Below are 72,089 nucleotides of genomic sequence, written 5' to 3' on the forward strand. Positions count from 1 at the left end.
CTGCTCCTTCTTCTCACGGCGATTCTCTCCAGCCGAGAAGAATTATGGAATCGGAGATAAAGAATTGTTAGCTATAAAATTGGTCTTTGAGGAGTGGCGTCCATGGCTGGAAGGCGTGCAGCACCAAATAATGGTGTATACTGATCATAAAAATTTGGAATATCTACGACATGCCCAACACCTTAATCATCGGCAAGTGAGGTGGTCGTTGTTTTTCAACCGCTTTGACTTCCTACTAAAATCCCATCCTGCAGAAAAAAATGTTAGGGCAGATGCCCTTTCAGGTTCCTTCTTTCCGGTGGATGTACCTGACGAACCTTGTCACATCATCAGTCCTGAGAAGGTGGTGTTAGCAACCACTCACGCCATCCATGTTAGAAAAACAGTGGTGCCGCTGGGATTGAGAAAGAAACTGATAAAGTGGGCACGACTCCCATCTGGCCAGCCACCCTGGGCAAGGCCGTACATTAGCCATGCTCCAACATTTCTTTTGGTGGCCTACTATGAAGACTGATGTCCAAGCTTATGTGGCCTCCTGCACCACCTGCGCAAGACAAAAACCTCCTGCTGGACATACCTGGGGTTTCCTCCAACCTTTGCTTGTACCAGAGGAACCTTGGACACACATCACGACCGACTTTGTGGATGACTTACTCCTGCCGGAAACAATACGATTTGGGTGACCATTGATCGATTCTCAAAAATGGCACATTTTGTGGCCCTGCCAGGTTTACCATCCGCTGCTGAACTGCCTAAATTATTCGTGAAGCACATCTTTTTCCACCACAGCATACCCAAACACATTTTGTCTGATAGAGGCATCCAGTTTACCGCAAACTTCTGGAGAGCTCTTTGTCGGAAGTTTGACATCGCATTGGACCTGACCTCGGCCTATCACCCGCAGCCAATGACCAAACAGAGCAAATAGATGCTCAAAAATTCCTATGCTCCTATGTGAATACTAGACAAAGTGACTGGGCAGAATTCGCCCTAAACTCTCATCCAGATGCTACTACGGGATCTACGCCTTTTCAAGTGGTGTATGGTCGCCAACCATTACCTCCGTTACCTCTGCCACTCTCCATGACATCTCCAGCAGCACAAGTCACTGCAATGGAATTACAACAATTGTGGAAACAGACTAAGGATTTACTCCTCAAGGCGGGCCAAAGGGCCAAAAAGACTTACGATGCTCTCCACAGGAAGGCACCTCAATTTCAGCCTGGGGATAAGGTATGACTTAGTACAAAGTTCCTACACTTAAAGCTACCCTCTGTACATTTTGCTCCACGGTATGTTGAACCTTTTGCCATCCTCCGATGCCTTGGGAATTTGACTTACAGTTTGAAGCTACCACCATCCATGAGGATTCATAATGCCTTCCACGTGGCACTACTGAAACCTCTCGTCCTGTCTGAATTTTCCAACAAAGCACCGAAGCCAGCATCGCTTGATGCCAAGGAGGATATCGCATAAACCGTTGATGACATACTGGATGTACGCAAGAGAAGTAAACGTTGGGAGTACCTTATCTCCTGAAAGGGATACAGACCGGAGGAGAACTCCTGGGAACCAATGATCAATATCCTGGATAAAGACATGATCCGTCGCTTACATCAGTCTCATCCTCAGAAGCCAAAACCCTCTGGGAAGGGGCCTTGGAAGTGGGGTTCTGTTGCGCCCATCGGTCGCAGACGGCTGCACCCTCTATTGCTCACATTTTTTCTGCTTGACTCGGTTCCTTTTGGGAAGATGGCTGCCTCCGCTTCTCCACACTGACCCCTCCGGCGTCCCCAGTCCAGCATGGTCAATTGCGTTCGCCATCTGTCTGCCGGAGTCACCTAGGGCACATGTGCGCACACAGCCCCGTCTTTTACATACATCATGGCAGGAACCTCGGGGCATCCCCACTGCATGACATCATGAGCTCTGGTATTTAAACTCCATTCACGATTTCTAATATGAGTTAGCAAGGAATCCTCCATGCTGATCTCTCTATGTTACGAGATGCTGCTGCTCTGTATACTCCCGCTCCAGGACAACTTAGGTACCCGCTCCTTGGGAGCCTTGCTTCGCTCCTGTCTAACCTCTGGGGTTGCCTACCACCTTCAAGGACACCTAAGGTACCCATTACTCTGGGGCCTTATTTCATCCCGGACCTCCGCTCCTCGGGGGTTCTCTCCTACTACAACTGCCAGCATCAGAGTGAGTACTATCGCTCCAGTTCTGTCTCTGCTTTGTCTCATCTCTCTCTACCTAGATCCTCGGCCTACCCAGCACTGTGGACCACTACCGGATATCCTCTCACTGACCTTCCATCTAGGACTGGGTTCTCGGCCTACCCCACTTTGCGGATCACTACCGAACCCATCTCCCTCTCAGGGCTTGGTGAGACTGTGTGACTGCCTTGCCACTCTGCAGTTTTCAGGCGGAACATTGCCATCAGAGATCTCCACTTTTGGCTGGGATCATTGCCCGTTCCTCAGGTTACCATCTATGTTGCAGTATAATAAAGACTACCTTTCTCTGTGTCCATCTCTGCTTGGAGCTAGCCTATCACTGCAAGTCCCCACAGGGCTCTGCCCTGTGGGAGGTGCCATCTCTTGCAGCAACCAAGGGCCCATACCTCAAAACATAACAGCTCCTTTTCAGACTACACCATTGAATTCAAGACCCTGGCTTCGGAACTCCTCTGGGATGAGAACTGCCTCCCGTCTGTTTTTTTAGATGGGCTATCCATGAAAATCAAAGATGAGATGGTGGCAAGGGAACTTCCTCCTTTACTAGAGTCCCTCATTGAGTTGGTGAGCAGGGTAGATCACCGCCTCAAGAAAGGGCTCTGGAAATGCAAGGCCAAAGAAGACATACTACAGCTTCTAACCTACCACGACAATCTTCTCCCTTATCATGTGTTACTCCCACCGCAGGGGGGGGGGGTGCGGTTGGAGAGTCTATGCAACTTGGATGGGGGCTCATGTCTCCTGATGAATGGCAGATGTGCCGCAGGGCAGTTCTCTGTTTCTACTGTGAGGAGATCAGGTCACCTCATTGGTCTTTGTCCCATTCACCCTGTAAAACTCTAGGGCTTAAGCCCCACTGGAAGAATTATTCCAGGCGTGACCCTCTCTCTGGGAGAACACAAATTCTCCATGCTGGCTTTGGTGGACTCTGGGTCTGGAGGGAATTTCATCATGTGGAACATAGTGGAACAATTACTCATCCGTACTTGTCCATGCCCTAGAGCCTTGTCTCTCTCTTCCATCTGCAGAGATCCCCTTCCAAGTAGAATCACACATATTACAGTCCCGCTAGAATGCTGTATTGATCCCAATCACTCGGAACATCCTATATGTAATCCCGAAGGCCATCCACCCAGTTGTCCTCAGCATACCTTGGTTCCAGCAGCATAACCCTCAATTTGACTGGGCTTCTCTCTGGCTAACCTGAAGGGGACCCACCTGCCAAAAAACTTGTCTGAAAAGGAATTCCCGCTCACCTTTCTGTTCTGTTCGGAGTTAACAGTCTGCTTGGGAGTTAGTAATCTGTTCTGAAACCGCTATCTGATGGGAGGAGCAATCAGATAGGAGTTAGCATTCCGTAGTATATAGGAGAGTTGAAGGTGGATCCTTGGACCAGTGGAAGATGACCATGCCCCTCAGGGAAGTCCCCGAGAGGGACCACCGGTCAGGCTCAGAGTATGTAGACAGACACATACTAGTTCTTTTATTAGACAGTATACTGAACCACCAGAGGTGGCAGTAATGAGCTGGAATGCCTGGCTGGGCTGTAGTCCCTCAAAAGCTGGAACAGCGATCCCTGGAGGCTGAGCTGTAGAGAAACTGAAATATAGTGAGTAGGCAGGGTAAGCAGAGTTCATGTACCAAACCAGATGGTAAGACTCACACAATGTCTCATAGAAGCCCAGGAGCTGAAAAGTATAGGCCCTCAAGGAGCGAGTACCTGGTTCCAGGGAAAGCTGTGAGAGAGTGATGGTAACTCACAGATGTAGTAGGCAGTGCTGACTTCCAGGCATAAGTGAATTCGAAGAAGTCCGGGAACAAGGGCCCTCGAGGAGTGATTACCGGTTCCAGACTGCAATCTACAAAGTAAGAGAGAGAGCGAGGCCCCCGAGGAGTGGGTACCCCTGGTTAGCCCGAGGAGGCAGAGTAGCGTAGATAGAACGAATCCTTACCCTTGCTAACTTGATCTGTTAGCAAATTCTAAGACCTTAAATATCCGTCGCGGGTGATGTCATCTTCGGGGGACGCCTCCGAGGTTCGCTCCATTGCCAGTACTTCAGTTGGGCCCTCATCGCACGTGCGCCCCTAGGCCTTCAGGAAACGTGGCAGTCAGCAGCGTGGAGCCGGTCTGGGGACGCCGGAGGACCTAGACAGAGAAACGCCGCGGCAACCAATCTTCCCACAGGCGAAGAGGGAGGCGCCAAAGATGTGAGGAGGGCGGAGAAAGGGCGTCGGGAACCGACGGACACAACACTTACTGCTTCAACACCTCGCTTTTGGAAGGACTGCCTCTGCAATACAGCCAATTCGCTGATGTTTTTTCTAAGAGGGCGGCCGACACCTTGCCACCGCACCAAGACTTCGACTGCATCATCAATTTGATTCCTGGTTCTACACCTCCTCGCAGGAGGGTCTACCCACTATCTATCCTGGAGACCCGCGCCATGTCGGATTATATCTGGGAGAAACTCCAGAAGGGATTTATCAGATGGTCCACCTCTCCAGCTGAGACTGGGTTTTTCTTTGTTGGTAAAAAGGATGGGACCTTGCGTCCTTGCATTGACTTTCATGGACTGAGTGCCATCACCATCAAGGATCAGTATCCTCTTCTGCTGATATCTGAATTCTTCAACTGTCTTCAAGGGGCTAGGGTTTTTTCTAAACTGGATCTTTGAGGGGCCTATAACCTGATCTGGATACGACACGGCGATGAATGGAAGACGGCCTTTAACACACGAGACGGCCATTATGAATATTTAGTTATGCCATTCAGCCTTACCAATGCACCCGCAGTCTTTCAGAATCAAATGAATGAGGTGTTCTGGTACCTTCTTTCAGAGAGTATGGTTGTCTATCTCGACGAAATTCTGATTTATTCCATCAACTTGCGTGCCCATCGCCAACATGTCTCTTTGGTCCTCTAACGTTTGAGGGAGAATCATCTGTATGCGAAGCTGGAAAACTACATTTTTGAAAAGGAATCCCTACACTTCCTTGGGTACATTATTTCCAGTCAAGGCTTCCAGATGATCTGACTAAGTTATGATGTATTCAAGAATGGCCTCAACTCACTGGGCTGCGAGCTCTTCAATGCTTCCTCAGTTTTGCGAATTATTATCGCAGCTTCATCCGAGACTTCTCCAAACTGGCCGCTCCCCTCACAGCCCTGACGCGCAAGGGGTCTAATATTAAGATATGGCCCGCTGAGGCAGAAGAAGCCTTTCAATCTCTTAAAAGGTCCTTCCTGCAGAAACCCTTCCTCAGGCATCCTGACCCTCGACTTCCATTCACTGTGGAAGTGGATGTCTCCACCAAGGGGGTAGGAGCCATTCTTAGCCAGCACGATTCAGGAGGGACACTACACCCCTGTTCATTATTTTCGAAGAAATTCTCCCTGGCAGAGCGAAACTATTCTATTGGAGACAAGGAGCCGCTAGCCATTAAACTTGCATTTAAAGAATGGCACCAGTGGCTGGAGGTGGATCAGCACCGTATTTCTGTATACACAGTCCATAAGAATCTTTTACACCTGCAACAAGCTCAACGACTGAACCCCCGCCAAGCTCAGTGGGCTCTCTTTTCACAAGGTTTAATTTCAAACTCCGCCACCGACCCGCCAGTAAGAACATAAGAGTGGATGCACTTTCCCATTCCTTCTCCTCTGAGGATCATGAGGAATCTATTCAAACCATTCTAGACCCAGCCTGCATCATCCTTTCAGTCACCCCGACCATCCCTCCCGGCAATACAGTAGTCCCTAAGAGACTCCGCAGCAAGGCACTAACTTGGGCACATGACTCCCATGTCGCCAGTCATCCTGGACGGGCAAGGACTAAGAACTTCCTCCAACAATTTTACTGGTGGCCAGAGATGAGCAAGGATATCCGTGCTTAAGTTGACTCCTGCCTCACCTGTGACCAACAAAAAACACCAGTGGGGAAACCTTTGGCCTACTGCATCCGTTACCTGCTCCCACGGAACCCTGGACCCACGTCTCCATGGATTTTATAATGGATTTTCCTGCCTCTGAGGGCAACACGGTGATCTGGGTGGTGCTCGACCACTTTTCAAAAATGGCACACCACGCCGTTACCCAGTCTTACATCTGCTCCTCAACTGGCCCAGTTATTTTTACAACACATGTTCCATCTCCATGGCTTGCCACAGCATATCACTTCTGACCGAGGCTCCCAGTTTACTGCCAAATACTGGCAGAATCTCTGCATAAAATTCCATATCTCCTTAGACTTCACTACTGCCTACCATCCGCAAGCCAACGGTCAGGCTGAAAGAACTAACTGCACCTTGAAGCAATTTCTTAGATCATACGTCAATGCTTGCCAGGATGACTGGGCCTGTCTCATTCCCTGGGCTGAATTTTCACATAACTATCATTTCTGTACAGCCACTGGGACAGTCCCCCTTTCAAATTGTTCATGGGAAACAACCCATCCCTCCCCTGCCTCTTCCATTGTCCGTCCCATCTCCTGCAGCACAATTGACAGCAGTGAAACTCAAGGGACTATGGATGCCGGGAGGTGGCTCAGTCAGCAAAAGAATTTGCGGATCTCCATCAAAGTCTGCCTCTCCAATTTCGACAGGGAGAGAGGGTATGGCTTAGCACTCGGTATATCCAAGTGCCTGGCGCCACGCTATATTGTTCCCTTCACTGTACTCCGGCAGCTTGGCCCTGTGACCTATCAACTCCGCTTGCCTACCTCCTTGAAGATACATAATTCCTTTCACGTCTCCCAGTTAAAACCCCTGGTCCTCTCCTGGCCTTCTCGAAAAATTCCTGAAATTTCACAGTGGATCGCTGAAGACAAGGCCACTTATCAAGTCCGAGAGGTACTGAACGTTAGGAAGCAGGGCCGCTAATGGGAATACTTCCTAGCCTGGGAGTGTTTCAGCCCTGAGGAAAATTCTTGGGAACCCTCCACTAATATTCTCGACAAAGATCTTATTAAACGGTTCCATACAGACCACCCTGGTAAGCCCAGATCTTCTAGGAGGATACCTAAAGGGGGTGGTACCTTTAGGGCCGCGGCTCCGTGCGCCCAGTCACTCCCTCTTACCGGTGAGGTGTGACTTCCTCTCACTCTGGCTGGCCTGCAGCAGCGGCCAGTCGCTCCCGGGGCATCTCCTCACGCTCTTCTTCCTAGGCGCGCAATTAGGCCCGTTCCCCCAGGTTTCACCAACTCGCTTCCGTCCCCTGTGTGAGCCCCAACTTCTAGGTCTGCGCGTGTGTTTCTGCTTCAGATTTAAGGGACCATGGCAGGATATTGCCATGGTTCCTTCTCCTTGCCCTGCCCAGTCCTTTCCTACTTAAGGCAAGGTCTGGCTCGCAGGACCCACATGACCTTGTATGCTAGAGTGCCATTGGCTATTCCAACTAGGCACAATTCTTGTATGCAAGACCATATGGCCTAGGCCATAAACTGAAAGCTCATTGTATGTTCCCAAGGAAGACTGCAAGAGCTAGACCGGAAATAACTTACTGTGGAACTTCACAAGTGGTTCGTGTTGCCTGCTCTAGAGAGCATACTCTTGGCAAACTCTTGGGTATAAGGGGATGTATGTGAGATGGACACTAGCTAGCTAGGTAGATTTCACCTCCATTCACTGTCTCATGGATTAGATGTCTAAATGCTTGGCTAGAGGTGAGGTATCAATGTCATCATGCTGATGATGATGACCAATAGATTATATAGCTATGCTAATGTCATAGTGCAGCTATAACTAACCATTGGCCTCTTCCAATGTGACGATACCTCACCTCTGACCAAACAATGAGCCTTCTTTCTAGGTCGAGCACCAAATGCTGTCCTCACATAAGTCTATTTTTTGGAGCTGACTTAAAAAGTACAGAAAGCACTAGGTTTTGTTAATCTCTACGAAGCAGAAATATGTGTCTGCAAATGCCAGGCCTAGAGAGTATATATTCTACATGTATCAATTGTGTGGTGTTAGGTGAAGTGACACTAAGCACCACACAACAGATTACTTAGGTGTTGTGCCTAGGTGACAGATGTGGACCCTTGGCCTAGGTTTGTGTTGACACTACCCACAAGGGTTGGGCCTCCACGGGTCACCAGCGCTAGGAGACGAGGCCCGAGGTGAGCAGGGGCCAGCTGAAGTTTCGCTACTATCAACCTTCGTTCCCCACAGGTTGGGCCCTTGGGTACCGGGGTAAGCTGGTCTCAGGTGGGGCCCCTGCGGTGATGCCAGTCGGCCGGACAAGGTCCGATTCAGAGAACTTAGATAGGCAGCAGGCATACGTAGAGAAGTCTGGTCCAAAAGTCCGAGGCAGGTGGTGAGCAAACGAGGAGAGGTCCGGTCCAAAATTCGGGGCAGGAGGCAAGCAGGTGAAGTGATGTCCAGTCCGTGAGTCAAGCCAGGGAGGTCCGTCCAAAGGATAACAGGAGCAGGGGTCCACAACAGGCAGAGGAAGGCAGGGACAGGAACTGGAGGGCAAAGTCAGGTTCAGGAAAGCTGGAGCAGGAACTACCGCTGGAGCAAGCACAGAAGCACCAGGAACACGGAGGAAGACTTGTTGCCAAGTCGTCGGGGGAATGACTGCTGCCCTGTTATATAGGCCAGAGCCCTGAAGTCAGGGAAGGAGGCCGGTGGCATTTTTCCGCTGTGGGCCCTTTAAATCTCCTCCCCAGGTGCATGTGTGCCTAGGCAGATGGCAGGCAGAAGACAGCAGCAGTGGCATCCTGCACACCGGCAGGCCTGCGCTGGGGTTGTCAGCAGGGAGGAACACCCCCCCCCCCCCGCCAGACTTGCGGCAGGGAGCCGGGAGGCATGGCCAGCTGGATGCGGGGCCATGAGTACAACCCTTCCTAGGCCTCACTCCAGGAGGTTTTGGCTTCTTGGGATGGGAAGCATGGAATTGCTGAAGTAAGCTCCTGTTGAGGATGTTGGTGGTGGGTTCCCAGGACTTCTCCTCTGGGCCAAAACCCTCCCAAGCAAGAAGATATTCCCATCTCCGACCTTGCTTCCTTATGACCAACACGTAAACTTGGTAGGTTGCGTCGTCATCTGATGCTACTGGTCGTGGTTCAGGTTGCTTCTTGGTGGGCCCGGAGAGCACCAAAGGTTTCAGGAGCAAGACATGAAAGGAGTTATGGATCCTCAGCGATGGGGGTAGGTGAAGCTCGTAGGTGACAGGTCCCAAGCATAGGAGGACTGGGAATGGCCCAATATATCGTGGAGCTAGGTGCATGGACGGAAGTTTAAGGCAGATATATTGAGTGCTGAGCCAGACCTTTTCACCTGGCCTGATCTGAGGCGCCGGTCTTCTTTCGGCATCCATAACCTTCTTGACTCTGTGACTAGATTCTTATAGGAACCATTGGGTCTCTTTCCAGAGAAGGTGTAATTCCTGGGCTTTTAGCTGAGCCACTAGAGACGTCACTGACAGCGGTACTGGTAGTGGACGAAGAGGTTGCCTGCCATATACGAGGTGGAAAGGGGAAGTCTTGGTGTCTGAGGAGACATGAAATTTAATGTGAATTCAGCCCAGGGCAGGAGGGACACCAAATTGCTCTGTCTGGTGTTTACGTAACTGTGAAGGAACTGTTTTAGGGTTCAATGGGTCCTCTCTGCCTGAGCATTTGCCTGTGGACGATAGGCCGTGGTGAAGTCTAGCAAAATGCTGAATTTTTTACATAGGGCCCTCCAGAATTTGGCCATAAACTGAGTACCATGGTCCAACACTTCATGCTGGGGAAGGCCATGGAGGTGGAAGATGTGTTGGACGAAAAGCTGCGCCAACTATGGAGCGGAGGGAAGACCAGGCAAGGTGACAAAGTGTGCCATTTTGGAGAACCAGTCCACTAACGTCCAAATGGCTGGCTTGTCTTCAGAGGGTGGAAGGTTCATAACAAAATCCATGGCAATTTGTGACCACGGCTCCATGGGTGCTGGTAGGGGATATAATAGGCCCCAGGGTCGGCCTGCAAGAGCCTTCTGCTGGGCGCAGACCTGGCAAGACTCCACATAATTACCAACATCACATTTTATCGTGGGCCACCAATAGAAGCATTGTAGTAAGGCCAGGGTACGAGCTCTCCCAGGATGGCCCAAGGTGCGGGTGTCATGGGCCCATTGCAAGAACTTTGTTCCGGAGTCGGCGAGGAACAACCTTCTTCCCCATAGGAATGGTAGTGATTGCAGAGAGGACTATGATAAGTTGAGGGGGCTCATCCACAGCCTCTGAGACAAAAGAATGGGACAGGGTGTCTCCCTTGAGATTTTTGGCTACAGGACAGTAGTACAGACAGAAATTGAAGTGGGTGAAGAAGAGGGGCCAGTGGGCCTGACGGGGATTCAATCGCTGAGCTTGGTAAAGGTACTCTTAAGTTTTTATGGTCCATGTATATGGTAATGGGCTTTTGTGCCCCCTCGAGCAAGGGATGCCATTCCTCGAAAGCGAGTTTTACCGCTAGGAGCTCCTTGTTGCTGATCCCGAAGTTGCATTCCACATGGGAAAATTGTTTGGTGTAGAAAGAGCATGGGTGAAGAGTGCCAGAAGGAACTCAGAACTGCCTCTACTCCAAAGAGGAGGCATCTACCTCAATCACAAAAGGCCGCAGTGGATTAGGATGCCGAAAACAAGGTTCCTGAAGAAAGGCAGCCTTTAGGTGCTGGAAGGCTGATATGGCTGCAGTGGGCCAGAATTTAGGGTTTGCTGCTTTCCGAGTCAGGGCAGTAAGTGGGGCTACCAGTTTAGCAAAATTATAGATAAAGGTCCAGTAATAATTGACAAAACCTAGGAAGCGCTGCAGGGCCCACAGTGGGTTGTGGCCAGTTCTGAATGCTTCTGAGTTTCTCTGGGTCCATCAGGAATCCACGTCGGGAGATGATGTAACCAAAGAACAGTAAACTTTCCATCTCAAAAGAACATTTCTCCAGTTTTGCAAACAGGCGGTTGTCTCGAAGATGTTGAAGTACCCAGGTGACGTCTCGGCGATGGGTTTGCAAATCTTTGGAGAAAACTAGGATATTATCCAAATAGATAACCACACAGCTGTATAAGAGATCACGAAAGATCTCGTTCATCATGTTTTGGAAAATGGCGGGAGCATTGCACAAGCCAAATGGCAATACAAGATACTCATAGAGCCCATCCCATGTATTGAACACCATTTTCAATTTGTCGCCCTCCCAGATGCGAATCAGGTTGTAGGCCCCACAGAGATCATATGGTGCCGTTTTGCAATACGGCAACGAGTGCAGGAGGTCGCTCCCAGACCCCCGCTGGACTTTTGGCAAGTCTTGTGGGGGTCAGGAGGTCCCCCAAGCTGGCCAAAAGTCCCTGGGGGTCCAGTGGGGGTCCGGGAGCGATCTCCTGTGCTCGTGACGTCGGGGGACAGGAACCAAAATGGCGCCGGTGCCATTTCTATTAACGCAGCCGTGGCCCGAGAGTGGAAGATCACACCAGGACCCGCCCCCACTGGACCCCAGGTAATTTAAAACATTTTGGGGGGGTTCGAGAGGGTGGGGGATTTATTTTAAAGGGTCGGGGTGGGTTTTAGGGTTGTTTTAGTGTGCCGGTTTTCCCGCCCTCCGCCTTCCCCTCCCCCCTCCCCCGATTTATGATTTTTGACGATAAATCGGGGGAATTCCTATTGTATCGCGTCTCTAACGATTTTTTACGATTTAAAATATATCGGACAATATTTTAAATCGTCAAAAAACGATTCACATCCCTATTAATCAGCACAGCAGTGAGTCACTCAGGAAATCTAACTGAAGTGTACATCTCCTAAGGGATTGTTTTGCACTAATTTACCTTAGAAGCACATTATAAATTAGAAGGAAAGAGCTCAGTAACCCACATTCCAATGGGAACACTGAGAAGAGAGGATCACCTTGCTCGTGGCTGAAAGGAATCAGTAAGTTTTTGCTTGGGACATTGTCTTTTTTAAAAGTATTGGGGCAAAGTTAACTATTTGGGAATATTATTTAGTGTGTTTGTGTATTTGTGCCTTTAATAGTCAGAAAGGCAGTGAATAAACAAGTTAGACTGTTTGTATTTTTAGTCAGTCAATAAGGTAGCAGTAGGTAGTGTGTTTATTTTTAAAAGTCTGCAGAACTGAGTGTTCTCCAGATTTTTAAAGAACTGCATGTTTGTATTTAATACTAACTGAGTGCTTGTATTGAAAAAAAAAACAAACCACAAAAAAAACAATAACCCAAAAAGTAGCCAGAAGTTAGAAATAAGCTAGGAGCAGTGTATACCTAAGTAAAAAAGTTGAATAGTTCAGCTCAGTTACTCACCTTGGAAAGGTGTTGAGGTAGTGTGATTGGGTTTGAATAGGGACCAACATTTGTTAATCAAGAGAGCAGTAAGTCACTCAGGCTGACTAACTGAAGTTAGACTGTTTGTATTTCCCAACCCTCCCACCCCTCGCCCACCCAACCCTAGCTCATCCCTTAATTTTTAGGCAGCTGCCACTTTCACAAAAAAAAAAAAAAAAAAAAAACCATCAACAAAAACTTTACTGAGAATTCGATCAGACCCCGGTAGGCCACTACCAGACACATTCACTAATACATTTAAAGGACGTTAGACACATTCCTACTCCCATAGCAACCTAAAACTTAACTAGAAACTGATCAAAATTGAGATGAAGGCAGCAGTCCAGTAGCAAGAGGGGGGCTTCCCAGTCTTTTGCATCGAGTGTCACATGTATGATTTTTTACCCACCGGTGAGAAGTTGTACATGTGTATGCGATGCAAAGAGCTCCTGGCTCTCAGATAACGAGTCCGATCTCTGGAGGCTTGAGTGGCAGACCTGGAGGAGCTGAGGCAGATAGAGAGGTATATAGATGAGACCTTCAGGGACATAGTAGTCAAGTCCCAACTTCAGACTGGCAGCCCTGGTGCTGCCTTGGAGGAAGAAGGTCTCATGGTGGGAGAGCACAAACCAGGTGCAGCAGGAAAGGATCCTGTAGCAAGGACCTGCTCTCCAGGTGATGCATAGTCCTTTCGCACTGAGGATATCTACCCAAGGCCTACTGCCCAGGAGGGAAGGGTCAGGTCGGCCGTCATAGTTGGTGATTCGATTATTAGAAATATAGATAGCTGGGTGGCTGCTGGGTGTGAGGATCGCCTGGTAACATGCCTACCTGGTGTGAAGGTGGTGGACCTCACGCGTCACCTAGATAGGATTTTAGACAGTGCTGGGGAGGAGCCAGCTGTCGTGGTACATGTGGGCACCAATGACATAGGAAAATGTGGGAGGGAGGTTCTGGAAGCCAAATTTAGGCTCTTAGGTAGAAAGCTTAAATCCAGAACCTCCAGGGTAGCATTCTCTGAAATGCTCCCTGTTCCACGCGCAGGTCACCAGAGGCAGGCATAACTCCGGAGTCTCAATGCATGGATGAGACGATGGTGCAAGGAAGAGGGGTTCAGTTTTGTTAGGAACTGGGGAACCTTTTGGGGAAGGGGGAGTCTCTTCTGAAGGGATGGGCTCCACCTTAACCAGGGTGGAACCAGACTGATGGCACTAACCTTTAAAAAGGAGATAAAGCAGCTTTTAAACTAGAACAAAGGGGAAAGCCGACACTCGCTCAGCAGCACATGGTTCACAGAGAGGTATCTTTAAAGGATACTAATGATGCATTAGAATTAGGGCATCCCGACAGTGAGGATCCAATAATTAGAAAAGTAGTCCAAGTGCCTGTAATTAAAAACTCACCTGAGCTCAAAAATTCTAACTTATCCCTATCAATTAAAAAGCAGAATAAAAATACAAACAAAAAACAAACTTTGAAATGTTTGTATGCTAATGCCAGAAGACTAAGAAGTAAGATGGGAGAATTAGAATGTATAGCAGTGAATGATGACATAGACTTAATTGGCATGGTGGAAGTATGATAACCAATGGGACAGTGCTATACAGGGGTACAAATTATATCGCAATGACAGAGAGGAGCACTCGGGAGGAGGTGTGGTGCTTTATGTCCGGGATGGCATAGAGTCCAACAGGATAAACATCCTGCATGATACTAAATACAAAATTGAATCTTTATGGGTAGAAATCCCTTGTGTGTCAGGGAAAACTATAGTGATAGGAGTATACTATCATCCACTTGGTCAAGATGGTGAGATGGATAGTGAAATGCTAAGAGAAATTAGGGAAGCTAACCAAATTGGTAGTGCGGTAATAATGGGAGACTTCAATTACCCCAATATTGACTGGGTAAATGTATCATCAGGTCACGCTAGAGAGATAACGCTCCTGGATGGAATAAATGATAGCTTTATGGAGCAATTGGTTCAGGAACCGACAAGAGAGGGAACAATTTTAGATCTAATTATCAGTGGAGCACAGGACTTGGTGAGAGTGGTAATGGTGGTGGAGCCGCTTGGCAATAGTGATCATAATATGATCAAATTTGATTTAATGACTGTAAGAGGAACAGTGTGCAACTCCAAGGCTCTCGTGCTAAACTTTCAAAAGGGAAACTTTGATAAAATGAGAAAAATTGTTAGAAAAAAACTGAAAGGAGCAGCTACAAAAGTAAAAAATGTCCAAGAGGCGTGGTCATTGTTAAAATATACCATTCTAGAAGCACAACACAGATGTATTCCACACATTAAGAAAGGTGGAAAGAAGGCAAAATGATTACCGGCATGGTTAAAAGGGGAGGTGAAAGAAGCTATTTTAGCCAAAAGATCTTCATTCAAAAATTGGAAGAAGGATCCAACAGAAGAAAATAGGATAAAGCATAAACATTGGCAAGTTAAATGTAAGACATTGATAAGACAGGCTAGGAGAGAATTTGAAAAGAAGTTGGCTGTAGAGGCAAAAACTCATAGTAAAATCTTTTTTAAATATAACCAAAGCAGAAAACCTGTGAGGGCCTCAGTTGGACCGTTAGATGATCGAGGGGTTAAAGGGGCACTTAGAGAAGATAAGGCCATCACGGAAAGATTAAATGATTTCTTTGCTTCGGTGTTTACTGAAGAGGATGTTGGGGAGGTACCCGTAATGGAGAAGGTTTTCATGGGTAATGATTCAGATGGACTGAATCAAATCACGGTGAATCTAGAAGATGTGGTAGGCCTGATTGACAAACTGAAGAGTAGTAAATCACCTGGACCAGATGGTATACACCCCCAGAGTTCTGAAGGAACTAAAAAATGAAATTTCAGACCTATTAGTAAAAATTTGTAACTTATCATTAAAATCATCCATTGTACCTGAAGACTGGAGGATAGTTAATGTAACCCCAATATTTAAAAAGGGCTCCAGGGGCGATCCAGGAAACTACAGACCAGTTAGCCTGACTTCAGTGCCAGGAAAAATAGTGGAAAGTGTTCAAATATCAAAATCACAGAACATATAGAAAGACATGTTTTAATGGAACAAAGTCAGCATGGCTTTACCCAGGGCAAGTCTTGCCTCACAAATCTGCTTCATTTTTTTGAAGGAGTTAATAAACATGTGGATAAAGGTGAACCGGTAGATATAGTATACTTGGATTTTCAGAAGGCGTTTGACAAAGTTCCTCATGAGAGGCTTCTAGGAAAAGTAAAAAGTCATGGGATAGGTGGCGATGTCCTTCGTGGATTTCAAACTGGCTAAAAGACAGGAAACATAGAGTAGGATTAAATGGACAATTTTCTCAGTGGAAGGGAGAGGACAGTGGAGTGCCTCAGGGATCTGTATTGGGACCCTTACTTTTCAATATATTTATAAATGATCTAGAAAGAAATACGACGAGTGAGATAATCAAATTTGCAGATGAAACAAAATTGTTCAGAGTAGTTAAATCACAAGCAGATTGTGATAAATTGCAGGAAGACCTTGTGAGACTGGAAAATTGGGCATCCAAATGGAGGATGAAATTCAATGTGGATAAGTGCAAGGTGATGCATATAGGGAAAAATAACCCATGCTATAATTACACAATGTTGGGTTCCATATTAGGTGCTACAACCCAAGAAAGAGATCTAGGTGTCATAGTGGATAACACATTGAAATTGTCGGTTCAGTGTGCTGCGGCAGTCAAAAAAGCAAACAGAATGTTGGGAATTATTAGAAAGGGAAGGGTGAATAAAAATGAAAATGTCATAATGCCTCTGTATCGCTCCATGGTGAGACCGCACCTTGAATACTGTGTACAATTCTGGTCGCCTCATCTCAAAAAAGATATAATTGCGATGGAGAAGGTACAGAGAAGGGCTACCAAAATGATAAGGGGCATGGAACAACTCCCCTATGAGGAAAGACTAAAGATTGGAAAAAGGTACAAAGAACAGGGCGTGGGGGTAACTGGGACAAATAGTGGAAACTTGTGCAAAAGAGGTTGTTACAGTATAGGGAGGCTATAAAGGGAGCCTGAAAATCAAAATAGATAACAATTTAGTAGGATAAATGGTAACTGATAGGTAACAAAGGTATAACTGAAAAAAAAATTTAAAAAATTTAGTAAGAAAGCTGTTAACTAAGGAATAACAGAGAAGTAACTGATATGTAATTGGTAGAGACGGGGTCCACAATTGGCGGCAATGTTAGGAACTACCGCCCAGGTAAAAGATCTAGGTATCATAGTGGATCTAGGTATTATAGTGGATAATACTCTAAAATTGTCGGTTCAGTGTGCTGCAGCAGTCAAAAAAGCAAACAAAATGTTAGGAATTATTAGGAAGGGAATGGTTAATAAAACAGAAAATGTCATAATGCCTCTGTATCGCTCCATGGTGAGACCGCACCTTGAATACTGTGTACAATTCTGGTCGCCGCATCTCACAAAAGATATAGTTGCGATGGAGAAGGTACAGAGAAGGGCAACCAAAATGATAAAGGGGATGGAACAGCTCCCCTATGAGGAAAGGCCAAAGAGGTTAGGGCTGTTAAGCTTGGAGAAGAGACGGCTGAGGGGGGATATGATAGAGGACTTTAAGATCATGAGAGGTCTTGAACGAGTAGATGTGAATTGGTTATTTACACTTTCGAATAATAGGACTAGGGGGCACTCCATGAAGTTAGACTAATCAGAGAAAATTCTTTTTCATTCAATGTACAATAAAGCTCTGGAATTTGTTGCCAGAGGATGTGGTTAGTGCAGTTAGTGTAGCTGGGTTCAAAAAAGGTTTGGATAAGTTCTTGGAGGAGAAGTCCATTAACAGCTATTAATCAAGTTTACTTAGAGAATAGACACTGCTATTAATTGCATCAGCATGGGATGATCTTAGTGTTTGGGTAATTGCCAGGTTCTTGTGGCCTGGTTTTGGCCTCTGTTGGAAACAGGATGCTGGGCTTGATGGACCCTTGGTCTGACCCAGCATGGCAATTTCTTAAAGTGGTTAGGACTTTTCAGCTTGGAGAAGAGACGACTGAGAGGGGATATGATAGAGGTGTTTAAAATTATGAGAGGTCTAGAACAGGTAGATGTGAATTGGTTATTTACTCTTTCGGATAGTAGAAAGACTAGGGGGCACGCCATGAAGTTAGCATGGGGCACATTTAAAACTAATCGGAGAAAGTTCTTTTTTACTCAACGCACAATTAAACTCTGGAATTTGTTGCCAGAGGATGTGGTTAGTGCAGTTAGTGTAGCTGTGTTTAAAAAAGGATTGGATAAGTTCTTGGAGGAGAAGTCCATTACCTGCTATTAAGTTCACTTAGAGAATAGCCACTGCCATTAGCAATGGTAACATGGAATAGACTTAGTTTTTGGGTACTTGCCAGGTTCTTTTGGCCTGGATTGGCCATTGTTGGAAATAGGATGCTGGGCTTGATGGACCCTTGGTCTGACCCAGTATGGCATGTTCTTATGTTCTTATGTAATGTAGGTGGTCTTGGTGAGGTCCATGGAGAAGAGGGCGGACTTAAGTCAGAAGTGTAAGTGACACTGGTTCACGAAGCCGCAGCAATGCTGAGGATCCCCGGCGAGGCGTGGGGGAGCCGGGAGTGATAGAACCGGCCATGCAGTTGACGCGGGGAGGGAGAGACTCCCAGCGGGAAGAGCAGATGCTCCCTTTGTACTGTAGAATCCAGGGCAGGCTGAGCAGGTTCATCACTGAAGCGAGGGACTCAAGGACCTTCTGTTGTTTCAGAATCTTCTGTGCATAGCCTGCTCTGGCCTTTAGTGTGGAGGTCTTGGCCAGCTCCATGGACTGGGTGGTGGATGTGGGCCCTTGGCCTAGGTTGGTGTTGACACTACCCACAAGGGTTGGGCCCCCATGGGTCACCAGTGTTAGGATGTGAGGCCCGAGGCAAGCCCTACCACCCTTGTTCCCCGCAGGTTGAGGCCTTGGGTACTGGGCTTGGCTGGTCTTAGTTGGGGCCCCTGCGGTGATGCCGGTTGGCCAGACAAGGTCCGATTTGGAGAACTGAGACAGGCAGCAGGCGTATGTAGAGAAGTCTGGTCTAAAAGTCCAAGGCAGGCGGCGAACAAATGAGGAGAGTTCCAGGCCAAAGGTTCGGGGTAGTCAGTGAGCAAACGAGGAGAGGTTTGGTCTGAAGGTCGGGGCAGGCAGCGAGTAGGTGAGGTGATGTTCAGTCTGGGAGTCAAGCCAGGGAGGTCTATCTGAAGGGTAACAGGAACAAGGGTCTGGAACAGGCAGAGGAAGGCAGGGACAGGAACTGGAGGATGAAGGCAGAGAAACACTAGGAACACAGAGGAAGACTTGTGCCAAGTCGTCGGGGAACGACTGCTGCCCTGTTATATAGGGCAGAGCCTTGATGTCAGCGAAGGAGGCCGACGGCATTTTCCCACTGCGGGCCCTTTAAATCTCCTCCCCGGGTGTGTGCGCGTGCCTAGGCAGAGAGCAGGCAGAAGACAGCGGCGGCAACAACAGGTAGGATACCAGGCCTCACAGCAGGGAGCCGGGAGGCACAGCCGGCAGGATGTGGGGCCATGAGTACAACATTAGGGCCCTTACTTGTGTCCTCACTCCACTTAAAAGCATGCAATACACAAGGCTTTTCAGTTCAGACACTTTAGCAAAGATGTTATCTACTTGCAGGCTGCTGGAACACTGTGTCAGCTACTGTCTGAGAACAGGAGTCAGGGAGGTGTGCAATCTTGAGACTGCCCACTTGACAGGAGCACACATCAATGAGGCCTGCTGTTTCTTGGGACCAGGCCATCTTCGACAGCCCGACACTTACCCCTGAACTGCCCAGGTCAAAGAATGGTATATATTAGGGATGCTTGTTATATGGATGTCAATAATCTGAGTGTACCTTCATACGATGCTGTAAAAAAATACAGCTATCGTGACTGTGAAGCCTATGTGTAGGCTTTAAAAATCATTAGGTACCCAAGTGTTGGAATGCAAACTTTTGTAGTGCTCACTGTCCACTGTGCAATTGTTGCTGAAATGATCACGTGGATACTGTTGCAATATTCACTTATCTCAAAATTGTAGTCGGTCTTGCCTCAGCCGACATCCTGATGTTTCGGAGGCTGGCTCCTTCTTCAAGGGCTGGATATGCGCAAGAGAGACCGGTATTCCAGTGAAACATTAGATGTTGTGACAGTGAATTTGATTACTGTGCCAGCAATGTTCAACTTGTTAGGTTTGTTTAGCGGTCTGTGAAGCTCCGTGAAAAACAAGTGGCTGCTCCCACGACTCTGTGTTATATTGTTTGGGTTTATAAATTTAGCATATATTAGGGATGTGCATTTGTTTAGAACGAATTAGGCAATTTCAACGAAATTGTCTAATTTGTCCGGGTTCAGGAGACCCGAATCCCGAAACGGATTTTCCCCGAAATTTGGGAAAATTTTGTTTTTCAGGATAGTGCGGGGGGGGGGGGGGGGGGGGAGGGGCCATCTTTGAAAATGGTGCAGGGCATCCATTGCTCCTTCCATGTGATAGGAGCCAACCAATGGTACCGGTAGCCCCTGTCACATGGTAAGTTCAAAGCACCACTGGCGTCATTTTGATTAGTGGCCGCCGACAGCCCGAGAGGGAGAGATTGCTCCTGGGATGCCGCAGGATCACCAGGGCTTTTAGTAAGTCTTGGGAGGGATCGGGATGGTGGGGGGAGGTTTGTAATTAAGTAAATTTGAAGGGTTGGGGTGGGGGGGGTTCGATTTGTTTTGCCGAAAAAAAACAACCAACCGTAGGAAAAAAAATTTTCCCACGATGCGCCCGACCCGAAGCCCGATCCGAAAGCGTAAAACGAAGCACATCTCTAGTATATACTTCCAATTAAACTCTGGAATTTGTTGCCAGAGGATGTGGTTGGTGCATTTAGTGTAGCTAGGTTTAAAAAAGGATTGGATAAGTTATTGGAGGAGAAGTCCATTACCTGCTATTAATTAAGTTGACTTAGAAAATAGCCACCACTATTACTATGAACAGTAACATGGAATAGACTTAGTTTTTGGGTACTTGCCAGGTTCTTATGGCCTGGATTGGCCACTGTTAGAAACAGGATGCTGGGGTTGATGGACACTTGGTCTGACCCAGTATGGCATTTTCTTCTGTTCTTATGTTCTTACGTGAGCCTGCAGCAAGAAGATTGGGCTAGCTTGTTGCCCTGGGCGGAGTTCGTGTTGAATTCCCACGTATTCTCCTCCACAGGGTCATTGCCTTTCCAACTAGTCTTCAGACGTCAGCTATTGCCACCACTTCCACTCCTGCTGTCCGTCGCTTCTCCAGCAGCGTAGGCAACTGCCCAGGAACTACACCAACTGTAGCAAAGTACTCAACGGTTGCTCGAAATGACTGCCCAAAGGTCAAAGAAGGCTTTCGACGCCCATCGCCATTCTGCACCCCAGTTTCAACCTGGAGATAAGGTATGGCTCGCCATTAAGTTCATTCGTCTCAAGATGCCCTCAGCTCAGTTTGCCCCCAGATACATTGGACTATTTTCAGTGTTATGTCGCCTAGGTCCTGTTACATATTGACTTCAACTGCCGCCATCACTCAAGATCCACAACGCATTCCATGTTTTTCTACTTAAGCCACTAATTCTCTCAGGATTCTCCAAGAAGCCACCCGACCCAGTTTCACGTCTTCAGAAGCCGACATCACCTACCAAGTCTGGGAGGTCTTGGACTTAAGAGGGGGAGGACTTAAGCACTCCAGTTGTCAATGAAAATCAGCATTTGAAAGAGGTGTAGTTAAAATCGGCTGTGCGATACCTCTTCGCAGACAGGCTAACCTAACTCCTCCTATTTTTGGAATTTGCATCGCACCATACGATATCGTGCGATCGCATGTGGTACTTACCGCATTTTGATAAATCCAGGCCATTGTTTGCTTTTTTGACTGCTGCAGCACACTGAGCCGACAATTTTAAAGTATTATCCACTATGATGCCTAGATCTTTTTCCTGGGTGGTAGCTCCTAATATGGAACCTAACATCGTGTAACTACAACAAGGGTTATTTTTCCCTATATGCAACACCTTGCACTTGTCCAAATTAAATTTCATCTGCCATTTGGATGCCCAATCTTCCAGTCTTGCAAGGTCTTCCTGTAATGTATCACAATCCGCTTGTGATTTAACTACTCTGAATAATTTTGTATCACCCACAAATTTGATAACCTCACTCATCGTATTCCTTTCCAGATCATTTATATATATATTGAAAAGCACCGGTCCAAGTACAGATCCCTGAGGCACTCCACTGTTCACCCTTTTCCACTGAGAAAATTGACCATTTAATCCTACTGTTTCCTGTCTTTTAACCAGTTTGTAATCCATGAAAGGACATCGCCTCGTATCCCATGTCTTTTTAGTTTTCTTAGAAGCCTCTCATGAGGGACTTTGTCAAACGCCTTCTGAAAATCCAAATACACTACATCTACCGGTTCACCTTTATCCACATGTTTATTAAACCTTTCAAAAAAATGAAGCAGATTTGTTAGGCAAGACTTCCCTTGGGTAAATCCATGTTGACTGTGTTCCATTAAACCATGTCTTTCTATATGCTCTACGATTTTGATCTTGAGAATAGTTTCCACTATTTTTCCCGGCACTGAAGTCAGGCTCACTGGTCTGTAGTTACCCGGATTGCCCCTGGAGCCTTTTTTATATGTTTATTTTATTTATTTAGATTTATATTCAGCTTTATCACACTTTTTTTTTCAGCGCTTGAAAGTGGATTACATTCAGGTACTGTAGGTATTTCATATGCCACAGCAAGCTCTATGGGGCGGATTTTAAAACAACACGCGGCGCGAACAAAAGTACACCAGATTTTATAAGATACGTGCGTAGCCGCACGTATCTTATAAAATCTGGGGTCGGCGCGCGCAAGGGGGTGCACATTTGTGCAACCTGCGCGCGCTGAGCCCAGCGTGGCCAGCCTGTTCCCTCCGAGGCCGCTCCGATTCGGAGCGGCCTCAGAGGGAACTTTTCTTCACCCTCCCCCCACCTTCCCCTACCTAACCCACCCCCCCGGCCCTATCTAACCCCCCCCCCTTACCTTTGTCGGCAAAGTTACGCCTGCTAAAAGCAGGCGTAACTTTGCGCGCGTCGCCGGCAGCCCCTCTCCGTCCTCCGGTCCCGGGGGCGTGGTCCGGAGGCCTCGACCATGCCCCCAGGCCGGCACCACGCCCCCGGGCCCGCCCCCGAAACGCCGCGGCACGCCCCCAAAATGCCATGTCATTTCGGGAACGCCCCCGGACATGCCCCCTCCCTCCCCGTTTCGAAAGCCCCGGGACTTACGCTCGTCCCGGGGCTTTACGCGTGCCGGCGCGCGCAGGGGTTTTAAAATCCGCCCCTATGGTTTTCCCTGCATTCACTGTTTCATGTTCTTACCAGTGCAGAGTGTTAATTACAAACAGGTAGACCTAGGGTGTTTTCTGTTTTAAGGCCTGTACTGTGGAATGAGTTGCCTTTTAAAGTTATGGAATGAGAAAAATCTGAAATTCTGAAAATTAGTTAAGGCTTTCCTGTTTTCAAATATCTATTCTATGTGATAAAGAAGTTCCCACAGGGTTTCAAAACTGCCCACAAAATAACATTTTATGCTGTATATCTGCTATCTGCGATCCAGTAATTTGATACTGTTTTTACAGTGATGAATAGCTCTATTTCAATTACAAATAGCAAAGGTGAAAGAGGACACTCTTGCCTTCTGCCCCTAGTTAGTGAAAATAATCAGAAATTAGTTGGTTTGTAAAAACAACTGCTGAAGTTTTAATATAAATAGTTTTAAACTGGCATCTCAATTTATCATTCCAGTCAAATTTATAAATACCATAATCTAAATAAAAACATGTTGAAGCCGTTTTGGAATATATTGACAGAAATATACCAGGAGGATCTCTCTGAGCTATTCCACATCAGATATAATAATATCCTTATATGATCAGCATAATATTGGACGCTCATCACACCTATTTAGCTGAGGTTAATTGTTTTTTTTAATTTTTTACTAAATGTTACACTGATGGATTTTAGTAAGATTTCAAAATGTAACAAGGGAGCAAGTAAGGGGTTTTAAAAAATATATACACATTACTTGACTGTAAAGCAGAGACTCCAGAGCTGTTTTGTTTTATTTTTAGGGGCTTTTATGGCTTCACTGAGGAGGCCAATGTTTGGCCTGCAACACAGCATTTTGGGAGCTGTAGCGTCAAGACAATGTTGAACTGTGTTGGCTCTTAGTTGTGGACCTGCAAAAGATTTCCCTCGACTCTGCAGACAGGGAGCAATAAAAGAAAAGGGATTGCATTTTGGCAGCATTGTGCTGCCAGTGTTGGAGGTGGGTAGCATTGAGTCACGTGACTGTGTTACACACCTTTCTGCAGACCTTCAGAGGCCTGGGCAAGCTACAGAGAGGGGTGGAACAGGCAAGGGGAGCTGATTCTGCTGCCTTTGGTCATGGCAGAGTCAGGTCATTTCAGTTTAAGAGTGGAGGAAGCCTTTGGGAAGCTGGAAGTTTCATTTACATGGCCTGGGTCTCCAGGCAAGCCCTGGTGTGGTTAGAAGGCAGGCCATGTTTGATTAGCGTCCCTTTGATGTCACTTCCTTTTTCATGGTGATGCTGCAGTAAAAATAAAATAAGTAAACTAAAGAAAGACCATAGAAAATATAATTTAATAATATGTGGCCCGAAGACAGGGAGGTCTCTAATGGTTCCCTGGGAAGGTTTACTGTTTTGAGTGGGAAATGGCAGTCCTGGTACTAACATCAATAAAATCATGTAAAATATATCAAAATTAATTAAAATGATGTCAGAAGACACCAGGTTGGGTGTCAAGTGAGTCTGTCCAGAGCCCGGATGGGCTTTTCAGGGGTTAAAAGTACTATGAAGCACTTTAGTGTCAGTGAAAAGAATACAAAACACCCAAAATTGGATAAAAATTAATTAAATAAAATAAGAGGACATTAGTGCAGGGACTCTAAATCAGCTTTTATTTATTTTAAAATGTATATGAAAAATAGTTTCGAAACAGAATAAAATCATTATATTTTTAAGTAAAAATGGGTCAAAATGAAATCTTAAAAAACTGGAAACACGTCATTCCCTATTAAAAGGTTTGGAGAACATTTTCTAAGGGAAAAATAATTAAAAATTACAAATTTCTGATGACAAAAGCTCCAATCTGTACCATTTTTGCTGGTTCAGTACAAGTTTTTGGCATGTTCAGAGCATGGCTGTACTAGATTCCACAAAATCAACCCAATCGTACCACTGGTAAATCTATCAACACTCACAGTTCAATGCCAAGTACTATATGTAGGCCTCTCACTCACAGGGTCTGCATAATGCAACAGACTCCTAATTAGGTACAAGGCCACCTTACTTTAATTATAGACATTTGTTAAAATTTTTCATTTTTTATATATTAACACTGCCCCATATCGGTTCTTCAACAATCCTCTTAATTTTCTGAAGATACGAGAGAAATGATAAGTACTTATCTCGCCAATTTTGGTCAGTCATCCAGTCACCCGACACGCGCGTGTTTCGAACCAACGGTTCTGCTTCAGGGGAATTTTCCTCCGTATCCAGTCTCAGAGACGAACTTCTGAACTTCAATTCCACGAAATTGAGGCCTCCATATCTCTTCTCCTGGCTCAATTACCACAATTTTTAATCTTGCCGCGGCTCTCTTACGCCGCGTCCATCTTTGAAAGGCACACCAGCGAGAGTGATCCTATTATAACCCAGACCGGAACCTACGTCATCCCAAGCAGTTTCCTTTCACGTCCGGTTATTCTGTTTGTTTTTCCATTTAAGATCTACACACTCTGCAGAAAGCACAACTATTTGCATTCTGTACACATATCACAGTGTTCCAAAAGATCCTTATAGAGAAAAAACATTCGTTCTCTTTTTCTTTTTGTGTATATTCGCTGCTATTTTTATCTCAGCCGAGCAGCGTTCTCCATCACATCCGCTTTAGCGTCACAGCGTCATAATCCCTTGATCCAGTCGGCTTCAGCGTCCCTAGCAACTAAATCACATGCTCTCCCTCGCATCCATTATAGCGTTATTGACAATTCACCCACGATATCTTCCAGGCTTCCAGGCTTCAGCGTCCCTCACAACTTAATCACATGATCTTCCTCGCGTCCACTTCAGCGTTACTGGCCACTCACACACATGATCTTCCAGGCTTGTGTTGATCAATCACTAATTCTCTCAATCGTTGTCCAGTAACCAATCACTAATTTTCTCAAATCGTTGTCCAGTAACCAATGTCTCCTCCGGTGCTGAGATTGGCAATAATCACCAGGATCCCCGGGGGATTCTAAATCAAGGAATAGCAGTTTATTTTCTCATTTAGACCTCTCGGGTCCATAGTGTCCAGCCAGTAAATCCAGAACTGCTCCCGCATGTTCAGGCGCGTTTGAATGTCACCGCCCCGCAGACCACTCTGCACTTGCTCCAAAATGAGCCATTTTAAATCTGTAAACTTATGCTGTCGAGTCACGCAGTGCTGTACTAACGGTGCTGTAACCTTCTCAGTCCTAACACAGCTTCTGTGCTCTATGAGCCTGGTTCTAATCTTTCGTTTAGTACGTCCGATATACAGAAGGTTACATGGACAAAAGATGACATAAATGACTCTTTCTGATTCACAGTTAGTGAGTCCGTTCAATCTTAGAACCTTTCCTGAAGTCGGTACTTGCCACTGATCCCCTGTAACTGTCTGGGCACACATATCGCAGTGTCCGCACTCACGATGACCACCTATCAATTCGGGCACATTTGCAGATGTAAAGGTGGACTTAACCACCATGTCTCTTATATTTTGGCCCCTAAAAAATGCGAACCTTGGACCCGTTTGGAATATAGAGTGTAAAGTCAATATATGCCAATGAGATTTAATAATGCTCATCACTGTACTTGCTTGTTTATAATATTGCAACGTGCATGTTGTCTTCTGTGAAAATGGTCTTTGTTGGTACTGTAGCAAAAGTGTCCTGTTGGCATATAACGCTCTTTTATATGCTTTTTTGATAACTGAGGTAGGATAGCCCCTCTGACCAAATCTTGTCATTAAATCTGGCGCCTGCGTCCGAAATTCAGCCGTTGATGAACAAATCCTCCTCAATCGCAGGAATTGAGAGATCGGTAACCCATTCTTTAGACCCAGAGGGTGGTCACTAGAATATCTCAAATAATTATTGCGATCTGTTTCCTTTCTATAGAGAGTAGTTTTAATGCGGTCCCCATCACGTTGAATCAGGATATCTAAAAATGCAATAGATTGCCTATCAAAGTGCGCTGTAAACTGCAAATTTTTGTTAATTGTGTTTATCCATGTCAGGAATAACTTTAAATTGTCCTCAGATGATACCCAGATAAAAAATATATCATCGATATATCTCTTATATCCTTTCATAAACTGGAACCAACGTGAGCTGTATAATTTTAGAACCTCAAAGTCTGTGATATGTGTACAGAATGCAAATAGTTGTGCTTTCTGCAGAGTGTGTAGATCTTAAATGGAAAAACAAACAGAATAACCGGACGTGAAAGGAAACTGCTTGGGATGACGTAGGTTCCGGTCTGGGTTATAATAGGATCACTCTCGCTGGTGTGCCTTTCAAAGATGGACGAGGCGTAAGAGAGCCGCGGCAAGATTAAAAATTGTGGTAATTGAGCCAGGAGAAGAGATATGGAGGCCTCAATTTCGTGGAATTGAAGTTCAGAAGTTCGTCTCTGAGACTGGATACGGAGGAAAATTCCCCTGAAGCAGAACCGTTGGTTCGAAACACGCGCGTGTCGGGTGACTGGGTGACTGACCAAAATTGGCGAGATAAGTACTTATCATTTCTCTCGTATCTTCAGAAAATTAAGAGGATTGTTGAAGAACCGATATGGGGCAGTGTTAATATATAAAAAATGAAAATTTTAACAAATGTCTATAATTAAAGTAAGGTGGCCTTGTACCTAATTAGGAGTCTGTTGCATTATGCAGACCCTGTGAGTGAGAGGCCTACATATAGTACTTGGCATTGACCTGTGAGTGTTGATAGATTTACCAGTGGTACGATTGGGTTGATTTTGTGGTACACATTGACGGTACACTGGAATACAGTTGTAAACGGGCAGAAGGTTGTGATTGATATTGTACTAGATTCCAAACATTTTCAAATCAGCTACAGAAGCCATTGCTGTGGTAACCTAACCTGCCTCACGAGGAGCTGAAAAAAACAAACAAGGAGAGATGGCTGGTGTAGGAACATCTAAAGCTGAATTGTGACCATCTCACCTAGAATTTTTAAGGTCAGTTTTATTAATTGCATTGTTATTAAAATTTCTATCTCACCATTTTCATCTATGATTGGGGTTTCTTAGACATTTTACCTCACAATAAATACCTCTTTAGCACATTTCTTAGGACTATACTCCTTATGACATCAGGAAGAATAAGGATCTTATAGTAAGAAAAGATTCTTCTCATTTACTTTCAGGGCGATACAGTAAAATTCGCGGGAGAGCAGGCGAGCGCCCACTCTCCTGTGCATGCGATTCAGTAAATAAAATTATTCAAATTAGGGCCCATGGTAAAAAGAGGCGCTAGGGACACTAGCGCGTCCCTAGCGCCTCTTTTTGGACAGGAGCGGCGGTTGTCAGCGGGTTTGATAGCCGACACTCAATTTTGCCGGCATCGGTTCTCAAACCTGCTGACAGCCACGGGTTTGGAAACCGGACACCGGCAAAATTGAGTGTCCGGTTTTCAACCCGCAAGCCATGGGCCAAATTTTAATTTAATTTTATTTAATTTTATTATTTTTAACTTTTGGGACCTCCAACTTAATATTGCCATGATATTAAGTCAGAGGGTGTACATAAAAGCAGTTTTTACTGCTTTTCTGTACACTTTCCCAGTGCCAAGAGAAATTAACGCCTACCTTTGGGTAGGCGCAAATTTCTGAAAGTAAAATGTGCGGCTTGGCTGCACATTTTACTTTCTGTATCACGCGGGAATAACTAATAGGGCCATCAACATCGTAAAATACTGTTTTCAATGCCTTTCTAAAAAAATGTTAATGTTCTATAATTGTCTCACTTTCAGTGGGAAATTATTCCACTTACTGGGAGCAACCACAGAAAACACATGCCCTCTAATTCTGGCCAACCTATACTTCTTAACTGGTGGAATCTCTAAAAATTGTGAATTCATAGATAGCAACGAGTGTGCTGGAGCATAAGAAAAATTATGAAAATGTTTATAAACAATGGTTAAAAACCTAAATTTACCTCTCCACTTTATTGAAAGCCAATGTAAATCTTTTAAAACTGGGGTTATATGTTTTGTTTTTGGAAACCCAGTCAGAACTCACGCAGCCAAATTTTGTATTAGCTGCATCACATGCAACAACCTTTATGGTAACCCAATATATAAAGTGCTACAGTAATCCAAATGGCTAAGAACCATGGCTTGTAACACTGTTCTAAAAAATATTGTGGGTAAGAAAACTCTCAGTGGGTGAAGCATCTTAAGTTTATAAAAAGCTGTCTTTATGGCTAATCTGCCACTTCACAGACAGTTCAGAATCCAAAAAAACACCTAAACTCTTGATCTCTGTTTACAATCAAAATGATAATACAGTGGAACAAAACAGCACAATATAAGAAGAGACGCCCGGGGCCCCTTGGGGCCCACTAAGGGGCACACAAAGGTGCAGGCCCTTTTGTGGGCCCTTAGGCGAGTGCCCATCTGGTGGGTCCTGCCTAGTATCTACCTTAATAAGCAGTCATGCTAGCGTCTCCCTCCGATGACATCACAGTCACGTGATGCATTTTTCCTGCCATTTGGCTCCAGGCTAGCAGCTTACGTAAAGAGATGAAGTGCTCGATGAGCTCAGGTTGATAGCAGCAAACAGATTTGGAACCCAGTCCAGTTCTGCTTAATAAGCAGTTGTGCCAGCGTCTCACTCCGATGACATCACAGTCACATGACCTGCTTACAGTCAATGTGTGTTTTTCCTACCGTTTGGCTACAGACTAGCAGCTTAAGGTTGAGCATCACTATTCATTTGTATTTGGCCATAATAAGTTGAGAAAACAATATAGGGCTGTGTAAGAGCACAATAAAAAGCCCACATCAAATTGGGAGAATAAGAACTGAAAGGGTATTTGCAACTAATTAGTTACAACACTAGTGTAAGATTGAAAAAGAAATACAGTGCTAATACTTTGGAAGGAGAAATAAAAGAGCATTATCCTGGGCAACAACGTCTTGGGTGGGAATCAGAAATAAACAGTAAGAAAACATGGAGGGTTGCAGAATGAAGCTAAAACAATAGTTGAAAATATTAGACAGTGAGAAAATTATAAAGCTAAAGAGAGAAAGGGAGAGTGAGCGAATGGACAAGGACAGTTCACACATATAACACTATACCTCACTCATTCGCTCTGTTAAAGAAAGATTATAGATTTCATGCTTATTTGTTCTTTATCACACCTAGTTAGACTAAGCACAACAAGCCATGATGGACAACATTGAAAGTACTCATAAACTACATCCTCAGAAGAACAGCATGGCTAGAGTATTTAGAATACACTCATTTATTTCAGTTTTAGAATAGTAAAGAGAAAACATCTAAGAGAAGAGGATGATCAAAGAGCCAACATACTCAGAGCCAGCACAGAACTCCCCAGCTACTCAAGCTATGTTAGAAAACCATGTATTCAAGCTGTGTTTGCAAGCCACTGTGGAGAGGTGAACCAACATTTGCAAGCTCAAATTATTGTGCAAATTATTGGCTGGGCTTTGTGAAAGATACTGGTTGTATGCAGACAACATACAGTTTTTTTCTTCCTGTACTACAATCTTAGAAGGAAATATTTGAAATGGTGTCTGTCTGGAAGCAGTCAAATCTTGGCTAGCACATTTATCTATTTATTTATTTACTTTATTTAGACATTTTATATACCATCATTCCAAATGAAGATCACAATGTTTTACAAAAGTAATATACATGCTATAGAATAACACAACAGGGATTTATATAAATCTACTTTGATGTTCTTATACATATTAACTGAAGGTCCAGGACATCAGGCTTCTAGTACAGAAATTCCATTTCAACAATTTTCACGTAATCATCAGTAAGTTGTCTTAAGATACTTATAATTTCTCTTTAATTATTATTATCTTTGTCCTTGTTATGGTAGTCTCTGCATTCTGATGTTTTTTAGGTTAGGTTATATGCATTTCTGAATAACCAAGTTTTCAGCTCGTGTTTGAATCTCTTTCTTTCCAGTATCAAACATAGCATCTCATGTAGAGAATTCCACAGTTTTGGGCCTGCTATTGTAGGCACAGTCAATAGTCCTTTATATTGAGATCTTATTGTTCACTGCAGTGTGTATGGTTGTAATGTCACGCCTATCAGGCCAGGGTTATCGGTGTGGCTGATTTCAAATATTAATGTTAATACTTTATAATAGATTCAGGATTGTACTAGCAGCCATTGGAGTGATGTTAGTGAGGGTGTAATGTGATCAAATTTCCTTGTTCCTAATAAAAGTCTTCCCGAGGCATATTGTAATAACTGTAATGGTTTTAGTAGTCATGTAGGAGAACTGAATAATAGGGAGTTACACTAGTTTATGTTTGAGACAATTAGAGTTTGAAGAACATAATATGTTGGCCCTGAACATCAGAAAGATGGAGGTCATGGTTCTTCAGCATCCTGACAGATTAATGGTTGCTGCCTTCTTTATCTTTGAGAATATCTCCATTCCTGTTGTAGCCCAAGTTAAGAGTATTGGGGTCATTTTAGACTCTAACCTACGTATGTCTGCACAGTTTGGGGTGACTGTTCAGAATACTTTAAGCTTTGGATAATGAGATCTTTGAAATCATTGTTGAATAGCCATGACTTTTGTTCCATAATGCAAGCCTTTCTTCTGCCCATTCTGGATTACTGTAATGCTCTGCTGGTGGGTGTATCCTTGATCCAAGTATGAGCTATGCGGTTATTTCTGAACTCTGCTGCCCATCTGATAAGTGAGCAAAGGAAGTGTGAGCAAATTTCTCCCGATAAGGGACAGCATTCTATATAAGACTGGCTATTGAAAATAGACTCTGTCCTGTGGATCGAATAGATGTTACATGCTTATAATCCACCATTAATTCTGTGTTCATCAGAGAATGGCTTACTCAATGTTCCTTCAGTCAGGCATGTGCATCTTGTTGATACTCAAGAGTGGACAAAAACTGGACATTCTCTGTCATTAGAACAATCATCTGGAATTCCTTTCCTGTGAAGCATAGCATGCTTGAATGTACTAAACCTTTTAAGAAGGTTTTGAAGATGTATTTATTTAATCTGACATTTACAGTTAAAGATGTAGACAATGGCTTATTATCTGATGACTATTATTTGTTTTTTGCAAAGGCTTTGCTTTTTGCTCTGTATGTTCTGTTTAAAATGTTAATATGTTTATGCACGTTTAATTGTGAACCACCAAGAGCTATGGATTATGGCATATATATCTTTTAAATAAATAAATAAATAACACAAGCTCTCACTCTCACATGCTTTCCCTTACAGGTAACCTCACATGCACACACAAGCTCTCACTCACATGCTTTCTCTCACAGCTTCCATACATATATACACACACACACATGTAAACACACAGGTCTAGATTTTAGTAGCTTCGCGTGGGTGTGAATTTGTGCTCGCAACCTGGCACGCACAATTCTACACCCGATTTTATAACATACGCACACAGCCGCGCACATGTTATAAAATCTGGGGTCAGCGCGCACAAGGGGGTGCACACTTGTGCACGCCGAGCCCTAGGGGAGCCCCGATGGCTTTCCCCAGAGCAGCCTCAGAGGGAACTTTCCTTCTGCTCTCCCCCACCTTCTCCTCCCTTCCCCTACCTAACCCGCCCTCCAGCCCTACCTAAATCACCCCCTATCTTTATTTTAAAAGTTGCGCCTGCCTCCGGGCAGATGTAGGTTGCGCGCATTGGCCAAGCACCGGCGCACGATCCCCCGGCCTGTCCGCTATGCTGGAAGCCTCGGTCACACTCCCGCCCCGGACCTCCCCGCCCCTTTTTTCAAGCCCCGGGACATGCGCGCGTCCCGGGGCTTGCGCACATCGCTGGGCCTATGCAAAATAGGCTCGGCAGAGACAGGAGTGGGTTTTCAGGGTTACGCGCATAATATACATGCGTAACCCTTTTAAAATCCACCCCTTAGGCTCTTACACACACACGCGCACACACACACACACACACACATATATACATATACACACACAAATTCATACATGCACAGGTTACCACAAACCCATACACACACAGGCTCTCTTCTTCAGCTGCTGCTAGACCCCTTTCTTCAGTTGCCATGGAACTGGATCTGAAGTGGCCATGCTTCATGCCTCTTCAGCCACTGCTGGATGGGATCTGAGGCAGGCTTCTTCAGTTGCCATGGATGGAGTCTGTAGTGGCCCTTTCCTCCTTCGGTCCCCACAGGATGAGGACCATGGCAGCCATTCTGCAGGCCTCTTTGTGAGGTATCAGGCAGCCCTGATTGGGTGGATCTGAACCCAAAGGGTAGATTTTAAAAGCCCTATGCACGTAAATCAAGCTGGATGTATGCGCATAGGGGGGTTACGCGCACCGATCCTATTTTGCATAGGCCCGGTGAAGCGCGCAAGCCCCGGGATGTGCGTATGTCCTGGGGCTTTGTGAAAGGGATGGGGCGGGGCAAGGCGGGGGTGGGACCGAGGCCTCCGGCGCACCGGCCTGCTCGGAGGCAGGCACAACTTATGGAATAAAGGTTAGAGGGTGTTAGTTAGGGCTGGGGGGTGGGTTAAGTAGGGGAAGGTGGCGGGGGTGGAAGGAAAGTTCCCTCCGAGGCCGTTCTAAGTTCGGAGCGACCTCAGAGGGAACAGGGAAAGCCATCGGGGCTCCCCTAGGGTTCAGCACGCACAAGGTAGACAAGTGTGCACCCCCTTGCGAGCGCCGACCCCGGATTTTATAACATGCGCGCGGCTGCACGCACATGTTATAAAATTGTTCGTAGATTTGTGCGCACCGGGTTGCGTGCACAAATCTATGCCCATGCGTAGGTATTAAAATCCGGCCCAAAGTGGATAGGTCACACCTCACCCAGGCCTACCCATGGCTACACCACTGATTGCCTGGCAACATGCATAGCTATGACACAGAAAGGTACATGCAGAAAAAAAAAAAGGGATCATGCCATGGGAAGTACATATGATGTGTGGAAATATTACTTTGGATTGCCTCAGTTTGGAGTAGATGGAATGGAGGTTAAGGGGAAGGATACAAATTATCCCATCAATTATAGGTGTTAATTAGCTGATCTCTGCTGAAATTATCACTTCCTTTCAATACTCTGCTCTCCTTAATGTCCTCTGTGTACTTTCTATCTCTCCATCTTCTATTCCATCTACACCAACCTTCTCAACTACACTTCATGCATCTGACAAAATGAACCCTTGTCCTGAAAAACTCATGCCTCAATGAAACACTTAAATTATAAGATTCCACCAGTCTCTTTGTCATTTTTGGCTGCTGCAAACTAACATGGCGAAGTTTTGGAGGAATCTTTCTAACAATGATGATCAATGAAAGATACTTTAATTAAAGATTTTGCAGCTAAAACCATGCTAGGGAAATACTGTATCTGAATATTTTATTCTTAATAGTAAAAAAAGAAACTACACAAAGAATAATATAGGATGTGGTTAGGGCTAATAGCAGAGATTTAATTTACAACTCTGAACACAGCAAATAAAAAAAAAATATATATAGAAGCATCAGAAAAAATTGCCAAGAGAGATGTTAGAGATGGAACCTTGTAATAAAAGATAAAACCACAGCCCTAAGGAATAAGCATTCATAAAAGAGCACAGCTTAATGTGTTAATTGATATCAGAATACAAGAAAGCTTCAGGCAAAAAAAGCAATTATTTTATGATAAAGGTAATAAAACAGATTGCCTATTAGTTCTAAAACTTTTAAAATGAAGACAAGATCTAGTAAGATAATTAAGAATAAAGGAGAGACACTAACTTCTAGTCCTAAACAAGTCACTGTTGTCATTACTGCATTTTATCAAAGTCTTTTTTTAGGACATACACTTAACAACAATTTGTGACAATACCTTTACTTGCTTGCAAAATGGAAATAACAAGCCAGGAAGTCATGGATGCTTTAAAATCTATGGACATCCACAAACAGATAGTGACATATATATATATATATATATATATATATATGTAGATTTCTCAAACTTTATTAATATTCAAAAATGGAAAAATTCCAAAACATTAACTTATCTTAAAAAGACACACAAGGAATATCCACCTTCAAATCCAAACATACCACTTACTCATTCATTCATAACGCACTCACCACACTCATTCATACATTTCACATTCATTTAAAAACATCTTCATTTTTAAATTGAAAATCTTCTTTCACAATGCAAAATTCAAATTACAAGCAGAAAGAACTCAGTTACATAGATCTTATACATTCTCATGACAGATTTATTCTAGATTCTCTTCTTCCTCTTTTAATCTTCTCAACATGTTTCACCTTTCACAGGCTTCCTCAGGAGAATTTTCAAAGAATTTCCTGCTGCTTATATTTTCATCTTATATTAATTCAATATTCCTGTGTAAAGATCTACAACAATAAATATTCTCCAACAATTTTAAGTTTTTAAATGATTAAATATTCCACCACAATTTTATATACAAAGTATCACTTCAACATTACACTTTTAAATATTTACCTATACGTCCCATAGACATACAGAAACAGATCCGTCCCCCGACTCTTAATCCTCAGCACATCTTATGCGAGCTCTCAAAACCACCATTTCACCAAATGGAGTTACCATTTCTTGTATTTTACCTATAGCGAATCAAATCAGAATTACATATCTTAAATATTTGCATGAAAGACCCAACTTATGGTTTCCCCATAGTAGAAAGTTTCTTAATATCAAAGAATTATAGAGCAAACCACAGAAAAATTGAAGGAGACTTACCACATCAAAGTCTAATACCGGCTCCTACTATCCCTTCTAAACGCCGACATCAAACCGAAACGGGGGGGGGGGGGGGTAAACTAACTCCTCCCCCTCAACCTCTTTTTAAACCATTCAAAACTGAACCCCTCCTACTTACTGATTGAGCTGCCTTCAAACCGTTTAAAGGGAACTATCCATTTACATCGGAGAGACATTTAAAAACACACAGCCCAATCAATTTTATCATTTAGACCATTTGGCCATAAAGTACCTAAAGAAAAAATCCAACTCTGTTCTACTTTCATCAGAATTTTGTTTAAATTTCCCCCACGTCTCCTTTTATTTATTTATTTTATTTATTTATTTAACATTTTTTTATACCAGGATTCATGTAAATTTTACATATCGTCTCGGTTTACATTGTAACTGAAAAACAGGCATGTGAAATGCAATTACAAAGAACAAGGCATAAAACACACTAGAGAGCCAGAATTCATGGGTTTCTTAGGGGACAACATTAGATCCCTATTGATGTAATAGGGATTGTGTAGGGTTTCTTAGGGGACAACAATAGATCACTATTGATGTAATAGGGATCTATTGTTGTCCCCTAAGAAACCCGTGAATTATGGCTCTATAGTGTGTGTTTTACCCTATTCCAATAGGGTGGGTGATTTGGTTCAAGTCATCAAGAGTCATTGGCATTTGGTTAGCAATTTTGAGGGTATGAAGGACCCTCCATTGTTTGCATTCAAAAGATCTCGAAATCTTCGTGATATTCTTGTTCATTCAGATTTGATACACAAGCAGAATTGGGATTGTGGAATAGGAGGACATTATCCATGTCAAAATTGTAGTATTTGTGGATTGTCTATGTCAGTGCAGTTTTTCATACATCCAATTACAAAGAAAGACATTTTCTTGCGAGGGGTTACCAATTGCCAGTCTACATCGGTTGTATATTATATCTAACTAGATAAATGAAGCTTGACCGACGTGCCCGCAAATGCGCAGTAGAGAGCAGCTCTACTGCGCATGTGCGGGCGAGCACGTCAGTCTTAGGCAGCGTCAAAAAAAACCAAAAAACATGGCGGCAGCGGTGGTAGCAGCGGCAGCGGGCAGCGGTAGCGGGCGGTAGCGGCGGCGGTAGCGGGCGGCAGTGGCGGCGGCGGCAGCGGTGGTGGGCGGTGGCGGTAGCGGTAGCGGGCGGCGGCGGTAGCGGCAGCGGGGGCGGGCGGCGGCGGCGGTAGCGGGCGGCAGCGGAGGCGGTAGCGGCGGGCGGCAGCGGAGGCGGTAGCGGCGGGCGGCAGTGGCGGCGGTAGCGGGCGGCGGCGGTAGCGGCAGCGGCCAGTAGCGAGGGAGGGAGGAGAGAGAGAGAGGGGAGGGAGGGACGGACTAAGTGGGAGGGACGAAGAGAGAGAGTGGGAGGGAGTGACTGAGTGAGAGGGAGGGATTGAGTGAGGGGGGAGGGACTGAGTGAAGGGGAGGGAGTGAGGGGGGGGACTGAGTGAGGGGGAGTGAGCGGGACTGAGGGAGAGGGAGGGAGTGAGTGGGACTGAGGGAGTGGGACTGAGGGAGAGTGAGTGGGACTCAGTGTGAGTGAGAGGGAGAGAGGGGGAGGGAGTGAGTGAGACTGAGTGGGAGGGAGGGACTGAGTGAGAGGAGAGGGAGGCTGGGGAGGAGTGGGTGAGTGGGTGGGAGGGAGGTAGGGGAGAGAGAATGAGGGAGGTAGGGGAGAGAGAATGAGGGGGAGGTGAGAGACAGAGGGATGTAGCCCGTTTTAACGGGCTTAACGGCTTGTATATTATAAAATGCCCATGTGGGTTGTTTTATGTAGGGAAAACATCGAGGAAAATAAAGACACGGATTCAGGAACATTGTAGTAGGCTTCGGAAAGAAGTAGAAACCGCCCCGTTAGTGAAGCATTGGCGGGAACAAAAGCACACAGTGGAAGATCTTCGTTTTTTTGTTATACAAGAAGTTAAAAGGAGACGTGGGGGAAATTTAAACAAAATTCTGATGAAAGTAGAACAGAGATGGATTTTTTCTTTAGGTATTTTATGGCCAAATGGTCTAAATGATAAAATTGATTGGGCTGTGTGTTTTTAAATGTCTCTCCGATGTAAATGGATAGTTCCCTTTAAACGGGTTGAAGGCGGCTCAATCAGTAAGTAGGAGGGGTTCAGTTTTGAATGGTTTAAAAAGAGGTTGAGGGGGAGGAGTCAGTTTACCCCCCGGTTTCGGTTTGATGTCGGCGTTTAGAAGGGATAGTAGGAGCCGGTATTAGACTTTGATGTGGTAAGTCTCCTTCAATTTTTCTGTGGTTTTCTCTATAATTCTTTGATATTAAGAAACTTTCTACTATGGGGAAACCATAAGTTGGGTCTTTCATGCAAATATTTAAGATATGTAATTCTGATTTGATTCGCTATAGGTAAAATACAAGAAATGGTAACTCCATTTGGTGAAATGGTGGTTTTGAGAGCTCGCATAAGATGTGCTGAGGATTAAGAGTCGGGGGACAGATCTGTTTCTGTACGTCTATGGGACGTATAGGTAAACATGTAAAAGTGTAATGTTAAAGTGATACTTTGTATATAAAGTTGTGGTGGATATTTAATCATTTAAAAGCTTAGAATTGATGGAGAATATTTATTGTTGTAGATCTTTACACAGGAATATTGAATTAATATAAGATGAAAATATAAGCAGCAGGAAATTCTTTGAAAATTCTCCTGAGGAAGCCTGTGAAAGGTGAAACATGTTGAGAAGATTAAAAGAGGAAGAAGAGAATCTAGAATAAATCTGTCATGAGAATGTATAAGATCTATGTAACTGAGTTCTTTCTGCTTGTAATTTGAATTTTGCATTGTGAAAGAAGATTTTCAATTTAAAAATGAAGATGTTTTTAAATGAATGTGAAATGTATGAATGAGTGTGGTGAGTGCGTTATGAATGAATGAGTAAGTGGTATGTTTGGATTTGAAGGTGGATATTCCTTGTGTGTCTTTTTTAAATTAATGTTTTGGAATTTTTCCATTTTTGAATATTAATAAAGTTTGAGAAATATATATATATATATATATATATATATGTCACTATTTGTTTGTGGATGATTATAGTCTGGTGATATATGATTAAATGCCATATTAGTTGTATCTGTCTAAAATCTATGGAGTCAATTTTTAAAGGGATTTCCACTGGTAAATGAGTATTTACTGGGACCTTTGAATATTACCTTCCCTCCTATGTAAGGAAAGGTATGTATGCTGAGCTTTTACCATCAAAAAGGAACGGTGCTGGGAGCAGGGTTGGAATGGGGGGGTGTCCTTAAGTACATGTGGGAACTTGATTTTTAATTCTCTGTACAATCTTTACCCTTTGTACTTTTAATCAACAAAGTACATAGGCTAAAGAACGGGCTAAAGACTTAAGTTCTGGCATCGCCTGCCAACCACAGGATTTTAAAAAGAAAACACTGTGGGGACATTCCCTTTGAAGACTGGCTTGCAAGCACCTCCTGAATTTAGGTGAATACCCAGGAGATGGTGGATTCACTATTTCCATTTATAGGGATTTTCCATAACAGTAATCTTCAAAATGAACAGATCTATTAAAATAAATTGTTGAATGTAATGTATTAACAAACTCCATGGTACAAGCTTCCAGTTTCAGGCTTTCTTGCATGAAGAATACGAAAGCATAACTCATGGCAAGACTGTGTCCATCTATCTGTCTCTGTGACCTTATAACATAGTAAAAGTATCACAATGAAGGATGGTAGATAAAGATCAAAATGGTCCATCCAGTCTGCCCTGTACATTTTTTATTTATTTATTGTTTTAAATTTTAGGGTAGTAATAGCTGCCACTCCGTGCAGGTTACTCCCAAGCAGCAATGCAAATTTTAGGTGTAATAGAAAAGTTACCCCATTTCTTCTTTTCTATTCTTTAGCCAGCAGGTATCATCTGTTTGTCCCATGCCCTCTGGAATTCCATTACCATTCTCATCTTTACCACCTCTTCCGGGAGTATATGCCAGCACTTTTCTGGGTGGGAGGTGATCATGAGAGGCCTCAGATGGCCCAGTTTCTTTTTTTTTTTTTTCCATGTTGAGGATTTTTTATTTAATGTTTGTTTCATTTTTTTTAAACTAATGAAACAAAATAAACATTCAATGAAACAAAATTTGTGCCCCCTCAAAAAAAAAAAGAAAAAAAGAAAAATGTAACAAAGTTTTTACTTCTTCCTACCCCTATTAGAAATCTTCTCCTAGTATTAAATATAGAGACCATAAATACTTTATTTAGAGAAAGTCAAGTAACAGACAACATCAGACACAAAATTGATCTGATATTCATAATCAGGAAGGTACTTTTGCAGTTTTATTTTACTCACCCATTAAAAGGAATTGTGAGATGTTGCAACCTTATGGCTCTGTGTTGGCAGCTAAATTTTCTTTTCCCTACTTACTCAGCTGGAAAAGGGGCCAGCAGGTGGAGGTGGTGTCGCAGAAAGAGTGATGCACTGAGAGGAGACAATGGCAGCGACTGCAAAATCTGTCCACTTGGGGCCAAACCCAAAAGTGGGGCAGAAGAGTCACAGAACTTGAGCTGGTGGAAGGTTGGAGATCATATGACTGCTTCCAACAAGTCTTTGCAGGGGAAATTCAAGGGTTAGAGAGAGAATTGTGAGGACCTTTGTTTTGCTCCTTCAGCTGCTGCTATATGTAGGGGCAAGACCAGAAGAACAGGGCTGCTGCATGTGCTGCCACTGTCACAATTAAAGGGCCCAGCAGGAAATTGAAGACAAGACCATTGGTTCCTCAAAAGGTTGCAGGGGTAACAATTTTAAGAGCAACACTATGGTATGAAATGTGCACAATCAAGAGTTTTTTTCTGTTTTCTTAGGTCTGCTCTGAGAGAGAGGCTCATGCTAAGAAAGAGAAGAGAGACATTGCATGGGAGAAATGGTAATTGAGAAAACCATGCATGCATTAGGCTTTGGACCTGGAGGAGTGAGCAGTTTTAGAGGCTGGCTGGAAATCTGATGTATATGTAAAGGGCCCTGAAAGAAAACAGTGGGATGAAGAACTAATTAAGCAGAAAATAATCTGCCTGGACTTCAGAAGTTCAGAGCTGCCAAAGGGGAACAATTTTTTAGAAGCAGACTTTAAGCATATGCCCCCATGCTGTTGTGGGTTATAAATAATATTAAAATGTAAGCAGCTTAAAGAAAGATCTTTCTGAGGCAGCAGAACACCTTTTTGGTTGGAGGGGCCAAATAAACTGACGCAATGTGGAGTAAAATGTTGATAAGGCTATGGCCTTGGTTGCTCACCCCATTCTATGGCCTATGAGATATTTATTTAGATAAATTATGGGATATCGTAGGAGGTTGCAAGATTATAAGCAAGGCAATTCAGAAGTGAGCTTGACAAAATAGATTAAATAGGTAAACTTTCAATTTATACACCAATGAGCTAGTTTGTTTGCATAACATTTTCATAATTGGTTGGTATTATAATTTTATTTCATACATATTAATATGATTGAATTCTTGTAAGTCATGTGATTTCTTGTAAATTGAGTCCAGAAGGCAGGAACAAATCTTAAGGTTGATACTTGACATATGTGGCAAACCCCACGTTTTGGTCACTAGATGTCATTAAGTCCCTACATAGAATACTCTAACATGAGCCATTCATCCCCCATTAGCTCTTCACAGATAGAGGGCTATGATTGGATGCTTCAATTCTATTTAGCCCAGCCATTTTAGAACTCAAGAGGATTAGTTTGAGGAAGCCTTTGAATAATAAGGATGTTTAAGTTTTACAGTCTGATAAGGCCTCTCAGTTTCACTCAAATGGAGTTTCCTTTATAAGTGATTCTTTATCATGCATTTCCTGCAATAGGGTCCTTCTACTAATTTACAGAAGAGATAGATTTTTAAGCCTGATACGCTTTTGGGGCAAAAGGTCTCTCACCGGGCCACTAAAGACCTGTGAACCTTCTCTAAATTCTACGTGGACAAGCACCAGTGATGGATCCTGATATAAGAGACAGTGAGGACAGAAGATCCATCCAATTTAACTTTTGAAGTATTTTTTGGACTTGAATAAAGTGGGGAGGCTTTTGGATTCCCTCTCCCCACTGGGGAGAATTAGCATGATCCCACTTGACTTTTCCCCATGCGAAGTCCCCCCCAGAAATAACAAGCAAGAATGGAAGAACAAGATCGGGGGAAAAACCAACCGGATCACACTATGGGACCAGGATGGGCTGGGTGCCCGAGGAGAACATAAGAAATGCCATACTGGATCAGACCAAGAGTCCATCAAGCCCAGTATCCTGTTTCCAACAGTGGCCAATCCAAGTCACAAGTACCTGGCAAGAACCCAAACATTAGATAGTTCACAAGCTACTACTGCTTATTAATTACCATCATAGCAGTTTATGGATTTATCCTTTAGGAACTTATCCAAACCTTTTTTAAACCCAGTTACACCAACTGCTGTAACCACATCCTCTAGCAATGAATTCCAGAGCTTAACCTTGCACTGAGTGAAAAAGAATTTTCTTCAATTTGTTTTAAATGAGCTAGCTACTTGCTAACTTCATGGAATGCCCCCTGGTCCTTCTATTTATTTACCAAATTTTCTATACCGTCATTAAGACGAGCCATAACAACGGTTTACAAATTATCAGAGAGAGTAAATAACTGATTTGCATTAACTTGTTCATAATTTTGTAGACTTCTATCATATCCCCCCTCAGCCGTCTCTTCTCCAAACTGAGCAGACCTAACTTCTTTAGCCTTTTCTCATAGGGTAGCTGTTCCATGCCCCTTATCATTTTGGTCACTTTTCTTTGCACTTTATCCAATGCAGCTATATCCTTTTTGAGATGTGGGACCAGAACTGCACACAGTATTTTAGTGCAGTCTCATCCTGGAGTAATACAGAGACATTATGATATCCTCCTTTATATTTTCCATTCCCTTCTTAATAATTCCTAACATTGTTTGCTTTTTTGATTGCCTGAGCTGTCACACTGAGCTGACAATTTCAATGTATTATCACTATGATGCCTAATTCTCTTTCCTGGGTGGTAACTCCTAAGGTAGAACCTAGCATTGTGTATCTACAGCAAGGGTTATTTTTCCCTATATGCATCACTTCACACTTCTCCACATTACATTTCATCTGCCATTCAGAAGCCCAATCTTCTAATCTCGCAAGGTCCCTGAGGCACTCCACTGTTTTACCTTTTTCCACTGTGAAAACTGACCATTTAATCCTACTCTATTTCCTGTCTTTTAACCAACTTGCAATCCACAAAGGACATCATCTCCTATCCCATGACTTATTAGTGTTCTTAGAAGCCTCTCATGCGGGATCTCAAATACATATGCTTGCTCACTCACTCACTCTCTCCCCTCCCCCATCCACCAAGCTAGCAACAGCAGCAGCTTCCTCCACTTTCAGCCTTAGTGGCAGCAGCAACCTCCTCCCAGCCCTCGTGGCCTCGAAAAAGATGACCTAAGGTAGGAGTTTTTGCAATAAAGTTGGGGACCCCTCTACTAGGTGTCGCGTTCGTGCCTCTTCTTGCCCCTCACTCCACCCTCTCTACCTGGGATGCGACTCCGGCTCTGATATGGCCACAGCTTCTCTCCGCCTCCTTAGTCCCGGTTCCCCGGGGCTGGCCTGACTCTACGGATCTGTCATGTTCCCGATGACGTAAGGGCATGTGCGCGTGCGCTCCAGACTTTGTACCAGCAAGGGCGTGAACCTTGGGGGCGTCCCCCCGTAGTGACGTCATCCATTTGCTCTTTAAAAGGTCTTTGTTTCCTAACCTCTAATGAGTTAGCAAGGAACTCCAACAGGACTTGCTTCGGCAGTCCACGATACTTGCAACAATGATCCGAGGAAGCCTTCCCCTCTGCTCGGCCTTTTCAAACTTACCAGGAGTACCCGCTCCACGGGGGCTCCGCTCTCTCTTCTTGTTTTCAGATTGCCAGAACACTCGGAAGACTCCTCATTGCCTGGAAATGATCGCGGACATGAACACAGTGAGTTCTATTTCAAAGGAATCGGTACTCACTCCACAAGGGCCTACATTCCTATAGCTCTGAAGACTCCCTTCCGTCCAAGATGTTATCGCAGGTACAGAGATCAAGAGTTACATTGGCAAGATTGCAGATAAGAACTGATACTCACTCCACGAGGGCTCAAGTTCCTAGAATCTTTTGCAGACTCTCTTCTACTCTAGAAGCCATTTCATATAAAACTATTGTGAGTTCTTATTACAGACTGTTAGTGGGAACTAGTGCTCGCCTACAGCTCCTGTTCCTGCATGTACTGAAGATTCTCTGTGGCATAGAGACCATTGCTGACATCTACTATTGTGAATATACCATCTTGTATCCAGTATACCCTGTATACTCACTACTTCTAGTCTCTCTCTACAGCTCAGCGACCCAGATATTATATTCCAGTATCAGAAGGACTTCAGCTTTGCTGAACACAGTGACTCACTACTGCCACCCATGGTGGCCCAGCTTCCAGTCTAATAAAGAACTATTGTGTTTATCTCATATTCTAGCCTAGTCGGTGGTTCCTCTCAGTATCTCCTCCTGAGGGCGCTGTCATCTGCCATCGGCCCAGGGAGTCACCATTTCCTCCAAGTGGTCACTCTGTGGGAGCCAACCACTACAGACCACTAACTCCGCTCATGGAAGTATTATATAGACAGCTACTTTTCTTGCCAGCAGTTTATATATATACAGATTGCTACTCAGTAGTGGGGGCATGATAGATTGCTATCTCAGTAGCGAAGAGTATCATTATACAAGATTGCCAACTTCTCTTCTTTAGAGAGTTGATCCATAACAGATTGCTACTCCTTAGCAGACTGGTAATAGATTGCTACCTCCTTCCTTACAGGAGCATCCAACAGCAGTTCGCTAATAGATCTACAGATAGCTAGCGCTTCCCCTCTGGAGGAGCAGGTCATGTCATATCGCTACTCTTCCCCCTTTCAGGAGAACAGCAGAACAGATTGCTCTCTCTGCCCTCCTGGCGGTGTGAGTGACAGCAGATCACTGACTCCTCCCCTTTGGAGGAGGAGAGTGATAACAGATTGCTAACTCCTCCCTCTCCTGGAAGAGAGCCATAATACTAGAATTCCCAGATAGCCACTGGGTGAGCTTTGTGCAATTAAATATCAGCATAGGGCTCTACCCTGAGGTCTGAATATAGGACACCTACCTTCAGAGGAAAAACATTCATGCACCATCAGTCAAATGTAACTTCACACTTATGGACAAAAGGATTTAATTTAATAATTACTAATCAGTAAACTTTATTTTAACACCCATATCCTGGTCCTGTCTGATTTATCATAGCCTTTCACACCATGGGAAGTATCTACATTATTTAAATACACTGTGTACTAAGACTTCATGGTTCAGCCCACAAGCGAGAGCTTAACCCCATAAACAGAATACCACTAGGATTAAGTGTCAAGCATGGGAGTAAGTTTGCTAGCTGCAGCAGCACCGAAGAAAAAAATGTGTTTGGTGTGCCCTTGGGATTAACAACCCCACTAAGGGTTAAACATATATTTTGACTCTTTGTATACATCTAGCATTTCATCATAATCTGGCATGTCAGCAACCTTGAATAGCTTTTACAAGTATGATCAAAACAATTTCATTGTGCAGTAATGATTTTCTACTTAACTAATCTGACCTTATAGGAAGAAACCTTTCAAAACACCCCTACAATGTCTCCACCCCTTCACTATTATCATACAAATAGCAACCATAGCCTATTTTCCAATCTGTGCGCATGCCCTCCAATCTCTTTCCCTTCCCTGTGCCCCATTTCTCCACTCCTTTTGTACCTCCTTTGTTTATCTTGTATTTCCCTTGAATCTCTTACCTCTCCCATTGTTTTACATCTCTCTAGATTCCCAGTGTTCCTGCTCGCTCCCCTTCTCTTCTCCCTCTTTTTTCTGCTCTCTCTTTTCCTTCCATGCCTCCCTACATGTCCCTTTCCTCCTTCTATTTCATCTGAGCTGAGGCCCAGGTATCAGGACCTGGCCTAGTCTGAGGCCCTGGTGTCAGGACCTGGCATCTGGGATGGCTTCAACATTTAGCTTCAGTCAGGGCCAGTCCCCAGCATTGGGACCCAGCCTATGGATCAAACCCTGGCATCAGGTTCTGGTCTCCAAATCAGGCCCTGACATCGTTACAGGCCTTTGGGCCAGGTTTCAGTGTCAAGCATGGGTCCAGGTCAAAGCCCTGGCATTGGGACCCAGCTTCTGGACCAGGCCCTACCATCAGGCCTGGGCTCAGATCTTATGTTAGGCTGAGGCCCAAGTATTGGAACCCAGTCTCTGGCCCTGGCATTGTGCCTGGGTCAAGCTAGAGGCCCCAGCATCAGGATTTATCCCCTGGATCTGGCCCTATCTTCAGTATGGAGACTGGGCCCTGATACTGGGGCCTTCTACTCAAACCAGGCCCAATGCCAGGGCCTGAACCTGTGGCTAGGACCTGACACTTGGGCCTCAGCTTAGGCAAAGGCCCAGGGCATATATCCAATGTGAGGGCCCAGGCCAGAGGCCAGTCCCAATGCTGTGGCTTCAATAAGTCAAGATCTGGACCCAGGCATGATGCCAAGGCACTGCCCAGAGGTCAGATCCCAATGCTTAGGCTTTGGCCTAGGCCAAGGCTCCAGCATTGAGACCATTCCTCTGGACTGGGCCGCAGTGTAAAGCCTGGATCAAGGCTAAAGCCGGGGCCTAGGTTGAGGCTGAGGCCCCAGCATCAAGACCCGGACTCTGGTCCAGGCCTTAGCCTATGCTGAGACCCAAGCATTGGGATCCAACCTCTGGGCAGGGCCTCAGCATCATGCCTGGGTCTATATCTTGACTTAGACTGAAGCCACAGCATTTTGTCCACATCTTCCTCAGTTATCCAACCTTGCCTTTGCACAACCAATATCCTGTAGTTTTCTTCCTCATTGGGAGGGTTTCCTTTACTTGGGTTTAACTAAGATTATGGCTTGTTTGTTGCTCAGTAATTATAGTTCTCAACGAATCTAGCTAAACCCATAACCCATTATTTACTTTTACCCCGCCTGGAGGCACCACATCCTCTCAAACTCGAGGTGTCACCCGGACAGGATTATCTAAAGAGATCAAGTGCAAGCTGTTCCATCCTGCCGGGCCTTTCATCTCTGCTCTGAAAACCCAGTACCTGGTACTGACTTCCCTTGAAATTCATGGTAAGGATATCTTTGTTTGATAAGACTATCTTTCAGTATACTTCCTAAATAAATCCCTCTATTAGTTAAAGTTCTACAGTTTAGGACTTTGACATTATTTTTGAAGTGATATTCCACTGTAAGTCAGCAGCAATAGTCACTGGGTTATCACATGCAAATCTCTTAATCGGAAACACTGGCATATCCCTTCAAATGCAGTTTAATCACATTCACAGCAGAAGTCTTATAACCTTTTCGGTCTTGCATTGGCTTTTCCAAACTGGGAGCTCATGTTATATTGCCTCTTTCTGCTGCAGTTCATTTCAATGGCAACATGCATGTCCTCCCTCCCAGGAGGCAGGGACAGATTTAAGATTTTGGCATCCATAGGCAAAGTGCCACAGTAGTGCCCCCTTAAAGCTGTACCAGCACCCAGCCTTAAAGCAAGTAGAAGCAAGTTTCTCTTTGGCCTGAATATTTGGTGTCTAGCAGTTACCTATGCTTAAATCCAGGCCTGCCATGGGTGGAGGGGTGTGTGTGTGTGGGGGGGGGGGGGGGAGTTTTCTCTTGGAACAGTGTTGTAGAACGCCAACTTATCTGCTCCATTGTGAGTTGATGCTGATGTGGAGGTGGGGTTGCCGATCTACAAACTCACAGGGGAAAAAAGCTGGGAGATCACCTTGGGAGATAGACATCCACTTTCCAGTGGCCTTCTTGTTGCTGCTGCTGCTGCTTTTGCTGTAAGATAGAAAAGAAGCAGTGTCTCCTAAAACCAACACTGAAAGGTGTGGCTTTTGCAAATTGTATTGCATAGCACTGTTTGAAAGATGTCCCAGTGCCATTCCTCTACTGATGATTTTAATACAGTGAAGATATTCCTTAAAATGCTGGTTCTCCATAGCACTAAAGTGCCTCCATACCTGTGATTTATTGTAGGAGTCCTTTTTGGATCCTTGGTTACAGCTATTGAGGGGGTTGAGGGAAGATATGGAGGTAAAAGGACAGTAGCATATCTCATTTGCCTGGTATTACTTCTCCATGGGAATTTAAAGGATGACAACAGGTCCCATGAGGCAGTCTTCAAAATACTAGTATTGGTACAGTTTTCTACAACAGATTCTCTAATAAGTTTAAGTCACACTTTTGGACCCATTTATTGCTATGTTCAAATCTATAACTTAAGTATTTCAGCTTTTGGAGACTGGGTCCAAATGCCTGGACCTCAGTCTGGACCCAGGCTTGACACTGAGAGTCAACACATAGGCTGGGTCCTGATGCCTTGGCCTCAGCCTAACCCAGGCCCAGGCCTGATACTGGGACTCAGTTTGGAGACCAGGCCCAGCATTGGAACCTGTTTTCCAGTCTGGGTTCTAGTATTGGACCTGGGCCCAGGCAGGCCTTGGCCTAGGCCTAGATCCAAACATCCAGACATCAGGACCTGGACTTCAGGTTAGGACCAGCATTGGGGCTGGGCTTTGGCCCTGGCCTAAGCCGAGGTCCAGGTGTCAGGACCTAGCTTCTGGATTGGGCCAGGTGCAAAATTTGGGGGGCCTGGGCCTTTGCTCAGGCCTTGGCCTCATTCCCAGCCTTGGGCCTAGGCCTAGATGCCGGCATTGCATTTGGGCATAGGCCAAGGCCCCTGCTTTGGCTCTCTGCATATTTCCTCAGCAAATCTCCAGCTTTGTGCCTAGATCTAGGACCAATGGGTGACTTTATTTTTTTTCCCCCAATTTTCAAAAAAGAATGAAATTCCTATGAAATTTCATCAGAATTTAAATCATTCCTTTTTTTTTTTCTTACTTTTTATTTATAGCAGACAAAAATTATTTGTACAATAGAAATATCAAATATACACTTATGTAAGTACCTTATCTTACAACAAAAGACCAAAGAAAGGGCAGAATACAAAGAAAAAATAACCTGAAAGTAAACATTTATGAAAAAGGCTTAAGAAGGGAAGCTATCTATCAGTATTGCAGTGCATCTACTGGATAGTTACGTGTCAACAAACAATTTCTTGGCATCTAGAAAGGCCTTCAATTGATCAGGAACAAAAAATACATGTCATTCTAGAATTTGACAAGTAACTTAATAATTCTATTTTAAAAATGACGCAAAACAAAATAGGAAATGTTGTTTCATTTCCTATTTCATTTCTCCTGAATGCATATCCCTATTCCCTATTTCTCCCTCCCCTTCCCCATCTTAAATCTGTTATTGCCTGTTTCTCTAAAACTTTGTCCAATTTACCTGAACTTATTTATGATCTCATTCATCAAAGTTATTTCCCTTCCTGGACACAGAATGGGAGAAAATCTATGTGAATCAAGCCCTTAGTGCTGTAGATAAAACTAGACTGATACTGTATCATGTGACACATAAATTCTATGTATTTGATTTCGGTGTTGCACTGCTTTTCATGGAAATTATCCAGTACTTTTCAAGTTACATCAGTCATTCTATTCTAAATGACTGACAGAACATTAAAGACAATAGTTACATTTTTCATTGCACAAGGATCCAAGAAACCATGCCTCCTCCCTTTACTATATGAATTATGGTATCTATTCCTTGATGGCAAGAAGTCTATTTTTTGGGATCAACAAAAAATGCAAATAAACCAATTCTTATTTAAGTTAAAGACATAGAGCCTGATATAATAAGATCTCCCCTATCCCCCAATCAGGGTCTATGAGAAAATAACTAAGTAAATCAAGCCCATATTATGCAAACATATCACATGAATATTTAGGGAGGACATTCTTAAAAATACATTTGTAGGGAGACTGGACTTGCCGCCATACCTGTACTACATGGAGTCAGTCATGAAAGAGGTTATCCTTCAATACATTATTGCATGTGATTATTATAACCCAATAACATAATTATAGGTTAATAGAAGGTACTTTATATTTCAAATGGGAGTTAGTTGTCAAGTAATAACATCATTCAGATGTGGTGTGATAATCCAGGGGAGGAGACTGGAGATCAAGTCTTGCTACCATTGTTGCTGCTTTACACACATTAGGTGGGCTTTGCAGAAGGAGCCCTATAGCCTATATAGCCCTTAATTATAGGGATGTGAATCGTTTTTTGATGATTTAAAATATCGTCCAATATATTTTAAATCATCAAAAATCGTTAGAGCTGAGATACAATAACAATTCCCCCGATTTATCGTCAAAAAATCGTAAATCGGGGGAAGGGGGAGGGGAAGGGGGAGGGCGGGAAAACCGGCACACTAAAACAACCCTAAAACCCACCCAGACCCTTTAAAATAAATCCCCCACCCTCCCGAACCCCCCCCCCAAAATGCCTTAAATTACCTGGGGTCCAGAGGAAGGGTCCCGGTGTGATCTTTTACTCTCAGACCTTGGACCTCCGTGCGTTGTAGAAACAAAATGGCGCCGGCGCTACCTTTGACCTGTCATATGACAGGCCGGCGCCATTTTGTTTTTTTGTCCCCCGACGTCAGGAGCGTAGGAGATCGCTCCTGGACCCCCGCTGGACCCCCAGGGACTTTTGGCCAGCTTGGGGGGGCCTCCTGACCCCACAAGACTTGCCAAAAGTCCAGCGGGGGTCCGGAACGACCTCCTGCAGTCGAATCATTTTTCCGACGGAAAAACGATTCGCGGTAGGAGATCGCTCCCAGACCCCCGCTGGACCCCCAGGGACTTTTGGCCAGCTTGGGGGGGCCTTCTGACCCCCACAAGACTTGCCAAATGTCCAGCGGGGGTCCGGAACAACCTCCTGCAGTCGAATCGTGTTGCCGAATGGCCGGCGTCATTTTGCACAAAATGGCGCCTTATTCAATAAGGGGCCGAAAACGCGCGTCCAATCCGCCGAACCTAATAGCGCCCGCAACATGCAAATGCATGTTGATGGCCCTATTAGGTATTCCCTCGCGATACAGAAAGTAAAATCTGCAGCCAAGTCGCACATTTTACTTTTAGAAATTAGCACCTACCCAAAGGTAGGTGCTAATTTCTTCGAGCACCAGGAAAGTGCACAGAAAAGCAGTAAAAACTGCTTTTCTGTGCACCCTCCGACTTAATATCATGGCGATATTAAGTCTGAGGTCCTGAAACTTTCCAAAAGTAAAAAAAAAAAAAAAAAAAATTTGAAGTCGGCCAGCGGCTGTCGGGTCGAAAACCGGACGCTCAATTTTGCCGGCGTCCGGTTTCTGAGCCCGTGGCTGTCAGCGGGCTTGAGAACCGACGCCTGCAAAATTGAGAATCGGCTGTGAAACCCGCTAACAGCCGCTGCTCCTTTTGCTCATTTTTACCCCCAGGCTTCATTTAAATATAAATCGCACACACAGGAGAGTGGCCTGTGCACGCGCAGGGAGAGCAGGCGTTCTCCTGCTCTCCCGCGGACTTTACTGAATTGGCCCCGTAAGGGGGTTATTTTCTAAACATTTACCACGTGCTAGAAGGCTGGAAGAACTTAGATGATGTGGAACAACAGTGAACCAAACTAAAAAGAGCTATTAATAATAGCAACACATCTTTCTGTAATAAAAATATATAAAAGTAAGAGGAAAAGTAAAACAATAGAAGTGGCTGAAAAAAAATAATGGCTAAATGATCAGTATTCAGATACACAAGGGATCTCCAAAAGAAGAAAACAGAGAAGAATACTTAGTAGATGAGGAGAGTAATCAGGATGGCAAAAGCTCAAATGGAAGCAAGGTTTTCTAAGGCAGTAAAGGAAGTTAAATTTATTTTTCCACATGTCAGAGAAAGGAGGAAGGCAATAGGTGGAATTGTAAGACTGAAAGATGACAAGGAGCAATGGCTGGAGAGAGAGAGATGAGGAAATAGCAGGAATATTAAAGAAATACTTCAGTTCAGTGAGGAAGACCCTAGAGCAGGGGTGGGCAATTCCAGTCCTCGAGGGCCACAAACCTGTCGAGGTTTTAGGATATCCTAATGAATATGCATGACATAGATTTGCATAAAACTGAGGCAGAGTGCATGCAAATCTCTCTCATGCATATTCATTAGGGATATCCTGAAAACCAGACTGGTTTGTGGCCCTCAAGGACCAGAGGTGCCCACCCCTACCCTAGAGGAAGATTGCTGATGGTTGGCAAAAGTATAGATGGGTAGGGGGAGGATACTATTCTATTACAGAAGAGAATGTTTGGGTGGAACTAGTATTACTAGAAGAAGGTCATGTCAAACAAATCTGATTTATTTTTTTGACTTGGTGACTAGAGAATTAGATTAAGGGCAGGCACTGGGTGTGATTTACTTGGATTTCAGAAAAGCGTCTGATACCGTCCCTCAAAGTGCTGGAAAGTGAATGACTCTTAGATGGCAGCGGGTAGTGGTAAATGGCACTCTCTCTGAGGAGAAAAGGGTAATTATGTACATCAGGAATCAGTTCTTCTGCTGTTCAATATATTTATTAGGTATGGGCATTCAGAAAAAATGGAATATCAAATTAGGTAACATTTTCTATATCATTTCATTTTGTTATCAAAGCAAAACAATTAAATCTGACATAATTTTGTTGCTTTTCACATTTTGTTTTGAAAACAAAATTGATCCATTGAGCCTAGCACCAGGCCAAAAACCAGGGCTCATCTATGGAACAGGCCAAGATCCAAAACAAGGGCATTGGCCTAGGCCACAATGTGACTCAAGGGCCTAGGCCTCACCTAGGTATGGGTTGCAGCCTGAGGCACAAATCGCAGACTAGGCCCGAGCGTGATGCCATGGTCTCGACCTAAGCCGAGGTCTAATGCCGAGACCTTGACTGAGACCTCAAAAATCTAGAAAACTTACCTACTCTGGGGATCCAGCTTCATGGTCCAGCCCAGGCACGACACCTGGGTCTCAGCCCAGGCAAGGCCCAATGCTAAGACCCGACCTGGAGGCTGGGTACCAATGCCTTGGCCTCGGCCTAGGCTGAGGCCCGAGTCCAGGCCCAACAACGTGACCTGCTCTAGAAATCTGATCTCAAAGTTGGGACTTCAGCTTGGATATAGGCTGGATGCTGTTACCTGACATGGAGGCCAGGACCCTATACCTTGGCCTTGGCTGGGGCACAGGCCTAATACCGGGACATTACCCAGAGGCTAGGTCCTGATGCCTAGGCCTTGAACTAGGCTGGGGCCCAGGCCAAGTCCAATGTCATGAATCAAACAGGGGAGATAATCTTCAAGAAATTCACCCCAACTTGTTTAGTCAGACCATTACCAATGCCACTTTCAACATAGTGTTTCCCAAACCCTCATGTTCCTGCCTCTATGCTTACATAAAGACAGGTTCGATGATATGATCTCCTGAACCCCACAGTGAAAACTCCAACCCAGTGTTACCATGGTTTTCCACCACCACATCTAGTTTTGGCAGTGCTACCTGCTTATATTTATCCTCAGTATGGTTCTGCCCAGCCATACATAGTTTTGCCAGGACCACCGCTCTTCTTTCTCTTAAGTCTTGGGGACTGGCTTCTGAGGCCCCTTTCAGTGACTTCCCCTGCTTTAGCCATTTACTTTTCTTTACCTTGGGATTCCCCACAAATCCTTTTGAAGCCCACTTAGCTTCTACTTTTACAGCAGGTCTTTCCTCTACTGCTAATACCTTTTCCCACATTACTTCAGAAATAGTCATTATTTCTGCAGCTAATACCTCCTCAACCATTTATCCCTGCAGTGAGTGCAGCATTTGCCCCTCCTTCTTCTATGGTAGAAATCCCTTCCTTTTGCTTCCACCCCTCACATACAGACAACATTTCCATATCAGGAATCCTTACCAGAAAAGTAATATGCACCATACACTTTAAACCCTGTTTTCCTCTTTCCATAACCCCGTTAACTTATTTTACCCAAGCACTTCTCTCTCCAACCGCTTCTGCCAAGCTGGTCATTAAAGTCCCCTTTCAAAAATTCTTGTCCAATTTTTCAGGTTCTTAGAGCCTTGGAGTCTTCTTCCATGTATCCCAGTTTAGGCTGCACTGTATGATTTTTCCTGGCCTTTGCTCCAAATGCTCCTCCATTTGCAGCACTGTGCTCCACAGTCATCCCTAGACAGCAATAGAGAGAGAGAGAAAACAACTCCACATGCAGACTGATAGGAAACTGTGGCGTGCAACCCAGGACTTCCCCAACTCCGGACTCCTATGGCAAAATAACATCTTTCAGGGCTTCACATGGCCTCCTTACGCTTACCAGTGTAAATTAATAACAGGCCTCAAGCTTTCCCCAGTTCACACCATCTGGATTGCTTTCGCTGCTTTTTTCACAGCTCCCTCTTATTCTTTCTGGTCAGATCTGATCAGTCATTATTACTAGGGGTGTGCATTCATTTTGAACTTAAATGTAAAACGCAACTTATTTTTTTTTTTAACTTAAAAAAGTGATGAGGCGTAAACGATCGGATTTCCAACTTATTCAACATAGCTATGTTGAATACGTTGGAAATCGCAATTGTTGATCTAAATAAAAATTTAAACCCCTCACCCTCCTTAATCCCCGCCCCCCCCAAGACTTACCAAAACTCCCCAAGCTGGCCAAAAGTTCCGTGAGGGTCCGGGAGCGGACCCGCGGGGAATCACGTGACGCCGCGTCACTCCGACGTGGCGCCGACGTCACGTGATTCCCCTCGGGTTCGCTCCCGGACCCCTCGTTGGGCCCAAAAGGCACTTTTGGCCAGCTTGGGGGGGCCTCCTGGCCAAAAGTGCCTTTTGGGCCCAACGAGGGTCCGGGAGCGGACCCGAGGGGAATCACGTGACGCCGCGTCACTCCGACGTGACGCCGACCTCACGTGCTCCTTGCAAAGGAGTTCAGAAATGGCGTCCTGACCCCGCTGGACCACCAGGGAGTTTTGGTAAGTCTTGGGGGGGGGGGGGGGATTAAGGCGGGTGAGGGGTTTAAATTTTTATTTGCACATATGTCCATATTGACCGCAAATGACCCCCCCTTTCGACTTATGGACTTATGAACTTAAACTTTTGGTCTGCACATCCCTAATTATTACCTTCTACTCCTGCAGGGGATTAAGTGCCTCCACTCCAGGTTATCTATACCCCTGGCACAGGCTTCAAATACTCTTTTTTTTCTACAATCACCTGTTCCTGCACTGCACTACTTGAGTTCTAATGTTACAGCAACTCATTAGGGATGTGCAAGGGAAAAAATGTGTTTTCATTTTTGCTTCACTTTTGGAATGATTATTTTCCTACAAAGTTTGGTTCTTTAATTGCTTGATTCATTTAATTTGTGAGAAAATAACAAATCAAACAATTAAAAAACACACAAAATGGTCAAAAAATGAAAATGAGGCCTCCCTCCAACCCTCCAGTGGATCCCCACCTGCCTCCATTTACCCAGTCACGTGGGGATCCGCTGGCTAGAACTAGGCCGAAGACTCAGACTTATGTAGGCTAAGGCTACAGTAGGTCATGCAGCCTTGGCCTCCTCAAAGCTGACACCTTATCCTAGGCCGAAGCCCAGCACAGATTCAATGCCGAGGCCCAAACCAGAGGCAGGGTCCCAATGCAGGGACCTCAAGCTGGATCCAGGCCTGACACCATGACCCAACCCAGAGGCCAGGTCCCGATGCCTGGGTGTCATCCTAGGCTGGAGACTGAGCCCAGGTGCAACACCGCAACCCACCCCAAAGTTCAGATCCCAACACCGGGCCCTAAGTGTGGACCCAGACCCTATGCCATGACCCAATCCAGAAGGCGTACAATACTGTACTTCAAAATAGTACCGTCCACTGGGGTGAATGCGCCAGTGTAAATTAACTCTGGTGCAGCCCTAGCAGATGGCATTATTTGGCTTTCGAGTACTGAAGAAAGAAGAGGATCTAAGAAGAGAAGCTCCCAGGCCTGGGCTAAGACCCGGGTATTGGGACCAAGCCTCCAGGTCAGGTCACAGCGTCGGGCCTGTGTCAGAGCCAAGACTTCAGTTTTAGGATCCAGCCTCTGGGTCAGGCCGTGGCATCTAGCCAAGGTATGGGCTGAGGCAATGGCATAAGGACCCGGCCTCCATATCAGGTCATGGTGTCAGGCCAGGGTCTGGGCCCAAGGCCCTGGCATTGGGACCTGACCTTCAAGATGGGTTATGGCATCTGACCTGGGCTCAGGATCCAGCTAGGATGAGGCCCAGGTGTCGGGATCAGACCTCTGGGTCCAGTCGCAGCATCATACCTGGGTCTGGCCCGAGGCCTCGGGTCAGTTCTTGGTATCGGGTCTGTGTTCAGGCCAAGGTCCCAGCATCAGGACCTGGCCTTTGGGTCAGGTCGCAGTGTTGGGCCTGGGCTCTGGCTGCAGTCTAGGCTGAGGCCCAGCTTCAGGCTTTGGCTGAGGCACCAGTGTCATGCTTGGGCATAGGCCGCGACCCCTGTTTTGGGTCTTGGCTTTCTGGCCTAGATCTAGGCCCAATGCATTAGTTTAAAATAAAACAAAAAAATAAGGTTTGTTTCATATAGGGAGCCCCTGATTAAGTTTGGGGCCTCCCAAATGAAACAAATTAGTCTTATTCATTGCATTTTGCACTTTTGTTTTAATTTAATGCATATCCCCACAACTCATTTGCTGTGAGAGATCCTCGCCCTATCCAAACATACACCACAACTCGGGCGGAACTGTTATACTTTTTTTCTTCAGAAAGGAAAAACTATCACTGGCTTACGGATAGCCCTGACTCAAAAACAAGTGCAGCTAGTCTCCTTACATGTTATAAACCTAGACTTCATTTCCCTGCAGGACCTCTGTTCATTTTCTCCCTGCATTAGGATAGACTTTCAGCATTTAAATTCTTTCCTCCCTGAGCCAGTCTTTTAAACTAGTTAGTGCTCTGTGTACTCCTGTGCTCTGTCCTCTGTTTAGAGCCACAGCTTTGCTTTGGTAAACTCCCTAAGACAAGCCCTTTAAACTTTTCAGTGCTCTTGTGCCCTCCTGTACTCTTGTCTTTTTATTTCAATAGGACAAAGGAAATCAGAAAATCTCCACAGCTCATTTTATCCTATGACTCAAACAGACTGGAGAAGACTTGAGAACAAATATACAATAGATAAATGGATCTCTGAGTGCATATTCATCTGCTATTAAAAAAAAAAAAAGGCTTCTCATTTCAGAGCCGTACATACTCATCAGATCAGGATAATAGCTATGTCAACAGCATATATTGGTCCAACCTCTCAACAAGCAATTTGTAAAATGGTCATGTAGAGCTCATTGCATATGTTTGTATCCCACTACTGCCTAAAAGCTGAATTATGTAAGAACAGTAGTTTTCGTCAGCCAGTTCTCAAAATTAAAAAAAATTTAAAAAGTGACTAAACTCCTCCTGCAATTTCTCTAGTGGAAGGTAGATAGAAGAGGTCATCAAATCAACCCTTATCTTGGGAGTCCCCACATATAGGACTATTTATTTTTAACCTGCTTGCCATGGAGAATAAAAAGTGTTCTTTGTGAACAACAGTATCAACAGTCCCATATTTCTTCCTAGCTCCATATTGAGTTAAGTCATTTTGTACTCAATATGTCATCAGCTTTTGAGATTGAGGGGACATGACTCAGGGTTGCTTGGCGCAGTGCCTACCGCACATGTGCAAGTCTTCTATGCTTCAAGCCAATGAGCTGACACTCTCTGTATATGGTGCTATTCAATGACATGACCCCATATGTGTGACTGTTAATCATGCTGTCCACAGAGAACACCATTTACAGGTAAGCAACTTTACTTTATCGGTCAGCTAGCATAATGCTCTCTTCCAATAATCAGCATCTAATTGATATGTATACTGAGCAGTATCATCATTTTGTGGTGATATATTGCCCACATGTGGAAAATAAATATTATAACCTTGAATTAATAGATGGGTTACAGAGCTATTGAGCTCTAATCAGTAATTATACATAAAAAATAAGACATTTTATATTCACTATTTGCTAACATGAATAATTTATTGTGTATTGTGAGTTTAACATATTGTTCTTAATTAAGTAATTTATAAGTACTGGATAATTTCAATGCACTTGATACAATTTTAAGTGTTACTACAATACATAAATTAATATTAATGGAAAAGCAGCTCTTTCACTGAATTTATCAACTTTGTGGCTTCAAAATTGTTTTTATCTGGAATTCTTAGCAGAATGTTTCATGTGCGTGCTTTATTGTATATTTGTATATATTCTAATACATACAGTATTAATGAAAAAAAGAGAAGCAGAAAATGTAAAGCATTCATAGCTTAATGACATTTGCAGAATGTACATGTTGCACCTGTAACGACACCAGGTGAGAGTGTGGACCCCTTGTCCGAGGTAAGGTTGACACAGCCTAAAAGGGCGAATCCCTGCAGGTCCCTACTGCTGGCTGATCTAGATGGTGGAATTGTCCAAACACAGTCCAAAATCCGAAGTCCAAGAATTGCCAATAGTCAATTTAAGTCCGAAGCTAAAAGAATTGTAGAAACCAGTCCGTGATCCGAAACCAGATGTATTGCAGAAACCAGTCTGTGGATTGAAGCCAGAAGAAACAGTGAAGACGGAAGGCAGGATCAAAAACAGGAACAAGGAAGGTAAATTGGAACAGCCTGGAAAGCAAGAAAACAAGAACAGGCTCAAAAGTATCAGGAGCAAACTGCAGCAGTACTAAGTAGGAAGGCAAACTTGTCGCCAAGATGCCAGAGGAACGTTTGTTCTTTATTTTAAAAGTAAGAGCTCTGACATCAGCAGGGAAACTACTAAGTAACAATGCAAACTTGTTGCGAAGGGAACGTTTGTTCTTTGTTTTAAAGGTAAGAGCTCTGACGTCACCAGGGAGCCAGCCATTGCTTCCTGCCTCGAGCCCTTTAATTCCTTACAGCTGACGCCGAGGCACTGCAAGTACAACAGTACCCCCTATCCTAGCCCCCCTCCCAGGAGGTTTAGGTTTCTCGGGATGAGACACGTAGAACTGAAAAAGTAGATTTTTATCTAGAATGTTGAAAGCAGGTTCCCAAGAGTTTTTCTCTGGTCCAAAACCCTCCCAATCAAGGAGATACTCCCATTTATGACCGTGTTTCCTTATATCTAGAACATCTCAAACTTGATAGATATTATCCTCGTCAGAGGCTATTGGTTGTGGCTCTGGTTGTCTACTGGTGGGCCAAGAGAGTACCAAGGGTTTCAGGAGCGAAACATGAAAAAAATTGTGGATTCGTAGAAATGGAGGTAACTGAAGTTGATAAGTAACAGCACCCAGGTGTCGAAGAACTGAAAAAGGTCCAATAAACCATGGAGGAAGGCGCATGGAAGGAAGTTTCAAGCGGATATGTTGAGTGCTGAGCCAGACTTTCTCCTCTGGTCTAAACTGAGGCGCTGGTCTCCGGGGAGCATCTGCCATTTTCTTGGCCTTATGACCAGCATTTTGGAGAAGTCATTGAGTTTCCTTCCAGAGCGAATGTAATTCTTGAGCTTTTAGTTGAGCCTCAGGAGATGGTACTGCTAACGGCACTGGCAATGGAGGAAGAGGTTGTTGGCCATAAACTAAGTGAAAAGGAGACATCCCAGTCTTTTGCATTGAGTGTCACATATATGATTTTTTACCCACCGATGAGAAGTTGTGCATGCGATGCAAAGAGCTCCTGGCTCTCAGAGAACGAGTCCAATCTCTGATAGACTAGAGTGGCAGACCTGGAGGAGCTGAGGCAGACAGAGAGGTAAATAGATGAGACCTTCAGGGACATAGTAGCCAAGTCCCAACTTCAGACTGGCAGCCCTGGTGCTGCATTGGAGGAAGAAGGTCTCATGATTGGAGAGCATCAACCTGATACAGAAGGAAAGGATCCTGTAGCAAGGACCTGCTCTCCAGGTGATGCATTGTCCTTTCGCACCGAGGATATCTCCCCAAGACCTACTGCCCAGGAGGGAAGGGTTAGGTCGACCGTCATAGTTGGTGATTTGATTATTAGGAATGTAGATAGCTGGGTGGCTGGTGGGCGTGATGATTGCCTGGTAACATGCCTACCTGGTGTGAAGGTGGCAGACCTCACGCGTCACCTAGATAGGATTTTAGACAGTGATGGGGAGGAGCCGGCTGTGGTGGTACATGTGGGCACCAACATAGGAAAATGTGGGAGGGAGGTTCTGGAAGCCAATTTTAGGCTCTTAGGTAGAAAGCTTAAATCCAGAACCTCCAGGGTAGCATTCTCTGAAATTCTCCCTGTTCCACGCGCAGGTCACCAGGGGCAGGCAGAGCTCCGGAGTCTCAATGTGTGGATGAGACGATGGTGCAAGGAAGAGGGATTCAGTTTTGTTAGGAACTGGGGAACCTTTTGGGGAAGGGGGAGTCTCTTCCAAAGGGATGGGCTCCACCTTAACCAGGGTGAGCTATGGGCGGAAATCCAGAGGATTTCCGCCCATAACCTTTTTAAAATCCAACCCATAGTTTTGCGTGAATTATGAAAAAATGCATTGAATTTCAATGCACATTTCTTACACACATGTTATTGTATCGGCCTTCAAGAGGGCAATTATCAAAGTATTTAACATGGGTAAAAACACTTCTGACATGAAATGGGTTTTTCAAAATTGTCTACCCTCGGGGCAGGGATGAAGCAGCTCCACTATGCCGAAAGGTTAAAGGATTAGGGCTGTTTAACTTGGAAAAGACCCAAAAAGCAACAAGGAAGGTGGTCTATCAAAGTTGTTAGGATAACAAAACGAGATAGATCAAAAAGTCTTTACAAAATGTTTATTATGAAGACAAATTGCCAGTACTTGCCCAACTCTGGTCTGAGTTTCGCCCACTTACAACGGGCTGCTTCAAGGGCTATATAATGTAAACAATCAATTAAACAATTAAAAACATGTATAAACATATATAAATAAATAAGAAAGACATATATAATGATATAACAAAAATCTCACAAAACTTATAAAATCATAAAATTTAAAATACACATAAAAAAACATAGGTAAGCAATCAAATAAAAGCAGACAATAGAGTACTGAAAACAACGGCACATATGAAGAAAGACCATGGCACCACAACGTGTATTTGAAATAATTTACCTGTTGGCGCAATTAGCATTAATTAACCATCGGTGTTCATATTTCTTATTCGAAACCTATTGAGATAACATTAAAAACGGGAGAAAAAAAGGACAAAAAATAATATCACATTATATAAAGAAAATTATATAAGAAAAAAATTATTATATAAAATAATGATTATGGTTCAAAAAATGGGACTATTCTAGCATGCTTAACAGTTAGAAGTTGGGTATTCTTTAGCAGTAAAAGAAAGGTGGCTTATTAGGATGGGCAAAAAGTATGATCTATTATTTCATTTACAATTTGTAACTTAGTTGCTTGTTATATTCCCTGACTTCCAGTGTATTTTGACCACGGTATTTTTCTACCTTTTAAAGATCTGGCATACACAAGAAGCCAGTTGTGTTCTTGCTGTATTTGAATTAACCTATTTATATTGTTTTCAATGCGCACGCTGCACGCACAAGTTGGTCCATCTTGACCTAACAGAAGCAATTAATGGAAGGCATGATTAGTATTTCCAGGACTTACTTCTTTATTTATTTATTTATATGTTGAGTTTTATATACTGTCATTCGGTGAAGCCATCACAATGGTTTACAAGATTCAAAATTGAGAATACAATACAAATAAATTACAAAAGCACTAAGAAGTAAAAATATGTAATTAAAAATAAATAAAAAAAATACCAAAAAATGAATTACAAAAAACTGCAAAGTCAATATCTTGGTTTAGACCATAGAGTTCCATAGTCTAAAAGGCAAAAATATATTTCTGTTCTAGCCATAACAATAACTTGTCTAAGTCTCCTCTCCAATGAGGTAGTGGTTGCTGCAAAACACAGAATTTATAGTAATTGAATTTGTGATTTTCCTGAATGGAATGATCGACTAACAGTTTAGATTCTATTTTTCAACTAACATTGCTTCTGTGTTAAATTATTCTTTGACTGAATTGTCTGATCGTCTTGCCAATATATATTTTATCACAAGGACAGATGGCAACATAAATTACTCCTTTGCTTTTACAATTGGTAAAGTTACTCAATTCGAAATTCTTATTAATGCCTGGAATATTTATATTGTCTGTTCTCATATTAACATTGCACACAGAACAATTATTTTTCACTCAACACACCATTAGTCTCTGGAATTCATTGCAAGAGGATGTAAAGGAAGTTAGTATAACTGGATTTAATAAAGATTTGACAAGCTCCTGGAGGAGAAGTCCATAAACTCTTACGGGCGGATTTTAAAAGCATTGCTCGCGTAAATCTGCCCGTATTTACGCGAGCAGGGTCTTGCGCGCCGGCGCGCCTATTTTCCATAGGCCGCCGGTGCGCGCAGAGCCCCGGGACGCGCGTAGGTCCCGGGGTTTTTGGAAGGGGCGTGTCGGGGGCGTGTCAGGGGGGCGGAACCCGATGACGTGGCGTTTTGGGGGCAGGGCATGGCGTTTCGGGGGTGGGGACCGGGGGCGTGGTGCAGGCCTCTGGACCAGCCCCCGGGTCGGAGGACGGCACGCCAGCAGTCTGCTGGCGCGCGTAGATTTACGTCTGCTTCTCGCAGGCGTAAATCTACGGACAAAGGTAAGGGGGGTTTTAGATAGGGCCGGGGGGGTGGGTTAGGTAGAGGAAGGGAGGGGAAGGTGAGGGGAGGGCGAAAGAGAGTTCCCTCCGAGGCCGCTCCGATTTCAGAGCGGCCTCGGAGGGAACGGAGGCAGGCTGCGCGGCTCGGCGCGTGCCGGCTGCCCAAAAATCGGCAGCCTTGCACGCGCCGATCCAGGATTTTAGAGGATACGCGCGGCTATGCGCGTATCTTATAAAATCCAGCTTACTTTTGTTTGCGCCTGCTGTGCAAACAAAAGTACGCGATCGCGCTGTTTTTAAAAATCTACCCCTTATTGACCAGGTGGACTTGGGGAAAGACACTATTTTTGTTGAGCATTAGCAATATGGGATCCATTTACTGTTTGGAATCTTGCCAGGGACTTGTGACCTGAACTGGAACTGTTAGAGACAGGATGTTGGTCTTGAAGGATCCTTGGTTTGAGTCAGTATTGAAATTCTTATATTCTTAAGCTGTGGAGAAAATGGGCATTCCTAGAAATGGTGGAGAAAGAGGATGGGGGAAACAAATTATGCACAAGGATTTGATTTCCAAGTCTACATTTTGCCTTTTTTACTCCCAGATGTGCTCAGCAAAAATAGCAGGTGCAGTGTCAGCAAGTACTTCTATGGCTATGGACCTTGCTGGTCAAATTTTAAAAGGGAAACTCAGCAAGGAAATTCCTTTCTAAAATTTGCCTGCCAAGTCTTCCTATAGATATGTAAATTACACCTAATGAAAATTAACACCAAAATGTCTAAAGAAACTGAGAAAAGATGTCTGCCAACAATGTGTGCAGACCAAATATATCCAAGAAAACTTGCAGAAAACTCTACAGACAAGATAACCCTTCCCAAAGATCTCATATATGAAAGGAAGACTAGGCTCTAGGTCCTGTTTTACTAGATGTTGCAGAAACAATTGTCTCTGTCATGGAGGCCAGGGACTCATAATAAAAATCGAGATGATCTTCAATTCCAAGTTTGAAATAGTTATTGAAAAAGTGTCTCATCCATTTTAGCCATGAAGAAACAATCTGATAGAACTGATGATGTAGAAATCAAGTCAGTGAGATAAGATTGGCTTACCGTGGTCAGATGGAAGGGAGTCTTGGGAATAAAATACAAATTCCTTCAAAAGCAACATGAAGACCTTGAAGATTGTTGCGATCGTCGCTGCTCGACGTCTTCACTCACTCTCTTTACATCTATGGCAACTCCCTCCGGGTCTGATGGATGGCTGGCTGCTGCGGTGTCTCCATGCCATCTCCCTCCGGCGTACCCGGACCGGCTCGATGTTGCAGATCCGCCATGTTGCCTGAAGACCTAGGGCGCGTGCGCTCTGATTGAAGTACCAGCAAGAGCGTGAATCTCAGGGGGCGTCCCCCTCAGATGATGTCATCTGCTTCCAATATTTAAAGGTCATTATCTAACTGAGTTAGCAAGGGGTTGGGTATAGGAATGTGTCTCACTACCTACGGACTACTCCCCCAAGGTACTCTGCCTCCTCGGACTTCCAGAGGTAACCGCTCCTCGGGGGCCTCACTCTTTTTCTTTACTTTCAGATTACAGATAGGAACCGGTACAAGATTGCTGACTCCTCCTTCTTTAGGAGCCATTACATCAGATTGCTAACACTGCACGGAGATTCCTAACAGATTGCTAACTCCTATCTGATTGCTCCACCCATCAGATAGCGGAACATAACAGATTGCTAACTCCTAGCACCAGATTCAGAACAGATTGCTAACTCCAGTGGATCCGGATTAAAATATGGGATGTTGTTAACTCCATGGATCCGGCACATCTCTCTGCCTTGCAGGCTAAACTGGGCCTGGCCCAACGCATCTCAGAGCAGCAAGAAACTTTGGAGAAACTGACTGCAGCATTTCATCAGCTACACACACAGAAGATATAAGGCACAGCTTCTAACCAAGAAAGTCAGTTACAGGAGGTAACTTTAAAGATTAGGAGATCCATTATTGCATCACAACTTGAAGTGGGCTTTGGACGTTCCTTTACATCGCCACTTTGCCTGAAGATCTCAGTGACATCTATGGAAGTTCATCTCTTGGCTGCTGATATTCATAGCACCTTCTACGTTCACCTTGGCTCAAAGGCGTTCAACATCTATCCGTCTTCATGGATTATAAACTTAGAGATATCTGTCACATTCCATCCATTCAGAAGATGTGTCTGATGAGCCACAGCACATAATTGATCCGAAGAAGATGTCTCTGGAAACCAGCTAGTCTGTTTCTGCTGGTATTGCCACCATCTCTAGAAGTGGATCTTGGATGTACTCCTACATCGCCACTTCCACTGAAGCCTCAGTGACGTCCATAGCAGCTACTTGTTGCTGCTGAATTCTAATCATCTCTCATCCAGCAACTTCTACTGGAGAGTCATCTTAGAGATGGGTTTTGGACGTACCTCAACATCACCATTTCCACTGAAACCTTCAGTGACGACCACAGCAGCTCAATCCATTGCTGCTGATATCATCAATAACACTCTGCAAGATTCTTCCAAATCTCAAGATCCACCTGTCATCAATGCAGAAGACGACTTAGAAATTAAGATCTAAGAGATTCTGGATGGTCATAACAGAGGCTTTGGTCCCGATTTAATCTCTTGGGAGCCTCAGACCAATATCTTGGACAAAGAGATGCTTCATCGATTCCACCTCGCGTATCCTTCTAAACCTAAGCCTGGTACCCGAAGAGGAGATCACCCTTTGAAGGTGGGTACTGTTGTGACTGTCACTGCTCGACGTCCTCACTCCGCCCTCTTTACCTCTGTGGTGACTCCCTCCAGGTCTGATGGACGGCTGGCTGCCGCGGTGTATCCATGCCATCTCCCTCTGGCATCCTAGGATCGGCTAGACATTGCAGATCCGCCATGTTGCCTGAAGACCTAGGGCATGCGCATGCTCTGATTGAAGTACCAGCGTGAACCTCAGGGGTGACCCCTGAGATGATGTCATCTGCTTCCAATACTTAAAGGTCTCTATTTCATTATCTAACTGAGTTAGCAAGGGGTTGGGTATGGGAATGTGTCTCGCTACCTATGGACTACTCCCCCCAAGCTACTCTGCCTCCTCAGACTTACCAGAGGTACCCGCTCCTCGGGAGCCTCGCTCTTTTTCTTTACTTTCAGATTACAGATAGGAACTGGTACTCGCTCCTCGAGGGCCCATGTTCCTGGACACTCTGAAGATTCTCTACTGCTGGAAGCTATCGCTGCTACAAACAATTGTGAGCTACCATCACTCTCTCAGAGCTTTCCCTGGAACCAGGTACTCGCTCCTCGAGGGCCTAAACCTTTCCAGCTCCTGAGCTTCCTTGAGACCTTGTGTGAGTTTTGTCATCTAGTTCTGTTCATGAGCTCTGCCTACTCACTTTCTACAGTTTCTCAACAGCTCGGCCTTCCTGGATCGCTGAGGGACTTCCTGGATCGCTGAGGGACTACAGCCCTGCTGGGCATATCAGCTCACTACTGCCACCTCTGGTGGTTTCAAAAACCTGTTTAATAAAAGAACTAATGTGTGTCTGTCTCCATACTCACCTAGCCGGTGGTCCCTCTCGGGATATCCTCCCGGGGGCGTGGTCATCTGCCACCGGCTCAGGGATCCACCCACAACTATATCAGATTAATTACAGATTGCTACTCCTTAGCATGACGCTATCTGAGACACTACAAGATTGCTGACTTCTCTTTCTTTAGGAGCCATTACATCAGATTGCTAACTCCGCACGGAGATTCCTAACAGATTGCTAACTCCTATCTGATTGCTCCTCCCATCAGATAGCGGAACATAACAGATTGCTAACTCCTAGCACCAGATTCAGAACAAAGATATCTTCTCCTTTACTTAAACTTTTCGGACCAGACTGCAAACAGTTGAATCATCACCTTCACCCAGGGCTCTAGTCTCAACCTCAGTTTGTGGTGTTCTCCCCAGTACAAGGTTCTTCTGTATCCATAACTACCTTGAAAGGATTCAGATTGTGAATGCTACTCAGCACACAGTGCTTTTTTATTTCAAGAAAGCTGTTTCCATATTTTTTAAAAATGTCTTTCTTGAATTACAAAAAAAAGTTACACCAAAATGAAGCAAGGATTTAAGAAAATAGGGTTTCTTTATGCTTTTATATACCAACATTTCTCAAGATTATTAGAATAGCAAACCTTTATTCTTTCACTCAGTGGATTCTGCTAAGCAATTTCCAAATTAGTCACCTCAACCACCATCCTTGTCACTGAGAAATTAGAATGCCTCCTTAATGTTGCGTGTCCCGTCCGAGCTAGGCCTGCACCAGGCCTGCTCACCTTGCTCCCACGCTAATGGGCCCCGGGCTGTCCTCTCCTGCTGCCGCTGCCAGTGTCTTCCGCCCACAGTGTCCCACGGCAGTGTCTCCCAGGCCTAGCTCCATGCCGGGAGCGGGAACCAGCTCCGCGGTGCAGCCCGATGACATCACCTAGCCTCCACATAAAAGTGAGGACCTGTTCCTAGGACCTCGCCTTGGCAATCAGGTCAACACCGTGGTGTTCTGAGTTTGCCTAACCTCTTGTTCCAGCGTTTCCGTGTGTTCCTGTGTCCTATTCAGGTAGTACCTCCTCGGACTGATCTCTGGTACTGACCTCTTCCTGCCTGATGATTCTCTTGTCTGCTGCCTGGAACTGACCACTGCCTGCCTGATGATTCTCTTGTCTGCTGCCTGGAACTGAACACTGCCTGCCTGACCAAAGATCTGAAGTAACATCACTCCCATGTTCAAACAGTCCTCCAATGCCTCAGGGAACATCATCTCTGTGTTAAATTGGAGAAGTGCATTTTTTAACATCCCAGTCTTCCATTCTTAGGCTACATCATCTCCAACTGCGGGTTCACCATGGACCCCGACAAACTCCAGGGTATTTGAGATTGGCCTCAACCAGTGGGTCTGTGAGGCCTACAAAGATTCCTTGGATTCACAAATTACTAACGAAACTTCATCGCCAATTATTCTACACTGGCCGCTCCACTTACCGCCATGACTAGGAAGGGACGTGACCTTCGAGTGTGGAGTCCCAATTCCCAGTTTGCCTTCCAAGCCTTAAAAGGAGGCCTTCTATACCGGCCCGTGCCTATATCACTTGGATCCTAACCGCCCATTCATCGTTGAAGTATCCGCCATTGGAGCAGGAGTGGTTTTGAGTTAATACTCCACCAAGGGAACTCTAATACCGTGTTCCTTCTATTCACATAAATCTCCTCCACAGAACAAAATTATACCATAGTGGACCGTGAACTCCTAGCAGTGAAAATTGCCCTCCAGGAATGGTGTCCCTGGCTTGAAGGGGTGCAACACAAATACACAATATTTACTGACCAGAAAAATCTGGAAAACCTAAAGGAGGCCCAGTTACTTAACCCAAGACAAGCCCGCTGGGCCCTGTTCTTTGAGCGCTTCAACTTTAAGCTCCGCTATCGCCCAGCGGCAAAGAATCTCCGTGTAGATGTGCTCTCCTGCTCCGTCGAGCCAGAAGACATACCCAAGACTCCCAGGCACATTATTGATCCAGCTTGTATAGCTATTGCTGTCACCACCACAGTACCAGCCAGGAAGACGGTGGTCCCCCACCATCTCTGTGAGCGTGTGCTCCATTGGGCTCATGACTCCAAACTGGCCAGCCATCCCAGCCAAGCCCAGACTCTCGAGATGCTCTGAAGGCACTATTGGTGGCCTGGTATGATAAAGGACTCCTGTGAATATGTGGTTTCCTGTCCGATGTGTGCACAGCAAAACCCCTGACTGGCCGCCCATGGGGGCTTCTCCTACCACTTCCTGTGCCCACTGAGCCCTGGTCAAGTATCTCCACAGATTTCATCATGGATCTGCCTCCTTCAAAAGGAAATACTGTAATCTGGGTCATCATTGACCGCTTCTCAAAATGGCCCACTTTGTCCCCTTACCTGGACTTCCATCGGCTCCAGAACTAGCTCGACTCTTCTAGATCCACGTATTTCGTTTACATTTACTACCACAAGAAATTGTCTCTGATCGTGGCCCTCAATTTGCTGCTAAATATTGGAGGTCTCTCTGTAAAAAGTTCAATATTACATTAAACTTAACATCATCCTATCATCCGCAAGCAAATGGCCAGGCCAAGAGGACTAATCACTCTTTGAAAATCTTCCTGCGATCATATGTCAATGACCAGTAAGACAACTGGGCTGACCTCCTGCCATGGGCAGAACTATCTCATAACACCTATATCGCCTCTGCCACGGAAGTTTCACCCTTTGCGGTAGTCTTCGGCCACCAACCACGCCTACCCCTGCCGGATCCACTAAGTGTACCCTCACCTGCAGCCCAATCTATAGCACAAACCATATGCCAGCTCTGGAACCAAGTAGGGGAAAGACTCTGCCGAGCAGCTGACTGGGCCAAATGCTTCACAGACACCCATCGTCGGACCACGCCTCTGTTCCAGCCTGGACAGAAAGTCTGGCTTAGTACTAAGTACATCTGGCTACAATTGCTGTCCAAACGGCTAGCCCATAAATTTATTGATCCATTTCCCATCCCTCGATGCATAGGAGCAGTCACCAACCAACTCCAAGTTCCAGCTTCCTTGGGAATTAACAACACATTCTACGTGTCACTACTTAAACCTTTGGTTTTGTCCTGGCCTTCTCGAAGGCCTCCTCCACCTATGCAACACTCAGTGGAACCTGAAAACATCCTGCAAGTCAAGAAGGTCCTAGATGTCTGACGCCGTTGAGGCCACTGGGAGTACCTCCTGTTGTGGGAGGGATTCGGACCAGAAAAGAACTCCTGGGAGCCCTCCCACCACATTCTTGATAAGATTCTGCTCCAGGACGTCCACTGAGATCACCCCTGAAAGACCAAGACAAGTAAGGGGGAGGCCTAGAAGGGGGGGGGGTACTGTTTCGTGTCCCGTACATACTAGGCCCACGCCCGGGCCTGCTCACCTTGCTCCTGTGCTAATGGGCCCCGGGCCGTCCTCTCCTGTTGCTGCTGCCAGTATCTCCCGTCCATGGCCTCTTGCAGCAGTGTCTCCCAGGCCTTCCACCTCGGGCCTAGCTCCACGCCGGGGTGCGGCATCCTCTCCGGCACCGGCCTTGCCCCTAGGCGTGCACACGCGCACCGCCCAGCCCTTTAAAGGGCCATGGGTGTGAACCAGCTCCGAGGTGCAACCCTATGACATCACCTAGCCTCTGCATAAAAGTGAGGCCCTGTTCCCAGGACCTCACCTTGGCAACCGGATCGACACCATGGTGTTCTGTGTTTGCCTAACCTCCTTGTTCCAGCGTCTCCTTGTTCCAGCATCTCAGTTTGTTCCTGTGTCCTACTCAGGTAGTACCTCCTCGGACTGATCTCTGTTACTGACCTCTACCTGCCTGACCGTTCTCTCGTCTGCTGCCTGGAACTGACCTCTGCCTGCCTGACCATTCTCTTGTCTTCTACCTGGAATTGATGTCTGCCTGCCTGATCATTCTCTTGTCTGCTGCCTGGAACTGACCACTTCCTGCCTGACCATTCCTTTTGTCTGCCGCCTGGAACTGACCCTCGCTTGCCTTGATTACGCTCGGACCAGACCTTGGTATTGACCCCTGCTTTGGCTGACCACTTCTGGACTGACACTCTGGCTCTGACCCTTGTGCTTCACTCTGACACCCTCTTCTGGCCTACTGAGGCTACCAGACCAACCTGCTTGGAATCTACCCACGACCTTCATCCGACTAGACCCGCAAGCACTGCCTGTCTTGCCCAGATAACCTTCCTGAACTGTTACCTCCCTGAGGTCTCCGGAACTTCCAGTTCGGGTCTGGTCCATCACCTCCACATCAGCTGTGCACCCTTGCTCATGGTGGGCACACCCCTCCGCTACCTCTCCAGGAGATCATCCGAGGCCCACCTAAGTCCAGGCGGTCCAGGTTCCCAAGGGCTTAACCTGTGGAAACCCCAGACCGTTATTGGTGAAGCTCCAGCTAGCCTCTGTCTTCTTGTGTGCTCTGCCTCCAGGTGGCAGGCGCTCTCTGGGTCCGACCAGAGGGCTGTACCAATCCTGCAACAGGCCAAGGGTCCACCTCCAGTGCAACACTTAAACTAACTTTGTAAGTTGGATCAGTTTAGTAAAATTATTACAGCTTCCATTTCTTTCTTTCCTGGCTGCAAAGATGGAGGTTCTATAGTAAACCAGTAACTGTATTTGTTGAATCTCCCCCGAGTTACTTTTTCTCTAATTTTTTAAATTATTTTACACTCTTTCCCTCACTCTCACATTCTTTTTTCTGTTTTAAATCAACTCTTTTCATGTTTATTTGGGCACACATGCTATTTCCCAAAATGTCTTTTTAGTTTATTGACTGGGGCTGAATACTTGATTTTGCTTCCTAGACTGCAATAATGGGCACCAAGTATTTCTAATTTGGTTTCACCAATGAATCTATGCTTCCTACTGCCTCATGTATTTTCTTTCAGGCTATTTTTTTTTTTTGGTTGGTGGGGGGTCAGAGGTCTTGTTCTAAGAGTACACTCTTGGGTGTACATACATTGTGGTTATCTTTTTAAGTTTAGATATTTTATTTTTAGCTGCTGCATTTTTTTCTATTTTTTTCATCTATTCTTCCAAATCTTCACACAATTGTAAATTAGGTAATGGTATCTTCCTATTAGTCTGTTTTATTTTCCTATGGTAATCCACTCCTTAGTTACCACAGGCTCTCTGGCAAGAGGAGAGATTTTTTTTTTTTCTTTAAAGGTCCTGTGCTCCAGTCCCTGGCAGCATTTATTTTCTCATACCTAGGAATTCCTCTCACTTGAGGAATTTTTTTTCTCAGTATTTTTATGGCCAAGGTTTGTCTTCATTGCATCTCCAGTTTGAATGATGCTGATAATTTGTATGTTCAGGGGAGTTGCTTTGCTTCAGACCTAATTCTTTATTTCTTGTTTGTTTATCTTTCTTTCTTTCTTTTTTTTTTAATGCTGCTAGAACCAGATGTGTTTCTCTCCTGGGATTTTGCTTATAAAGGTAATATTTTTGTTGGCAAATTGAGGGCATTTGTTCTGTTCCAATGCAGCAAAGCTTTATTTTTTTTGTTATATTTCCTTAGGGCTTTTTTTCATCATTATGTATTTGCTTTAGCCCCCAAAGATTGTAGAAATGGTTTTGGCTGCTATTGCAGCCATTTTACTTCCTAGTTTGTGTTTTTCTATTGTTTTTGTTAGTTTTAAAAATATAAAATTGACAGAGAAGCAATATTCTTGTTCTTTAAATTATATGTCCCTCAGTACACAGTGCATTTACTGATTTATTGATGCTGATTTTCCTTATGTATTTTCTGTGAAAAGTTAAATTTTTAAGCTGCATGTTGAAGTATGTGTCATATATTTGTAAACTTTCTCAATTATTGTAATGTTAATTTTAGGTAGATATAACATTATTTGTTGAATATTCCAAAATATTCAAGTTTTCAAAAAGTATTAGAGCCCAAGTAATTGTCTTGCAGAAGACCTATTTGTCATTT

At 44.7% G+C, this 72,089-nt stretch overlaps 2 long non-coding RNA genes across 2 annotated transcripts; one reads left to right on the forward strand and one right to left on the reverse strand.

Moving 5' to 3' along the window:
• Window positions 1-34,995: 34,995 nt before the first annotated feature.
• Window positions 34,996-35,752, reverse strand: LOC115088827. The gene is made up of 3 exons (XR_003855916.1): window positions 35,692-35,752; window positions 35,434-35,555; window positions 34,996-35,324 (listed from the first exon to the last, which is right to left on the reverse strand). It is a non-coding gene; the product is annotated as an uncharacterized LOC115088827 (long non-coding RNA).
• Window positions 35,753-37,910: 2,158 nt separating this feature from the next.
• Window positions 37,911-38,666, forward strand: LOC115088828. The gene is made up of 3 exons (XR_003855917.1): window positions 37,911-37,971; window positions 38,108-38,229; window positions 38,338-38,666. It is a non-coding gene; the product is annotated as an uncharacterized LOC115088828 (long non-coding RNA).
• The last annotated feature ends 33,423 nt before the right edge of the window (window positions 38,667-72,089 follow it).

The sequence above is a fragment of the Rhinatrema bivittatum genome, chromosome 3, assembly GCF_901001135.1.
Source record: "Rhinatrema bivittatum chromosome 3, aRhiBiv1.1, whole genome shotgun sequence".
Taxonomy (NCBI): domain Eukaryota; kingdom Metazoa; phylum Chordata; class Amphibia; order Gymnophiona; family Rhinatrematidae; genus Rhinatrema; species Rhinatrema bivittatum.